This window comes from Rhipicephalus sanguineus, chromosome 8 (assembly GCF_013339695.2).
Source record: "Rhipicephalus sanguineus isolate Rsan-2018 chromosome 8, BIME_Rsan_1.4, whole genome shotgun sequence".
NCBI lineage: Eukaryota > Metazoa > Arthropoda > Arachnida > Ixodida > Ixodidae > Rhipicephalus > Rhipicephalus sanguineus.
In genome coordinates, this window is record NC_051183.1 from 57,185,154 (window position 1) to 57,245,797 (window position 60,644).

The window sequence follows — 60,644 nt, forward strand, 5'->3', positions numbered from 1 at the left end:
ACCTGCTACATCTCATCTACCCGAGACTTCATGCATACCACTGCCTGATGTGCGATGATCCCGACACACTGGAACACCTAATACTCGAGTGCCCGTGGCGCCACCAAGATGCCGATAGGAACGATTTCACGCATCAATTTCCTTGCCGAGACGTGGGAGGCCAAGATCTTCGCACGGGACCTAGACGACTAACGAGGACTCGTCGCCAGGGCCCGGGAGGCGATCGCGGCCAGAAGATACCTGGACACAGGGACCCTCCCACCTAGGGTGACCCCTAGCTTACGAGCTCGGGAACACCGTTTCGGCAACTTAAATGTTTTTTTCATCATCATCGCTGTTTTTTGCGCAGCGAAGCTGATTATGGCGGCCATGAAAGCTTTGGTGTCCGCAAAAAACTGCCGAGGAGCGCCTCACGGCACGCGCACTCTTCGTCCTTTGCTTCATCTACTACTTTGCTCCCGGAAAACGTGCGCCGATTTTTCGGCGAGGGATGTGATAACTCTGATGAGCGAGACAATGACTAGACAGAGCGGGAAAGAAAGGGAGATTGACAGAGTGGGAAAGATACAGAAATAAAAAGAGAGAAAGACAGAAATTCCAGGGGAAAATTTTCTTCGCAAGGCGAGATTCCAACCCGCGTACCCACTATAGACGAGGCAACTTAAAGTTGCGCGCGCGACGCCAGCGCCGGATGCTCCTCTGGTGCGCCGCTAAAAACGTCGAAGGTCGTCGGCTTGGCCGCGCCGCCCCGCGCGCGTTTTAGGCGGAGCCCGTGCTGCCGGTGATTATGCTTCCAAGTTGCAAAGAAAGCCACGTCATTCCACAAGTTGGTACGCAACGTTCTTATGCTGCGCAGTGCCGCATCAGCCTTGAGAACATTATACGCACTGAATCGAACTGTGAAACTGCATATTCAAGGGAAACACACATTGAAAACAAGCGCCAAGCTGTACACAGATTCAAATCGTCAGTTATTTTGGCGCGCCTCATTTTGATCATTGTCGTACGGCAGACCGAGTGGTCCTTGCGCATACAGAAATAAAGTTTAGTCGACTCCTCCCGTATCGTCGCGCCCATTCAGTGAATTCAGGACAGAGTACGCCGAAACACTAGCTCATGTGAAAAGCCTTTGTGGTACTGCGGGTACCACGAAATATTTACACAGTGATCGCGATTTCGTATGTGCACTGGTGCTCGTCGTATATACGCCGTTCATCCACCATATGATGACAAACATTTGTGTATCTCCCAAAGCGGGCGCTCAAGCTACATAACTTTGCCTTTTCATTTCAAATGCGTAAAGAGAGACCATATTGATACAACGGATATTGCAGCATTCCGTGCTTTCTAGACATTGACTACTGTGTATAAAGCCCCTGTAAAAAAATTTCGCTCCTGTTGCTGAGGCAAAGCAGCACAAAATGTTACCATTCGCATATATATATATATATATATATATATATATATATATATATATATATATATATATATATATATATATATATATATATATATATATATAGTCGTCGTTTTTTTTTTCTTCGCACTGCGGACACCGCAGGACCAGGAAAACAGCCCACCTCAAACTTGCGGAGAACTTAAGTGCAAAAACGGAACATTTCAGCTGGCAAACGCGAACGCAGCTTTCTTCTTTCGCCCTTGTGCAATAGTAACAGCTTAATGAGGACTAGTCGGTTCATAATTAGAGCAGAGAAGAAAACAGCGCGACGAGAACAAGGACATCAAAGGAACGAAGCTCTTGGCCTGTCATCTTCGTTCCTTTGTTGTCCTTGTTCTCGCCGTGGTGTTTCCACCTCTGCCCTTCTGCAGTTCCCCCCAAAAATCGTTTACCAAGAAGCCCACCTTAAAATCCGTTGAAAGAAACAGTTTAGGAATATAAAGTACTTGCAGCAGCTATTATGACGTGTCTAAAGGTTGGCTCACTTCGTTTCTCGGTTAGCCTATACATAACCTTGCGCGGACACCTGCAGAATGTGAAGCGCACCTTCTGCTCCCATACTGCTGCTTTTCGGGCCTCTGGATTTTCTCCCTCGGTCAAGGGCTTCTTCCCTAGAGTGTGTAAACCTCTTTCCTCTATGTCACTTGCCCGCTGTACTTACTGAGTGCCCATGGTCATGCGCGGCTATAAGTAAAATGTCGTGGGTTCCATTTTTTGCAACGAGGCCAGCTTGTTTTTCATGCAAAACTGAAGAGATGCAATTCGACGTCGACTGGTACGCCCTTGTTTGTTTGTTTGTTTGTTTGCCCTAAGGAGACTGTCTCATACCCACTAGGGGGATTGGCCACACTGACAATTATATAGGGAAATGTAAACCCTATCGCCCTATGTGCGCCCTATCGAGTAGCAGAGGGGGTGCATATATTACGAAGTCTCCTTGGTACGGCACACATATTAAACGTACTACGGCTTCCGTTGGCCCCACTTTGCTTGTTTTATAGCGAAGGTCTATATAGCTAGGAGCTGAAAAAATGTGGCTGTCCATTAATGCGCAATACTTGGAGGACGCTTGAGCTTCGCCTTCAAGAGTAGAACGCGATAGCGTAATCGGGTCCCGTATGCATCGCCGTCTCAACTGCTGGCCTGTCTTCTGTTCTTGGTGCATGCCTCCACCGTGCCATAACGAAACGAACGACTGTGCGTGTAACATTGGCCGTTTCAAACTATCCTCGAATGCCTACTGCAAGTACAGAACTTTGTTAAGTGCCCACTACGCCATAGTTCTTCCTTTTGCGAATCAGCGAAGGGCCCACTACGCGTCCGTGAGGCAACACGCGAATCTACGCAGCTGCTCACTTTGTGGACAATTTCGCTGATGATTAAGTATGTCTGAGCGCTTTGTAATGGGTGGGCCTTTAAGACACCCACTCGTTGCGCAATTCAGATGGCGATTCTGCGCTTCTGCCATGGAATATTACACGCGATAAAGACACTCCTTCCCCTACATGACAGTCATATACTATTTCTTTTCCGAAGCAGTTCCAAGCAATGGAGTGCCTCTGTGGTAGAACACCTGCTTGCCACGTAGACGGCCCGGGTTCGATTTTCACTCGAGCTCGAAGATTTTGACTATTTATTTTATTTGAATCTTTCTCAATTTTACGGTCCCAGAAAAGATGATTTTTCGCTCACAACCAACGACACCGACGCCAACACCAGAATTTCTGCGAAACGAGCTTTTTAAAGCTAACGCGTTAAAGACTATCGTCATCAGCAAAGGGAATGTGCCACAGAAATTGGGCAAGACCCACTACTCACCAATTGTCCACTAAAGATAAAGTGCTCCGGAAAAGTGATGTGCTCCGGAAATTCGACCAATTTGGGCTCTTTAACGTGCATCTAAATCTAAGCTCATGCGCATCGAGCATTTGTTCTCATGGAAAGGCGCCCGCCAAGGTCTGGATTAAATCCCGCGACCTTCGGGTCAGCCGTCCAGCACCATAACTACTTGCCCATCGCGGTGGGTGCTCTAATTTCTCTTGGGTTGTTGTCAGCATATGTAGCTAGATGTTCGTTTATGTGTTCTTAATATTTTTTAAGCTGACGTCACCAAACGCAAAGTTGGAAGTGCGAGTCTCTTAAATGGGATGATAGAGAAATCAAAAGCTACAACAGAAAACAATTTGATATATACCAGCCCGTGATATACACAGGAGAGGCAAGTGCCACCATCGCTGATAAACCATCTACATGGATAGCTTGCACTGATAATTTTTATACACCGCTGGCCCTTTCCTGCGGCTTACTGGCTCACTGAATGAATATATACACATGCACACGATTTTTAGACATATACCTGGTGCTCGTAGATAACGTTGGAGGTTGGGTTTTCAAAGCACGAATCTTTGAGTTGACTTGCTAGGCGATGGTGATGTTGGCTTTGTTCGTTTACTTTCTGTCGTTTGACAATACTTTTAAGACAAACGTTTCCAGGGCAAGTCCTCACACATATGGACTTTCGAAATAAATACATCGCCTTATGTATTTAATTACGTTTTACACAGAGTGGTTTCTGATAATGCAACCTTAAGAAGTCCGAAAGTACTGTGACATGGGTGATCACAAGTGCGACGATGTACTCGTTCGTAAATGTCATCAGCCGTACCAAAATGCGATCAGTTCGTAGTCGCTCCATTTTTCGTACTTTTCCGAAAGAAACCTAGTAATCTACTGTATCTTCCGTGGTTGTGGATTCCTCTTGTACGCAAATACCGTCTTTGCATTTCTGGAATCAAAGAAATAACATTATAAAGAACACACAAGGTACCGTACAGAACAAAATTTATCGTTGTATGTTCAGCGTCAAGAAATTGCTAACTTATAAGACGCGACCCTGGTTGGAGCCATTTTTCCCTTGCCTCACCAAGTTGAAAATACTGACCACTTCATTCGAAGCTCATGTTGCCTTTCTCTTCTTAAATCCACGTGACGAGATGGACACCGCAGAACGCATGTGCTTGTCATAGAAAAGTGATGGCCGATACTACGCCTTATTGGTTCTTCCCTATGTTTGTCATATTGCCAGTAAATATTTGTGAAGACGAAAGTGCTTGTAAAGAGATAATGTAACATAAACAGAAAAAAGGACGGAAAATACAACGACAAAACCAGCGGTAGTTTATATCCGTCTTTTGGTGTCCTTTAGAGAGAGAGGTTTATTTACGGAAAGGCAGAGAGGTCAGCCTGAGCGATAGTATGCTCTAGTCTGCTAGTCTAAACCGGGGGAGGGGAGAGGGGATGAAGAAAAAAACTTGCGAAGCTTTCATTGGGCCGCGCAAGGCTTGAAACAACGAAACTGGACAATTCTGAACAACAAGCTGGTTGCTTCTAGGTTGTTTCTAGACCTTAGCTAGGGAATGTAGGTTGTTTCTAGGTTGCTTCTGGGTCGTGGCTAGGCTTTAGCTAGGTAATTCGAGGTTGTTTCTACGTTTATTCTCAGCGCAGAGAGGTTCGAGTTAAACCGGAGACAGCCACCGACACGACACGGATGTGCAAACTCCTGAGACAGAAACCCGCGCTGAAACCAAGCTTTCGCACCTCTCATAGATCTACGGGCACGTCGTCGTTGGCGTAGGCCTTCCATCGCTTCGGGTTCTTCTCGCAGCCGCTGTTGCCTTTCCCGTTACCTAGTATTCTCTCGTTGTACGTACTCGGGGTCTTTGGCTCACCGCCATCGCTTCGCAGCCATTTGCTGTTGGGCTAACTGTTGCCTTCTTCATATTTAGTGCACCAGTGGTGAGTAGTGGGATTTACCCAATTTCTGCGGCACATACTGATGATGATAGATTTTTGGTTCGTCGTACAAGGAACAATTTCATAAACAGCTTCACTGTGATGGTTGCATGATGGATGGCGATGGTATGTTATGGAAGTGAGTATGTGCACTGATCATATTGTAATGGAATACCAACTAGCAGGATTTAACACTTGGGTTCACGTTGCTCATTACCTGTGCAGGATTGGAGGCATTGCAGGGGGTCCCGTCTTCTTCTCTTAGCCAGCTTTCCCTAGTCGCAGCATGTGTCGTCGAGTTTACAAACAGGCAGCTATACACGCAGAAGCGACCCCCCTGCAGAAAGAGAGAAAAATATGTTACAGCATCACGTCGTTCTGCACCACCTACCCTATATTTCCCAGAGCTTTGCAGTTTGTGCCTGAAAAAGATTGGTATTTAGGATGCGTTGTTAAACATTGGAATAGAAAGCAGGTGCACTAATTCGGTAAAAAAATTTAAATAAGCTCACGTAATTTGTCAAATTATGTAACAAAAAAGCACTAATTTTCTATATTTTATACGAAGGCAACTGCGTCGATTCATTCGGGCGCTACATTTTGTGACTGCAGCTCACTGCACATGGGATGACTTCGCACCATGATCAGCCATTTAACAAGCTTAGGGAAAAGAGATAAACTTGTAAGTGTAAAAGTGACTGTGTGGCATCGACGGCATATTTTTTTCCATCTTAAACAGGAAACAGTTGAATAAACTACGTTTTTCTTTTACTTATGTTTTTTTTTAATTTTTGTTGCGCGAGGCACGGCTGTGGCCGAAGACTGCCGCGTACACGTTAGGACTGAACAAATATACAGGGTGTTTTTTAGAACATGCAGATTTTTTATAAAAATGCTATGACAGTGAGGCCCATGTCATCTTCGTCAACGAATTCTACACTGAGGCGGCAAAACTATGCCGCACCTAAAGTTACATTAAAATGAGTAATTAACAAACATTGGTAAATAAAATTTTAATCATTAGCTTGAGGGCCGCTGTTTATATGGAAGCGCTGTAAGACGCGGCAATTTATGACATAGCCATTTTTTTTTTAAATCGCAAAATACGCAAGCAATTTGAGATAATAATCACCGAAATTCAAGGCCACGATTGAGGTGATACCGAAAGCGTGCGCACCGGGAGCGCAGGAAACCGTCGGCCATGTTACGTCAGACTTGAAGCTCACGCGACATTTTTTTTTAATGGCGCGTCGCAGCAGAAGCAAGTCGTTCCAAGATCCCAAGGAGACCTGTCATTCATTGCATTTGGTATGTAGTGCTTATCTGTTTCTTTCGCGCTGTACCCACAAGAACGCCACAATTTGCACTTTTTCTTTCACTGCACAACCTAAAACTTGGCGGCAGCCACTGCAGCCCTACTTCTCGAAGGCAAGCGAAAAACTTATTTGCACTTCTTTCGAGTTTAACAAAGAAACGGATAAGCACTACTCGCAAAACGCAAAGGATAAGCGGTCCAATTGGGTATTTTCGAGGGCTGCTGTTTCCCTGACCATGTTCTCCGCCGACGCGCCTTTTTTAAAAAAAATCGCCATGTGAGCTTCCGCTCTGACGTAACATGGCTGAAGCTTTCCTGCGCACCCGCTGTGCGCTCAGTTTCGATATCGCTTCCATAGGGGCCTTAATTATCAATGATTATTATGTCAAATTACATGGATTTCTTGTAAACTTTAAAAATGGGCATGTCATAGATTTTAACGTGCTACAGCTCCTCCATATAAACACCGTCGCTGGCTCAAGCTAATAATTAGAGTTATTCGACGAATTCTTGTTAATTACTCATTTGAATGTAACTTTAGGTGCGGCAAAGTTTTTCCGCCTATGCGTAGAGTTCGTTTGAGAAGACGACAGTGGCCTGACTGTCATATCATTTTTATAAAAAATCTGTATTGCCTAAAGAGACAACCGGTATAGGTCGCGATTGTGAAACGATCGAAGAAAGGCCTAAGCTAATTCGTTGTATAAGTCTATGAAATATAGATACAACAAAAGTGTAAACCTGGAACCACATGGAGTGATTAAGACGTGGTTGGTGGGACGCGTGCGTCAGTGTGATGCACGCCCGGCAGGATCTATCAGTGTGCGTTGTTTTGTTGGTTGATAATGACTTCAGAAGGAGCTGAACACCTTGCAACAAAGTATAGACAGTGCAGAATCCTCGCTGAATGCAAGACATAAATATTTACGCTGTTTTTTCCTGTTCTACGTGTGAACCAACTAACCAAGTGTCAACCCTAGCATGCTCAGCCTCTACTATGTAGGATAGAAGTGCTTATGCAAAGTCTTATGTCCGCTCAATTCAGGCATTTTTATACGATATATATATATATATATATATATATATATATATATATATATATATATATATATATATATATATATATATATATAATGGATAACGAGAACTTCTTCTGGCTACCGTGATAAAAATTGTGAAAGACTTCGTACTACAATATAGAAAACAAATATTTATTTTGCCCTGACAGTTTGGGCTGGAGGACCAGCCTTCTTCATGTAAGTGAAAATGAAGAAGGCTGGTCCTCCAGCCGAAACTGTCAGGGCAAAATAAATATTTGATTCCTATATTTTAGTACGAAGTCTTTCACAATATATATATATATATATATATACAGAAATACCAAAAATATTTTGCAAAAATACTGATAAACACAGCCTTCACCAAGGTGTTTGAAATTGCTTAGGACTCGCCGTCGGCCTAAACGCAAGGATCCCCTTATTTCACACAAGGTCATCCGTTGTATCACTAAGAAGGTACCATCGCTATGTGCTCGGGTTCATGACGTCCAGACACGGAAATCATCGGCTCAATATAGATGTCATTGCGCGCTACTTTCACAATGATCTTTAGAGTATCCAACACACATCAATTTTCTCTATCAGTTTCTTTATACTTCTAGTGAAATTACCATATGCCTTATATTTTTCCAATATTCTGTAGCTCCATGAAACGAGCTTTCTCACCTGCCTTGCGTAGGTGTACTCGCCATCTCGCTTTAATTCATCACACTTTCTTTTCCTTCTCTTTTTAACTTCTGGGTCTACCGCTGGTCGACATGGCTCTATAACAAACAAGCACTTAGCTTGACCAGTCCTGCGTCAAGACATGGATTCAGAAAAGCGAGAAATATAGTTTTCAGCATATAGAGATTATCATCACGTTCTCTTCTGAGTAAGAGGGATAAAAGCTGCGGAAAAATATTTATGGAACATCATAGACAATGAAATGCCTTAACGACAGTTGATGCCAATATAATATTAAAGTTTGAAATGACCTGAACACAAACACTTGTTGCTTTGAAACAACGCTGGATTGCTTTCGAAGCTGATATATAGCACGTAGTGTCACGGTATTGTTTCTGCTAAGCAAACGCCGGTTGGAGATAAGCTAGCCTTGTTTACAGATAGGGGTTTATTCGCACTGCATCGGCACTGTCGCACATATGCACTATTTTTATTTTTATTGTAGCGCAGGCTTTATTTGCAAAAGCGGAGTCAATCGCAGTCCGATTTAGGTGAAACTCAGTGCGATAGTCACCAAATTACATCGGCGGATGTATACCTGTCGCAGGTTGCTTTCGCTTGTGCAAGACATGAACGCAGAGTAGTGGCACCTCTGGCAGTTGGATAAATATAATATGGCTAACTAAGCACAACAGAGATTTCAATCTCCCACAAGAAGACACCATCACCCTCTTGTTTGCATTGCTGCGCAACCCAGAACTAAGCGAATATGACGGGGACAGCACAAGCGACGAGAAGTTCATCTCAGACCTCAAGCCTCTTGATTTATGCGTAGATGACAGTGTCCCTTCTAATTGCGCTTCTGCTTCGAAGCGAAAGCGGGCGTGCTAACAAAAAAGACCACATAAGCATAAAAGGATGTAGAAGTATGTCCAAAATGACCCTTTGTGAGAAGACAACGCTCTGTCGAAAAACTGAACTAGCAACTTGCATACCTGAGTTTCAATCAAAGGTATCACAAATATGGGAAGCGGCATAATTATCGGTAGCTACCATGAGCGAAGAGGTCGTATGATTATACTTTAATGAAGGAGCTTTTGATGCGCTTACGTTATTTCGGTTTTCGTCGATGCCTCTTGCTCCGTGGTTGAGGCACAGGCTAATTGATTCAAGATACAGCGAGAAAGTTTTGCTTAAAGGAACAAAGAAAAAGAGACTTCAGCTATAGTAAACAGATGCTACAAGTGGCACACGACATTCGATTAGTCGGCAAGAATCATCACCCTCATGAACCAGCCGCCCCGTCGAAGGAGGTGTAAGTGGTGCTCTGCGGCACAGAAAAAAATCACGCCATATCCACGAAGTGAATGATGATGAGTGGGCGAAGCTCCGGAGGTTGTCTGGTAAACCGTCAATCCCCGTAAATTTCGCCCACTCGATCATCATACAAAGACCTGACACACAAACGCGGGGGTCCTCATATATGTCGTTAGGCTCAGGGGAACATTTGTTGTCGGCGTTGCCGTTTTGCCTTTCGAGGGCGAGAGCGCGTTCGCAATCGTTTTCATCCATGGCAGAAAGAGAATGTGTGGTGTGGAACGCGCATATACTTCATGCTCATCAGCGTCATCGTCATCGTTATCACGTGTAGTGGGTACGTTCCACTGTACTGCAATGCGCTTATTCTTCATGGTCATCAGTGGTCATCGTCATGGAACGCGCATATACTACATGGTCATCAGCGTCATCATCATCGTTATCACGTGTAGTGGATACATTCCACTATACTGGAACGCGCTTATTCTTCATGGTCATCAGTCGTCATCCTCATGGAACGCGCTTATACTTCCTGGTCATCAGCGTCATCGTCATCGTTATCACGTGTAGTGGATACATTCCACTATACTGGAACGTGCTTATTCTTCATGGTCATCGGTGGTCATCGTCATCTTTATCACATGGAGTGGATACATCCCACTATGCATGGCTACCTACTACTACATACTACAAAGGAGGGACAGGCCCACACCCTGAGGAGCTTCGCCCCTAAAAGTCAGAATGAGCTATCTGTGCAGCAAATACAAAGTTCCGTTCTGCATTGAATGAGTAAAACAATCCTCAAAATAAACAGCCCCATTATATTTCTATATTGTGTTTCTGCTGAAATTTTTTTGTCCTTTGATGCCGCCTGAGAACAGCACTACACAAGTGTACCACATTTCATTCCCTGCTATAAAGACAGTGGTACATATATGTGCAATTTTTTTACTCGGAATTTATCGTGCCGACTTTCATTTTCTTAAGTTATCTTAAATGATGTTCTGCAGATTCTATGAAAACTTTTGAAATCTGAAGGTATTGCCTCATCAAATCCTGGAATGTATGACGTAAAAGTCTTCACAATAGCGTGGGTTCCAATGACGCATCCGCATAAATCTAAGTAAATATCGACCTCAACAGAACATCATGAATCCCAACCTTCCTCCTCGAGGTAGGTACTTCCTATCAAATAGCAGAAACTGGAGAATATACAATGAACGAAAAATGCAGAATGGTTATAGAGGATTGTTCTCTGTTAGGCGCAACCTAATGAAGCCATGGAAAGCATTGGGTCTACTATTGAGAGTTTTGACTGTAGTATAATAATAATTATATAATAACTCTGTAATATAATTACTGTAGTACAGTTAAAAAGTGCAAAATGATGTTCCATATGACTCACCTGGGTTTATTATGTTAGAAATATACAAAGGCATTCATTGTGGAAAAGTCTAGTCGCGTATGTGATGCAGGCGAGTCTAGCTTAGCCCACATTCGGAGCCTGACTTCACGAGAAGATGGACAGTATTAGTGCTAACATTAATCACGACGTTACCACAGTTAACAAAAAAGTGAGTTTACCGCTGCGGCGAAGCAATGAGTGCAATACCAACAAATGCTAATGTTATACGAAGTGAGGCTTGCAGCTAGCTCTTTCGGATGCGATCTCGCTTCACTCCACCAAACGGTGGTGTAAGAGTATGCGGCCGGTCCAGGGAGAGATGCTCCTTTCGCACAGCCTCTTCGCGTTGAGAGCGCAGCACATAGAAGTGTACACGAGCCGCCCGCTGATATGGCTGCCGAGATAGCACGCGTGCCAGCGATAGCGACCGCGCCCTTAAAATCAAAGCTCAATGTGGCTGCTCGAGCAATTCCCCCCACCCCCACCCCTCGTGTCTTTTCATCCTCGTACAAGATGGGTGGGGCCTTTCCTCTCTGCTTGACGGCAGGCCTCCCGAGCCGGGTAATGTTATCGCATGCGCCCTCCGAGCGACAGAGATGGGCAGGCTCGTTTGATCGCTGCTTCAGCCGTGTGCTTAGTCCCACTCGCGCGCTCTTACCTGCGGTAGAACATACGATGCGTGAGGGGATGTTATCAATTTGGACTTTATACTGGACATGACAGTGATGGCAAAAACCCGTCGAGTGTCCATATAACTGCTATCGCAATAAAAAAATCCAGCAGATCCCACGCATTGTGGGAATTGATGTAATGCGAAGGAGCCAGCAAAGAGCTGCATACATCGCCTTGTTTGACTTTGAGTCAAATGAAATCATTCACGCCATGGCATCTAGTTCACCATATATCGCATGTTTCCCATGAACGCATGCATGCACAATCTGGTATATACCATGCCAATGAAATGTGTATTCTGTTATTTACATTGCATGACCTGTCATTTATGCTCATCACGCACTCCTGTCATGTCATACCAATTTTGGTATATATCCAGCTAACAAAACGGCCGGAAGTGCACCATGAGAGTGTCATGTAAATCACACCGTACATGACATGCATAACATAATTCGCATGTTAATCACTGTCATTTATGTTCGTCGTACAGTCACATCGCGCAGTACCAATTTTGGTGTATATCAAACGAGCGAAATGGCCGCGAGTGCGCCATGAGATGACATGTCAATCATGCCATACATGTAATGACTTTTATGGTATCAACTGTTATTCGTGTTCTTCATAGTCACATCGCGCAATGTCAATTTCGGTGTATATCAATCTAACGAAACGGCCGCGAGCGCACAATGAGCGTGGCATGTAAATCATGTCGTACATGGCTTGCATGTCATGATTTTCATGTTGCCACCTCTCATTTACGTTCGTCATACAGTCGTGTTGCGCAATACCAATTTTGGTGTGCATCAAGCAAACGAAACGGCTCGAATGCACCATGAGCGTGGCATGTAAATTATGACATACATGACATGTATGTCATGATTTTCATGTTACCACCTGTTATTCATGTTTCTTATACAGTCACATAACACCAGTTTTGGTGTATATCAGTTTAGCAAAACGGCCGCGAGTCTGTCATGAGCGTGGCATGTAAACCATGTCGTACATGACAAGCAGGTCATGATTTTTATGTTACTACGTGTCAGTTATGTTTGTCATACAGAAATGTCTCGTCATACCAGTTTTCGTACATATCCATTCACTTGAACGGCCGCGAGCGCCCCGAGATCATGTCATGTATATCATGCTGCAATGACATGCGCTTCATGATTTGCATATTAGGACCTGTCATTATGTTTGTCATGAACTCTTGTCACGCCATACCAATTTTCGTATATATGAAACTAACGGTACGGCCGCAAGAGCCCCAAGGCCGTGGAATGTAAATCATGCTGTTCATGACATACATGTCATGATTTTCATGTTATGACTTGTCATTTATGTTCGTAATAAGGTCATGTTATGCCACACCAATTATGGTGCAGATCCAATTAACGAAACGGCCAGGAGAGCACAAAGTCGTAGGCGGCAAGATAGATAGATAGATAGATAGATAGATAGATAGATAGATAGATAGATAGATAGATAGATAGATAGATAGATAGATAGATAGATAGATAGATAGATAGATAGATAGATAGATAGATACGCTCAAATTCGCAGAATTTCGCTAAGAAATGCTTCGCATTTAAAACATAGCGCGGAACCCCTTGGATGAATGGACGACTGAAACAATGTACCGAGTTGACAAACATTGGTCTCGTGAACAGCACTCACGAGCGTACAACGCGTACAAAACTAGACTGTTCACTAGGAGGCAGAGGCCAGAATAGAAGCTGTTAGATGGGCCCAAACCTCGTGCGCAGATTTCTCCATGCTGGGAAGCCATAGGTAAAAAGCAGCCAGCGTCCTTGCCACGTGTTATATTTCCAGAGCTTTTTTACATGAAAGTGTTTTATGTCGGGGTCCACCAAGATTTCAGTGACGTATTTCCATCACGGAAATGACATGAAAAAATGCACACGATCAGATGACAAAGAATGAAAGCTCTGTCATTGGGAGTCGAACCTACGACCTCTCCGTCCTCGACAACAGATGCCACGCACGCTATCCAATGCGGAGCGATCACAAACTCCGGAGGTTTTTACAAATGCGCATTTTGTATCTCACACATTCCTCTCTGAGCAGTGCTCTTGGTCGGCGGCGTGTTGTCGGCGTCTGGGAGCGGTAAAATGAAATAATGTATCATAACCGTGACCAACGCGATTAACTCCTGCAACACGTGTTTGCTACACGTCCGTCCCATTCAGCGCGTTTCCAATATGAGAAGTGCAATTTTGTGAACGCCTTCACACACCGCGAGGTGGCGACTTTACCCTCCGTCTCGCTAATAGCATCGGTCCATATTAAAAATAGCTCTGCGGCGCCCACCTGCATGCCGCCTGCCTTGGCCTGCTTCCATGCCTGCCTCGCCCGGCTGTAACACCGCGTTCCCCACGTTCGGCCCGAGAAAAATCACGGCCGGGCTGAAACGCGCTTTGCGTTTCCTCTACTGCGTTCGTGGTGTTTAATAGGGACGGTGGCCTTAGCCGAAGTTCTGCGTCCAATCTGCGATGCTGTTGTGGCTGTCACACCGCTTTCTCTGATTACGCTCTCACCGTTAACTACTACAAAGATTCCTTTAATCATTCATCATGGATGTTAGTCGTCGGGTTGGAGATGTGCCGCCAAGCGTCAATGTGGATGCAACCACGTTAAGCGGTGCTGTAGCTGCCAAACACCAACAGACATTGTTCAAGCCCTCTGATATCAATGTACAGCAAACATTAAACTACTTCTGTAAGGACACGTTTTGCTTTCGTGTTATATATATATATATATACCGATTCCTCTGACGCAGGGATGAAACATGTTTCGTTCTTTTCAGACCGTTCATTCGCGCATTAATATAAAAAGTACCACAAGCCGTACAAAATATATCTAAAAGATGATTTTGCAGCAATAAAGGCAGCCGGTGCGTTTACTCTCCGCTTGAGCCCCAATCGCTTTCACTCGCACATAGAAGCGTGGCCTCCACGATTACTCCGGCATAGCGCGTTGCCTGAGCTAATCGCGGAGGCCACAATAGAACATACGACGCGCGGGGTCGTATTATTAGAGTCTTTTAGCAAGTTAAGGGAATACGGTACGCAAATACAGTAAGGCAGTACGCTAACGCTCCTTCTTTCCCGCTAGTAGTGCCTAAGCCACTCCCAGTTCCAGTGAGAGTGCGCCCACCGAACGACAGTTTCCTCGTTAACAATGCGTAGGCTGACAGGCAATAATCAGGCCTGACAATCCCACAGTAATTTTTGAAAACGCTTTTGTGGTTTGTGGTGCCTTCACCGGCAAAAGCACAACGAGCGGGAAAGGAGGAGCCCTGCCGTACGGCCTTTCCGCATTTGCGTACCACATTTCCGTAACTTGCTAAAAGACTCTATTGACTTGGACTTTTTACAGAAAATCTCATGGCGGCGCCGACGCATGCGACGATACTGACAGCAAAAACATGGCGGGATTGTTCACACAATTGCTCTCTCACTGACAAGAACTTACTTCAAAAAGGCATTGATCGCTTTCTTGCTGCAAAATGAAAAGGTGCTTCCAATGCCTTTGGTAGAAGGGTTCATAATGTGTCTTTCACTGTTTGGGCACGACCTTGCGGTACCTTCACCATCGTGATGTGCTCCAAGCCTGAAAGTACAAGTACATATATTTGTGCGCTCAGGGGAACTTTGATATTTAATCCACTTTCGTTCTCTTATTGGCCCGAAACTTCTCATAACAAAAAAAAAAAAAACACTGGTGGTGCGAGAATATCAAAGTTGAAAAATTAGCCTAGAATCCTAGAGTAGAGGGCCATGAAAAACCTGCATACATCAACATTGCATTTAAGTGAGGTACGTAATGGTGTACTTAGATGAAAAAGCGACACACCTCGTTATGAAGCGCGCACTACGCTATGACGATAGGCGCGTCCCAGAAAGTTTAGCCAGGGCCACGCCGGAGTGTGACACACCTGTATGAATGAACCCTAAAGCTAAATTTCCAGGTGCCAAGGAACTGCCACTGAAGTGTGCGTACGCCTCATAGAGCTCGTAAACGGCGTGTACATGATCTTAATGCCGCGCGCACTTATTTTGTAACAGCCCAGTTAAACGAGTAACCAGTGGGCGCAGGCCATGCCGGAATGTCTGGGAACCTTTCCGATTGTTTTAGAGTCTTTCAATTGGATTGGGAGCGAAGCGGGAGACGTCGAGTTTATTCTGGAACTAACGCGGTCACCCACAATAACGCTCGGATCTTCGATCTTGTTATGCATAAAAGCGGACGTGTTGCTCCAACAATCAGATTACCGACGGCCGGCGACTGTGGCCACCGCTGTGAGTGCACATGGTCTGTTGCTTATACACTGAGCTTCATTTTCTGCGCAGAAGTTCGCCCAATAAAGAGGTCCGTCTTTTGCAGTCTTACCGCAGTCGTCTTCAACGCCACAACCACGTGACAATATTGCCCGCCGAGCAATCACAGTCTACTGCTCCTATTTATTCAGGTTTAGTAGTAAGTAATAAAGGTTAGAGGCAGACATAACCAGTGTCTTATGACTTTCATACTCGAATGTTCCAAGCATTAACTTAAAACGCTCCCACAAGCTTTAAAGTTAAGCTACATTACTGCTATAATGTAAAATTCTAATTTTTACAGAGACAGCGTTGTACGAAAAATTTGTCGTACATACATGTGCCCTCAATGTACTTACGCGTGCGATAATTCATGCGTGATCGTTAACGCAGTCCGATCTACGTCTCCTATGTCCGAAACGAGGGCCCCCGTCATACTGCCGCAGACGCCTGGTCCCGATTTGATCCCTGTTTTCAAGAAAAAAGAAATTGGGCATACGGTAAACATGCAGTGAAAATATTTTGTGGAGAAAGTGCGTAGATTCTGCACGCATCTATTTTCATTATCAGTCCCTCCAAGTAATTCTAATGTTGCTTTGGCTGCGTGTGATCGATTCACTAACCGGCAGCAACTTCAACTTGCTATTCTCGATTAAGAATTGTGATATTCCTACTAAAGCTGCTAGTAACACTATAGTAACTGCTAGTAGAAAGACAGTGCGAAAGATGTGTGATGACTATATAAGAATTATGATCTCAGTCAAAACCAGAAGCTCAATGACGAGATGTATAGCGCGAACGGGGTACTTGGACAGACAGAAAAAACGCGGACGGGCGCTCTGTCTGTCCAAGTACCCCGTTCGCGCTCTACATATCGTCATGGCATATCAACTAGCCTAACCCTTCTGAAGCCGCTACCCTTCTGAAGCTCAATGCATCAAGTAGACATCTGCCAGACGACAAATGCTGGCCGACAGATGCCTGTCACAGATCATTTTTAAGACCCTTACGCCATAATAAATCCGTCTTTATTTTTTTTAAAGCAGGACTTGCGCTCAATGATATATATGACCATATTTTCCTATTCATATAGTATTCGCCTTTCTACTAATTGCACCGATATACTGATCGGATATTTAAGAAACTGCGCCAAGATATTTAAAACTTGCTAGCTCTGCCGGGGACAGCATCATCGTAGTCCGACGTGCGCGCACAGCTGGTGATATTCCGTGGGCACCTTTTAGAAAACACCCAACTAAATACAGTTGAAAGCGCTTCACGCGTGAGTCATTCCGTAGTCATAGTCGCGTTATCATCGTGGTGCGCATTGTGAGATAGCGCAAAAAAAGAAAAATAAACCAGGCGTAATGATGCAGGCGCCAGCCTGTGTGCGTGTGTCTTTTTTTGCGCTATTCCACATTATGGTCTTACCAATTAGCTCGGCAGCAAAGTGTTTTACCACACAGCTGTGCCACTGCTTTAAACTGCTGAAAAAAAAAACAACATACAGGCGCCGTGTAGAGCGAGGAACGTCGTTAACACATGTAATGTTGTCTGGCAGGAGCGTAGTATCCCACTGGGCGTCGCACCATGTACCACGGAGCAAGAATTCTTGAGGAGGCGAAACTGCGCTCGCTCGGGCGCCCTAATAAAGTCACGAAATCGGGCACAGCGCTCCCGCGCCCTCTGTCGTGAGAGTCCGCCAGCGGAGAAGGAAAAATGCGCGTGTCCCTCTCACCGCGCTCTCCGACGAAGCTCGTCGGTTCAAGGCCATTCGTCACCGATTCGCCGTTCGCGCCCGAATGGATGTGTTTTAACGCGACAGCGTTAACGAGCCCGTTTCGCAGAAATACCGGTGTCGGCGTCGGTGTCGGCGAGGCTAGCAATTGAGAAGGCGATGCGCACAGGGCCTGATTACGCTATCGCGTTCTACTCTCAAAGGCGAAGCTCAAGCGCACTCCAAGTTTTTGCGGTAAATTAACGAGAAAAATGGCGTCACATACAGGAAAATTACCAGCGTGATATATTTTGTACAACGTGAAATCTATAATTTTTGATAACGTCAACTCAATGAGTTAGGTATAATTTATTTCAACGTTTGATGGGACTTACCCTATATGCCATCAATTCAGATTTAGGTTGTTGCGGCGGCCGCATTTAGATGGAGGCGAAATGCTAAAGGCCCGTGTGCTTACATTTAGGTACACGTTACAAAACCCCAGGTGGTTGAAATTTCACATTGTCTTTTTTGTTTTAGAACAGCAGACAAGTATCTGGGACAGCGCGCGGAAAGATTGAGGGCACGGCGTCTCGAAACAACACTGGCCGTTTCGGTTTGTCAAGGAGAACTTCGCCACCAAGTTCTCCATAATAGCGCCGCCTGTCTATGTCACTGTCCGAGAAGTGCTTCTCGCAAACGTAGTCACGAGGCGTCAGCTGTCGGTCATTTCTTGGTATGACGCGAGCCCACGCTTCCAACCTCACTGGGTTTCTAGGAACTTTGAAGGTAATTACCTTCTGCTTGCAGGACGCGTACCCACTGCTGCAGTTCGACACGACACATTTCCGCCCCATCCTGAAGTAGCACTGGTCGAAATCTGCAAAGCACTCTCCTTTTTCGCGGCGTGAAAAGCGCGCGCAAACATCGAGGAGTCGGCTCCGCCGGCGCAACGCGCGGAAGCCACTGAGAGCGCTAAAGAGAAAAAAAAAAACCAGGAAATCGCCAAGGAGCCAAGGGAACTTTCCCTCCCAAGGCCACCTACGCATGCGCGCGCAGAACATGCGAGCGAGGAACGAGGGGCGTGTGCATGGGCGTGTGCATGCGGCGGCAGACGTCGTCTGCTCATGGGCCGCTACTAGCAGTTCGTTTCAAGCGCTGTACGGCCTATAATTCCGGCAATATCGATTAGTAACTGCAGCTAAAGTATCTGTCATATCTACCTATTGATGTTACAGACAGAAATCTTAGAAATTTTATAATGTATGAGGCGCTATCACGATTTTTATGCGTCGCGCCCATAGAAGAGCATGTAAAAGATGGCAACAGGCCGAAAGCGTCATCTGTCGTGCTTCGGCGTAACCGCATTCCGCCGTGACGCTATCGCGCCGCCCTCGCGCGCTGCCGCGGCCGAGAGATTCCCCTCCTCAAATACTTCTTTCTCCGTGCCATGTACATTGCGCAATCAAGGGGTGTTTAAATGCTTTAAAGGTCAATGTACTTCATCTTGTCGCTCCTAAGTACGTCAATGTAGTTAGCAACAACACTGGACACAGTTGACGCCATCAAAATCTGTGACATCGCGGAGTTAAGTGCAGGAATCTCGAGGTGTCGTCGCCACACGCATTCTCTTTTTCCGCGTTTCCTCGCTTATCAAGCGTCTTCTCGAGGTAAGTGTGGTGATTTTGAAATTTCTAAACAGTAATTTTACTAATATAAGAAAAATTGTTTTGCTCTTTAGTGTACCTTTAATGATTCTGTTGAGAAATATTGAAGCATACGTTCTAAAATGTCACATGGGGTGCGGAACTAATTTACAGAGGAAAATGAAGCCTATTATATCAACGCCGTTTCTGCAAGTAAAGTATCTTATATACATATGAGAACTCATACCTTCCACAGGCTGTTTAGGATCATTATCTTTAGTCATGCTGCGCCTGCAAATGGAGAAAGTGGCAAACGAAATAGTAAGAAAACAGTACAACTGCTGCCAGAACATACTCCGAAATTATTACAAAATAACGTGTTTCCCAACACGTTATCTGTAATAATTAAAAATTGAAGACTTGCCGCGAACTAGCGCTTTGCAGTGATCACTATTACAGTAAAAGAAGCAAAATCGACTTGTATTCGCCTAACACAACAGTTAAGAACGCGCGCGCTTCGATGCACAAGGACCGGGAATGATCTTGTGAGTTCAGCCTCAGTCACGCAAATTAAGCATTTTAAGAGCGAAGCTGTTCTTTAGTGGTATTCACACGAGGGAGAAATCCGCGGGGGGAAAAAGGCGGGCCTTAGTGACGTCAGCTAAAGGGGAGAATTCCCCTCAAAAGTTCCCCGCTCACAGGGACGAGGAGGACGGAGAGAGAGACCAGACTACTCTGGCGGCTTGTACAAGGCTGTCGAGACGTGCGCTGCTGCCTTTCGCAGAATGCGCGTAAAAAAACAATGACGCTGTGTATTTCACGTGCTTCTGTTGTCGCAAGCCTGAAGTGAAAAACGTACCATCCTTTGCGAGGTCATTGAAGGCGGCTTTTTCTTTCTGCTGTCGAAATTTTACACAGCCTTTCGGATCAGTGAACTTTGGTTCTGATCTCTGAGACTTCGGTCATGTAGTCGAGTAAGAGGAATTGAAGAGTCTTTCGATGATGGTCGGCTTTGCGTTAAAGAAGAAGTGCAGTTATCATGGTTTCTTTAATTTCGAAGCATTTCTTGGCGAACCTTTGACACTTTGAGCCTTTCTATCTCCGTACATATCTATCTAGTTGCCTACGTCTGCGTGCTCTCATGATTGCCTCCTTAACTTGGTATAGACCGAAATTGACATGGGAGGGTAAGAGGATTCAACGAATATTTCCTTTCTTACATACACGTATGGAACATGGCCGCGGTGATTAACAGTTTTATCTACCCAGGAACGGCGAGAACAGAGACTGGTAATTTAAGTGCGAGAGCTTTAAGAAAAACCGACATCGGCAGCGTTAACCCGACGAATGGAAAATATGAAAACTATGGGATCCCAGCAGAAATCGAAACCAAGCATTCATCGCGGCAATCAGGTATTCTACCACGAAGCCACGCCAGGTATATAAACTGGTGTGGATAAACATCCTATGCAGGCGCAATGGCGGTGCAATGTGGATTGTGGTTGTTGTGTTGGCTGTCTAATTTTACAAGAAAGCAATAAATACTACATATGTACTCCTACGATACAGGCATCATGATTAACGTCTGTGGGTCCAGTGTTGGCTCCGCTTTTATAGCCGCCTAATAAAGATTACATTTGTATTCCTATGATTCAGCAAGCTATATTTAAGTATTGCACTACCCCGGCGGAATACATTAACGTAAGTTACCTATGATATTCACATGATTGCGCCATAAAATGCACTTACTTTTGATAATACTGACGCACGTACTCTAACGTGAGGGCTAACGTTACGTCGCGCCATAAGTTACCCTTTAAACGCCAGTGTTGCAGACGTGCCTGGTTCGCCCACCATGCGCATACAGCTAGTACACTTACAAAACCACGTCGATCCACCGCGTGACGCTTGGCTCAAAGCCATAAAATATAGCATAGAAGTACTAGCTGACTGCTTCGCATGAAACCGATTTCCACAAGGAGCGGAATCTGGCGATTTTTTTTTTCACGAGAGCGGAAGGGATGTCGCCTGTTGATGCTTGAAACAGATCTCTAATATTAAGTATATTGAGCCGCAGCCTACTGAATGACAACTATGTAGTGTGCAAGAGCAAGCGACGCTCCACCAAACATGTATAAAGTTGGTTCGAACGTTTTTTTACTGCTTATCATAATTAATATACTACTACAAATATACGTTTTGTTTTCTTTTTTTCGTTAAAACGTTATTTCAAGAAAACCTACGTCGGCTTAAAGGGGTCTTGAAACGCTTTTCCAAGTATTAATCTAATGCCTTCAGTATCGGAGTTTACTGCCTCCCGAAACAATTGTCGCAAACATTTCTGGAATCCGTCAAGAACGAGCGGAGCTACGGGGAATTGGCACACGCTCTCAGTGCTTTCTCTCTTTTCTCGTTCCGACGAGCGCACTGGAAGCTACACAGGGAGGGATGACACGGAGTAAAGATGTTACGTCAGCGCGCGTCATGAAACGCTATCGCTCTCCCGCTGTGATTCGCGTGCGCGTGCGTGGCTACCGCGTCATGTTAGCAGACTGAGGAGTGCGGCGCCGACAAGTGGCGGCGCCCCGTGGCAAGATGTGCATCTGATCCGAACTCCGCTCTCGATTTACGTCGGCTATCGGCCAATGAGGATGCTGTGTCCTTTGTGACGCGGAGAAACAGATACGCGACGTCAAATGACAGGCGCCCCGCCCACCGACGAGATTGAGAACCAGCCTATCTTTGAAAAGAGGGCGCCGGAGAAAACAGTAACTTCGCGCTCCGCTTGTAGCCTTTACACGGCGCGCCCGACTGCAATACTTGGTTGAGCAGTTCATAGCTCAGCTTTCCGCAGGATGTGTTTGTCAACAAGCCCAAGGGATGCTTCACGGCCACTTTAACCCTTTCGTCCATGGCGTCGTCAATTGACGACACCACACCAAAGTTCCCCTAGCACCTCGGAAACAAAACCAAAACTGCTAATTCTTGGGGTTGTATTTTTTCACGATCCACACTGCGATCGACACCACCATTGTAGATTTTTTCCGGAGTTAAGAGCCGCAAAGAGGAAGCGTGACCGAAGTCATGGGTGACGCCGAGGCGCGTAAGCTGAGGCGGGTAAGCACCGTTTTTGGGACGAAGTCCTGAAGTTGTTTCGAGGACTTCTGCACTTCCAAATACGCCGTTGGTTCAGATTTTGTGTACTCTAGTGAGTAGCGAAAATAAAAAAAGCCATTTTTCCTCATTTCATGACCCCTCAGTCCGGATGACCTCATTTCAGGTCATGTCTGTAAATTCATAAATACTTACACCATTGGCTAAACTTTTTTGTTCGTGGTCTTCTGCGGCAAACTATTAGGCAAATACGCACTAAAAGTTTTCCGACAAAAATAAAGATTCCAGGGCTGAAAGGGTTAAACGGACTCAATAAAACTGCCAACGTCAAAATGCTCATAAATATCACCCCATTCGAAAAAGAAAGTTAATATCAGGGGCTGGCATATGGGCCATAGTGGAGGTAGCGCTCTTCCATCTGGTTGAAAATCACCTCTCATACAGCATTCAACTTCAGCAATCCTTGGACGCATGTTCTCAGACGATAAAAAAAAAGAAAAAGACGTTTACTTCGCTACGTTTGCCCATCGTGGCTACCGTGGCTGCGGCCAACAAACCTGCAAAGCGACTGCAAAACAATTGCTGCCGTAGGAACAACTGCGCCAAACACCTGCCCGAAAATTCGTTTTCTCCCCCACGGCGGGAGATCGTTTCTCCTGTCGAAGAATCTCCTCGGTAGAGGCGCGGGGGTCGCGCCCTCTCACTAATCCGTGACGTCACTTTCACGTGATCCGCAATCCCCCCGTGTCCCCCGCGGATTTTTCCCTCGTGTGAGTACCCCTTTTAGAGGATCCCTCACAGTCGGCCGGTGCTACAAGGTCTTGCGGTGTGGCGAGGGTAAGGCATGGTAAAAGAGGATGGGCGACACTATAAACTAGAAAGGCAACAGTGAAGCTTGGTGGAAAGGGAAATGCGGTGTCTTGCCAGGGAGTGGTGAGATCCTCATGCTCCGTGGAGAGGGTGAGCCAGTGAAAGGCGCGGCTGGAGAGGCGAGGGTGATGCTCGGCGTGAAACGCGTCGGAATGCAGCTATCTGCTATGGGAATATGCTCAGAGAGGGAGTATAAAGGTGTGTGTCACTTCATTGTGGTGTTCGCTCTTCAAGGATCGCCAAGAACCCCATGATCGCCAGGATCGCCAATGTCATACAACAAAGGAGAGACTTGCAAAACGCACAAATACATAGAAAGACTAGCAAAAGCACAGAAAGGAAATAGCCTGGCGATGGCGGGTAGCAGCTTCTCTGTTTCGAGTGCTTTATTGGAGTTGGCTGCGTTTTTTTTCTAAGGCGAGAACCTAAACTGACTCTTGAGAAGTGCAATGTGACCGGAATGTGGCCGTCAGGCAGTGGCTGCCATTGGGGACAATACATTAGGTACCGAAAGCATCGTACGACCTACTTGGCGCGGACACCAGCGAAAAGGCGCCATCAACTCACTTTTCTTGGGGGAAAACTCTCGGAATATTCTTCACTCGCCCTCATCAGAAGCATGGAAGAGGTCGTTCAGGAGCACACACTGCCTATACAGACCACACTGGGGCACTGATCTGCTAGGGTTGCGGCACGCTGGGTCCCGATGTAGCCCCCCATCCAGCCTCGCTCCCCCATTCCCATTCCCAATTCGTAAAAATAAAGTTTATTCTTTCTCGTCATGGCTCACAGGAGATTTTCTAACGTCGCAGTGGTCGGGAATTACTCGGAGCGTCAGCATCGAAAACGAAAACATACCAAAAAGAATAAAACAAAGAAACAACGAAAAAGAAAATAAGAGAATATAAAGAACATAAAAAATGAGACAGAAATGAAGAAGGGAGAAAGAAAAAAAAAAGGCTAAAACACTTCGGAGTGCGGTGGCACCACGTGAAGGCGCCGCACTCCATATTCTGCTACCACTACACGGTAGCCACGCTCGCGCGCACGGGAATCACAAAGGGAAAGAGCGATCCTGTTGCATCATGTGCTCTGAAAAGCATGACGCCCGCTTCCACGGTTTTCCCCTTAGCCATCGTACCGCGCGTAGCTTCTAGCGCGGTCATCGGAACGCAACAGGAGAGAAAACGCTTAAGAAACATAGTATGTCGGTTAAGACACTTAAGAAACACGCGCATAAGGGTCAATTACGAAGTAGATGATCGTTGAACTGCTCAGAAGTTGCCGCTGGCCCTGCGTGCAGCTTGCGACAGTACACGCGCACTAAATACACTTGTTGGTATAGATATGTTAATATACGCTTGTAACTCTGACAGCTACAGGTGTAACGTTATTGTGAAAAAAGTACATTGCCTTCAAAGAGCTGACAACGGGCTGCTCCCACAAAGATGCGTGTAGCTCGCGGCACAAATAACCAAAATTGCTCACAGCGCGCGCACATGGAATAAACATACGTGAGTTTTGCCACCTGAAGATACCTTCGTCACACAGGTATCCACGAATTCTCGGCGAGCGAAACATAGACAATGTATGAAGAACTTAAAAGGACACACGCTAATCATCCTTTTGGCACGACACACTACGAGCCGAAGTTGTTTACTGTGGTCGTGGCGAGTTCATGACGCCCCGCAAACTATTTGCAGACCTAATGCACGCTCAAACACACGCATATGGTACAAGAATGCATGTTCAAAGTTCCGCCGACGGTTTGCAAACCACTTGCTAAATATATAAGCTTGCGAAAAATGAAGGCAGGCAATGTGGTGGCGATGTAATGCAGTGGCTATGGTATGAGTCCATCGGACTCTTGGCCGAACCCTGTCAGTGGGTAGGTAGGTGCCAATCATACCAGGATCATCATCATCATCATCATCATCATCATCATCATCATATCTGCTTTCGGTGCTTGTGGTCACGAGGTGGATTCCTGTGCCGTGTGTAATTTTTATATTGATGTCACACTTGTGTATAAGTGCATTGATGTCCATCTTTTAAATACCCTTGTGATGAATAGTGCCACAAGTTGGTCGTCAAACGCCCTGACAGTGTCAACAATGCATTTTTTAACGTGATAGCGTTCAATAGCTCGTTTCGCAGGTATTCCAGTGTCGGCGTCATTGGTTGTGAACGAAAAATCAGCAGGTTCTCCATGACCGAAAAACTGAGAAAGATGCAATAAAATAAATAAGAAAAAACTTCGGTTCGAGTGAGAATCGAACCCAGGCCGTCTGCGTGTCAAGAAAATGCTCTACCAAGAACTTACACAATTGCTTGAATCTGCTTCGAAAAAACAAAAGAACAGAAGAACTATATCAATGTCCTCTAGTGGAAGGAGCCTCCTAGCAGGTAATATTGCGTGGCAGAAGCGTAGAATCGCGCCCGGCGTCAAAACACGTGAATTGCGCAACGAGTGCGTGTTTTAAAGACCCACTCATTACAAAGTGTTCAAACATATTTAGACTTCATCAGCTGCAAAAGCATCATCAAAGTGACAAGCTGCGTAGGTTCGCGTGCTGCTTTGCGGACGCGTTGTGGGCCCTTCGCTGACTTGTAAAATCAAGTATTTTTGGACTCATGGCGTACGTAGTAGGCACTTAACAACTGTGCTTGCAGTCGGCGTTCTAGAATGGTTAGAAACGGCCAATGTTACGAGCACTGTCGTTCATTTCCTTACGGCACGTTTGAGGTATGCTGCGAGAGCCGAATCCAGGCTATCAATTGAGAAGATAATGCGCACGGGGCCCGATTACGCTATCGCGTTCTACGCTTGAAATCGAAGCTCAAGCGTCCTCCATGTTTTTATTCCGCAACCGCTTCAGGGCCGCCTGCAAACAGGACGTCATGCGTTAGCGTGGGTCGTACCTAGCCCAAAAAAATTGACCTACAATCACAGCCAAGCATCTTCACGCGCTATTCTGAAGGCTACCTAGAGTTGGGCCGCTTCCATTGGGAGATGCCTGCGGGTCCGCGTAATGAACTGACTAGCACTGGCCGTTTTTAAATGCGAATGCATTTCTTAGTCGGGCTATCAGGCGTCCGGCGTCGTCCGCGGTGCCCTCTCCCATAGCAACAGCTGCGGGCGCGCGCGCTTATCCTCGCCCCTAGCAACCGGAACATGTGGTGCGAGAGAGTGTAGGAGAGGGTAGTGCAGTGCTTCGCCGCTCCTTCTCTCGCCGTTCGCTCTCTCTCCTCTCTGCGCCCCACTCTCTCGTCCACTCGCGCCTCACTCTCGACCGTTCGCTGGCTGGGCGCCTCTCAAGGCGATGGAAGAAGTCGGTGAAGGCGAATGTCTGACGGCAACGGTACCCTCTCTCGGCCCAAGAAATGCATTCGCATTTCCTCACGATTCTCTTCGGGGAGGTGGGGGCATTTTTTTTGGCCGTGTGATGAGGTTTATTGGTGTAATGAAGTCGCGACGAAAAGGGACCGTACGCTGACACAGTGCAAGGCTGGCAAAAGGCGGCACAGGCTCTCGCGCAATCAGAACGCGGGTCGTTTTTCGTCCTCCTTCACAGGCGCATACTCGGTCGTGCATCTGCTCCACTACAATACCCCCGGGGTGAAGCGTAGCCATCCTGGCGACTCAGGGAGCACGTAGAATGAGGGGGTCGTAGTAGGGCTTGAGACGGTCAACGTGTACGGTCTCGCGTCCTCGACAGCGCAAATCTGGCGATTGTGTGAGGGGCTCGACGAGGTAGTTCACCGGCGAGGTGGCACGAATGATACGGTAGGGACCATGGTACCGCGCCAGAAGTTTAGAGGAAAGGCCAGGGACGTGGGGGGGTACCCAAAGCCAAACAAGGGAGCCAGGAGAAAACGTAGGCGCTGGGTGATGAACGTCGTCATGTCGCGTCTTTTGTCGACCTTGTGCTTCACCTGTCAGGGAACGAGCCAACTGACGGCAGTCTTCGGCGTATCTGGCGACTTCAGAAACTGGAGTGCACTCAGAGGCATCAGGTCGGTACGGGAGTATGGTGTCCAGTGGGTGGGAAGGTTCGCGGCCGTACAACAGAAAGAACGGGGAAAAGCCGGTAGTCGCTTGCGTCGCGGTGTTGTAAGCGAACGTAACAAAAGGTAGTACAGTGTCCCAGTTGGTGTGGTCTGAGGATGTATACATCCTCAACATGTCGCCGAGTGTGCGGTTGAACCGTTCGGTGAGACCATTTGTCTGTGGATGGTAGGCGGTGGATTTCCGGTGAACGATGTTGCATTCAGCGAGGAGGGCTTGGATGACCTCCGACAGGAACACGCGACCCCTATCACTGAGTAGTTCCCGCGGAGCACCGTGGCGTAGAATGAAGCTGCGAAGAATGAAGAGTGCAACTTCGCGGGCGGTCGCTGCCGGGAGAGCTGCAGTCTCAGCGTAGCGCGTCAGATGATCGACGCCGACAATAATCCACCGGTTTCCAGAGCCACTATACGGGAGGGGGCCGTAGAGGTCGATACCCACGCGGTCAAATGGGCGAGCCGGGCACGGGAGCGGCTGCAACGTGCCAGTAAGGTGTCGCGGAGGTGTCTTGCTTTGTTGGCATGTAGGGCAAGATTGAACGTATTTCTGCACAAAGCGATACATTCCTCGCCAGTAATATCGCTGACGCAGCCTTTCGTAGGTTTTCAGGGCGCCGTTGTGAGCACTTTGGGGATCCGCGTGGAAATTCAAGCAGATGTCAGAGCGCATATGGCTAGGGACAGCAAGGAGCCACTTCCGACCATCTGGCATGTAGTTGCGGCGGTACAGAATGTTGTCTCGCACGGAAAAGTGGACTGCTTGACGGCGTAGCGCTCTCGTCGAAGGGACAGCAGACGGATCGGTAAGGTAGTCGAGCAACAAGGCAAGGTGTGGGTCTTTACGCTGCTCCGAAAGCATGTCATTGGTGCTGAGTGGTGACAAGGTGGTAACGTGGGGCGACAGAGAAGCCACATCTGGGGTTATTGGCGAGCGGGAGAGTGCATCAGCATCCGCATGCTTGCGGCCGGAACGATAGACGACACGAATATCGTATTCCTGCAACCGAAGTGCCCAACGGCCCAGGCGTCCCGACGGGTCTTTCAAGGTGGAAAGCCAACATAGGGCGTGGTGGTCTGTAACCACGTCGAAAGGACGGCCGTAAAGATACGGGCGAAACTTCGTCAATGCCCAGATGATCGCCAAGCACTCCTTCTCTGTCACGGAATAGTTTAATTCAGCCTTCTTTAGAGCGCGACTTGCATAAGCGACAACGTATTCACCTTGGGTGCCTTTGCGTTGTGCCAAAACAGCGCCAAGACCGACGCCACTTGCATCGGTGTGAATTTCTGTGGGAGCGGTGGGGTCGTAGTGACGAAGGATAGGTGGTGAGGTCAACAGGCGGCGCAACTGGCGAAATGCGTCATCACATGCAGGTGACCATGCAGATATACCTTTGGTGGTGGCAAGCAGACTCGTCAAAGGTGCGATGATGGACGCGAAGTTACGCACGAAGCGGCGAAAATAGGAGCAGAGGCCGACAAAACTTCTTAGGGCTTTCATCGTGGTGGGCTTTGGGAATTCGGCGACAGCTCGAAGCTTATCGGGATCCGGAAGAACGCCGTCTTTGGAGATGACATGTCCCAAGATGGTTAGCTTCCGTGCTGCGAAGTGGCACTTCTTGGTGTTAAGTTGTAGGCCCGCAGAAGTTAGGCACGTGAGAATTTCGTGCAGACGAGCAAGGTGTGTCGGGAAATCTGCGGAGAAGACTACTATGTCGTCCAGGTAACACAAGCAAGTCTTCCACTTGTGGCCGCGAAGGATGGTATCGATCATGCGCTCAAATGTTGCAGGCGCGTTGCAGAGCCCAAATGGCATGACGTTGAACTCATATAGGCCATCGGGCGTTACAAAGGCTGTTTTAGGGCGATCACACTCAGCCATTGGCTGAGTGTGATCGCCCGCAACGGTACCCTCTCTCGGCCCAAGAAATGCATTCGCATTTCCTCACGATTCTCTTCGGGGAGGTGGGGGCATTTTTTTTGGCCGGATTTTTTTACTGCGGGTGTTTATCTTTTAGTGCAGGCCAGGATTTGATTCATAGTGTACGGCGTCCCCCATAATCATATCGTGGTTTCAGGACATAAACAGCAGCAGTTATTATTGTCCGTATGGGTCAGCGGTAATATCACATGTGCCGGAAATAAGCTGCGTTGTATCAATATACCAGGACCAACTTCTGGTTAATCTAAAAGTTCCTACCGTAATATCCAATAGGGTTGGCGCTGCTGCCTTCGAGCTACGTATGGGAGGATAAAATTTTTTCCTACAGCCGTCCTTAGCTGTCGCCTATAATGCTGGCTTAGTAGGCTGCTGTAAAATGAGTTCGTTTTGTATTGCGAGTTATTTAAGTTAAACTGCTCGCTAACTCAGCCAAGTAAGAGAACATCGTGGGATGTGCTTTCATACTTTTCTCATAATTTGAAGACAACTGTGCAGGGATTACAATGCTTGGTATGCAAGACGTATTGAAACGATCTCTTACCCTGTTAGGAGCAGCACAAAATCTGTGTTCCACAGCTGTGTACGCATATTGATGTGTTTTATGTAACTCCGAAGTGTTGCTTCACTTTTTACTTTCCCGTCTGGCCATAATTCCAAGTAGATCTCTTCTTCTCCCTATGATATTTATTTCATTATTTTATGAAATCTTCTGTACTAATTCTACTCACCGCTGTAGTTTGGGCAAGTTTCGTTAAGTTAACAGAGCCAGGAGGCACAAGTTGTTTGAGCATTTCATTCACCTGTGAAAACACGTCAGTGAAACGTCAGAATGCGCTCGCTTACAAAACGCAGATTATGGCGACTAAAATGGAATCCTTTCTCAAATTCAATGGACCGCGTGTTTTACTTTACAATTCCCCGTCTCACGTTACACCATATTATTTTTTTACTTTGACCGGTCCCACGCGTGAACAACATTTTCCACAAGAATCTAATGGAATATTTGTATAAAAAAGTGAGTTTCACTAACTAACCCTTACATTAATGACACTACGACACTTATCGCAGTAGTGAAAATTATCGCAGTAGTGAAAATGTACCCGGTGCTTTCCGAAGTACTAGTAATTGGGAAGAATATCTAAGGGTCCCATCAGGTTCGACATATGGGTTCCTTAGGTTTTCGACACAGTGCAATTCTGTTCTACTCAACATTGAGTGCAAATCTATTCAAAAACAATTTGGTTAGCAAGTACGTGAAACAACAGTGCATTTCTTCTTCATCTTGACAGTGGTTAATCAAAAAAGCAATATAATTTTTGAAGCTTGTTGAAGTGAAGATTCCTTGTTGAAATAGGAGCATCATTAGTGTTGCGATAAGCACGCTTTATTGTTTAGGGAACAAATTCGGTTATAATGCTTTCACTCACAATTGTTTCAGATCCAACGCATCTTATAGCATGACTTCATTACGGAATCGCAGGAAGACACGACAGAGAAGGGGAAATATAACATGACAACGTTCGTCCTATTTACGTTTCATCTTGTGTACCGTCGTTTGCGCCGTTCCCACTACGCACATGCAGAACTCGGCCATATTTCTACTTTTATATATTTTATTTATAGCTCAAATAATGTCTGTCGGTCCACGTAATCCCGGATGATGAATAAACTTACGCTACATGTAGCGACAACAAAAACAACCCGCATAGTGCGGTCTGGGTTGTACTCTATAATAAATTACGTTTCACTCTAAAAGGTATGCCTCCTGCATACCTTTCCGTTTATTTCATGATGGAGACTAATATTTGGTAAGTCATTCAAGCCAGCGGATGAAAGTGTATTGCCGTTCCAAATTTCGCTCGCTTTCATTCACAGGTCGCCCGAACAATACATTCCCAAGAATAAAAACAGTGTTAGAATACTAGTTTAGCTGAAAGCTTTCGCGTACAAAAAACGGGGATAAACGTCGGCGGAAAATGCGCAAGTATATCCAATAAAGAAGTCGGAGGGTCGCCACAATGTGAAACTATTATTCATAGTCGATTTTTTTGGAGTTCTCACAGGTATGCTACTAAGAAATGCGAATGCGTTACACTTTGCCTTTCTATAATACATCAGGCGTGTCACGAATCTGGCAATGGTCATCGTTTGTGTTTTGTGAGAAGTCATCGGCGTAAACGCTCATCGCGACCACGTTCAGCGTAGTGCATCTGATCTCGATTATATTTTACTGTGGCAGATCTTTCTTATTCTTCTGGCGCACAACAACTTAGGACACGCACTGGTAGTGGAGAGTGTGCTTAAGTGAGAAAGTAGTAGTTCGGAGATGGCGTAGAAGTATGAATAAACCATTGTGTGTTTTCCTTCACCGTGCTTCAGAATGCTACATTACAAAAAATTGCAATAGCTATTTTCGTGGTGATGTCGTCCGCCAATTTCACTGCCCCCGTCGCCTTCCCTGGCGTCTATGGCAGGTATAGAGGAGAATTTAAAAAAATTGAAGCCACTTCCACGCCTGTCAAATCTCAGTGAACAGCGCAGTTGGGAAGCAAGCGGCGCCACCTGGCGAATGCAGATTGACTTATTTCTGCATTTTTATTCATCCTCGTCTTCTTTGTTCTTTGTTTCATCTTACTTTATTTTTTATATATTTCAACATATTTTTCTTCTCTTGATTTCTTTATTTTTTTCAACAGCTTTTTCTTCATACTCTTGTTTCAACTTTCTGTGTTTATCTGTTTCTATAGTGCCCTAACTCCACTCTTCACTCCTCCTAACCATCACATCACTCCTCCTCACTCACTTCCCTTTCCCATCCCCTTGCTACATTATACAATGCATGGCTACGCCATGCTAGGAGTGGCTTGGCACATACTCGATTTATTTGGCGGATACACACCCAGTCCGGTGGTGGGGCTGGTGGTCAAACTTTATTTCCAAAAAAGGGGTCCTGAAGGACAGCCGGCTAAAAGGTAGCTGTAGAGGGCACCTCGCACGTCGGGGCAGAGAGCCCTAGGCTCTCCGCCACCTCACGGGCAATCTGTACGGGTGGACGACCCGAAATACGGCAGGCTTAAACAGGTCCGGTCTTAATGACATGCTTGATCCGTCCGTAATTAGAATCGCCATAACACGAAGGTGAACCGTGTCTTCACAATAGTAGTTGATTGTTCATTGTACATTGATGTATGAGAGCTCGCACAATGCCTATTGGTGTTTTGCCGCTGTAGCGCCGTTTCACGGGGATGCACTCATATTGATGCCTCGTGGCACATCTCCATCGCGACGACTGACGTCCGTGGTCAAAATTTCACCCTTGTGGTAGCTAAAGTAGTTAGCTTACTCCTGAATACATCATACGGCTAATCCCGCGCAAGGATGACATCAACAAGCACATAGTAAACACTGGTACTTGATATGCACTGATTTAAAGCGTCGTGATCTGACGAGAGAGCCGCCGAGGGTTGAGCTTCCCTTTAACAAGGTAAGCTATGCCTATGCTGAAGCCCATTCGCCCCGAGATTAGAGTGTCTCCATGCCCTCTGAAGCACCCTGCCTGGGATCTTTGAGTGGCGCCCTCTCGCGTGTGACGTCATACCGCGGACTCGATTGCCGCTCTTCGCGCGCGCGCTCGCTACATGAAGGCTGCTGGACGCTGCCGGCCAGTCTGTCCTGCTCAACTCATTGAAAGATTAGTGGCAAGATTATAAAACAATTTGTACTGAATGTTCAAGCAAAATGCCCGGCTAAATCGAGCGGAGTTGCCGTCAGGAGCACGTTCATTTTCGATTGGTCCTGGTGTCGTCTGCTAGCATCAATATCTACATCTGCATGTATGGCTACGATTTCTTTTCCTGACTGTTGTATGGCCGTTGCACACTCAAAATGACTTTCGGGCCCCTTCTCGATCACAGAGTTCGGCGTTTGGGTTTCAGCTTGCGTGTCTGCGTGATATGTATACGGCGTGCTGCGCGTGTTCGATTGCCAAGCGTGCCGCTTTGGTTCAATTTTGTTGTTCGGAGTTTTAAGAGCATGACAAATGACGTCTGGTGACATACAAATAAATTAAGTGATCTCTGCAGGGAACAACATTTGATTACATTTGCTTTCAGCAGATGCTGTGTAAGCGCCTCATAAGTTCTGAAAATTTAAGCAAGAAATAAAATGGTTGAGAGCACGAAGAAAAAGGGGATACATGACGGCGATGTGAAATATTGACAGGTTGTACGGAGTTGTTTTATGCAACAGGAATTAATCCCTATGTTAATGAATCAACGTTTCCTCACTCGTTGCCGTTCCCTATAATTAGGGTACATTGTTAACGTTTTAAGCGGTAGCGGTTGAAGTTCGTGGCGCGTCAACACTTTTGTGAAATAGAATAAACTACATTTTGTGTTATTGTCTTTCAACGGCGGCGGAGCTACGATTCACCGGTAGCTACGATTTCTATCGTGATTACGAGCGGCACTCGCTAACACTCCGAGGATTACATGCACAGAAATACCCAAAAACTTGGAGGACGCTTGAGCTTCGCCTTAAAGAGTGTAACACCACAGCGTAATCGGGCCCCGTGCGCATCGCCTTTCTCAATTGCTAGCCTCGCTTCAGTTCTCCGTGCATGCCTTAACCGTGTCGTAAGAAGACGAACAACTGTGCGCGAAACATTGGCCGTTTCAAAGTATCCTACAATGGCTACTGCAAGTACAGTTGTTAAGTGGCACATTTATTCATTTTGTGAATCAGCTAAGGGACGACTGCTCGTCCGTAAGGCAATACGAGAACTTACGCAGCGGTTCACTTTGTTGCAAAACAGCCATTTGGGCTAGTTGCTAACGATTTATCTTAAAGGCAAAAAAAGGGGGCGCAATACGAAACAGGGACATCAAGAAGACAACGACGACACAGGCGCACACTCGCAACTGGAAGTTTATTGAAGAGGGAACACATATATAGCTTACACATTGAGCCCGTGTTACGGGTTCTCTCGCCTATAAAAAAAAATGACTTTTCACACCTCATTTGCGAGGGCGCTATGCGTCCCAACGAAAAGCGCCCCTGTTTTTGCCTTTAAGTTCGCTCTGTTTATGCTTTCTCTGCTGATGATGATTAAATATAGCTAAACGCTTTGTATTGGGTGACCCTTTAAAACACCCACGAGTTGCGCAATTCACATGTTTTGACACCTAGCGCGATTCTGGGCTTCTGCCACGCAGTATTACATGCGTTATGGAGACTCCTTCCACTACTTGACATTGATATAGTGTTTTTTTTTCGGAAGCAGATAAAATAAATAGCGTTGCTCTGGTGTAGAACACATGCTTGCCACGCAGACAGCCTGAGGTCGATTCTCACGCGAGGCTAAGTTTTTTGTTATTTATTTTATTTGCATCTTTCTCGATTTCTCGGTCACGGACAAGATGGTGATTTCTCGCTCACAACCAGCGGCGCCGTCACCGACGCCGACCCTGACATCGACAAGGAGATTTCTGCGAAACCAGCTCTTTAACGCTATCGCGTTAATAACGTGAACGGGGATTGCACGGCGGCGCGCGTCAGTCGGCGGAGCGGCGGGCGTCTTATTCGAAAGTTGTAGGTTCGGTTCCTACCAGCGGCAAAGTAGCTTTTTCGTCTAATTTATTTCCTTCACATTTATGTAATTACTACGCTACAGTTGAAAGACTAAACATAACGTACCTTATACCCTCCCTGTTTTCATTGCCGGTTTCATTATTCTGTGTCTAAGTAGGAAACGAATCCTTGATTCATTCCCGTTCTTTCAATTTTTTTCTGACGCGCCGCCACTTTCCAACGATGCCGTGGATTTATAAATGACAGCCGGATATAACCCTCCCCCCCCCCTGCCTGATTCTGCACTTGCATTTGATATGCCTAACTAATTGGATCAACGATCTCAGCTTGTACTCGGGCATTATGTTAGAATTCATACAGAAAATACACGGAAAGAAGCAGGGAACGAAGAATGCAAACATGCCAACATATTACTCGCGTTCCTTATTTTTGTTGCGCGTCTTTTTCACACCAGTTATGAGGTACAACTATTGATTGCGATTCTTCTGTTATTACAAATTGCGCGATCTTTGCGCGTCCTTTATGTTAATCAGTTATGCAAGATTCTTACGTATGTATTGGTGATATGCACATTTTTTTCTCAATGTCAGCGAAAATATCTTCCTCTTGACCAACAACACATAGATTTGAAATTGGTGAACATTTACTATTCGTTGCAGAAAAATAGTTACTAGGTAACCGCATAGCCTAAAAATGGTAGATAAAGGAAATAGCTTTTGTGTACTTGCCTTGCATATGAGCTCTTTTACATGTTGACCAGCCTCTATGCCTTCTTTCTTCAAGCGTGCGGCAAGCACGGTATCAATTATCACGTTTAGATCTATTGTAAAGTGAGACGCCCAATGGCGCAGAGAAGCTTTCGCCGTGGAAGAAAACAACACAAGAAGCAAAGTAAGTAACCAGCACGGGCATCAAAAGGTTTAATTTTGGGGGGACAACATCTCCAACAAGGCAGTGGGAGATCTGGCTTGCTAGCAAGGATCGGGAGAGCCAGATCGCTCTGCTCGGCCAATCCCAGCGAGCCGCAAAAGCCAGTCAAGCCCTGGACTGAGCACCCCATCTACTTTCCCAGAAACATTTTAGTCAACAAAAAAAGTTTTTCATCATACCTCTTCTTCAGAAAAAAGCGATATCTATGCTCCTAATTAAAAGCAAATGCCTCCTTAAAACTTTTGCATTGCATAGTAGACCATTACCCGATGAGTTTGTGTTAGCTCCTTAGCACAAATGTGGTTATTGAAGCAGTCGTAGACTTCTTACAAGCCACTGGCCTCGATGCACGTCTTTAGATTTGCCCCAGCGTAACGGAACCATATTCTCATCTCCCTACCTTACCATCGTCATTCATCACTCTTTCGCTCCCCTGTCCCCCCTACCCAGTGTAAAGTAGCAAGCCAGAGCAAACTGTAGCTCAGGCCGACCTCTCTGCCTTTCTGTAAATAAATTCTCTCTCTCTTGACGTGCATCGCATTGCTAGCCGTACATTGCGTACATAGCTGAGTGGTAGAGCATCGGACACGTTTTTTGAAGGTCGCAGGTTCGGTCCCTGCCGGCGGCAAGTTATCCTTTCGTCCACTTTACATTACATTTATATCCTACTTGCTACAAATAACACCGCCGCACTTTCCTTGGCATTATTGTCTGTTAGTTCTCAACAATATTGTGTTTAACAAAGAAAAGAAAAACGAGCCCTTAAAAGTCACCTTCTGCCCAATATACATAAAATGCAAGATTGACATTTCGCAAATGAGTTGTGATCAGTTATCAGGATAAAAACCAGTCACGCAGACGTTATTTTATTTAATGGGGCTGTGTCTTTATACCGGTTGAGTATGATTCGATTATTGTGAGTTAAAGGTTACAGGCTGTGGTTGTTTCGGGATTAAGGTACAGGATTATTCATTGTTCACTTCATTATTGCAAACATTATTTCCGCTCTAACGTGGAATACCTCAGTCAGTCTGCATATTACTGGCTTCGTCTCGGTTGATAAGTGGTGTATTAAGTTTTCATAAGTAAAATAAACAAATTATTGAGAAAAGATGGCTGCTTACAAAAGCTTCTATTCAACACTTACATGGCACATACTTGCTTACTGGCGCTTTTTCAGAGCCTTGACAAAATGCTGAAAAAAGTAGAAAAACGAGTGGCAGTATTGTACTTTCTTCAGTGGTCATATTGTGTCCCAAAAATTTTTTTTTACACCATACTGCGCACCAAGCACATCATCTCTGTACCAACAGCCGCTAAATTGGTTAAGTGTTTATTTTAGCCACAAGAAACACGTTATACTGCTCGTATTGAAGGCTGCGCAAATATGTAGGCCAGGGATAAAACACTACATGCGTCATGAGCAAATTGAAGACTCGTCCACTTTTCCATACTGTTCATTATTAATCAATATATTGCACTTGCCAGAAACGACTGCTGCTGTCAAAGAATCTAGGACCTCCAATAGTTCGGACGTGAACAAAGACAAGAGAACCAAACATTTAAAGCAGATGCTGATTTTAAATGACATAAAAAAGCAGAGTTTTAGCAATCGTTTACGAAGGCTGTTAGGCTGAGTAAGACCTCACGACTCTCTTGTCTTGCATTGTCAGTAAAAAGCTAGTGCAAAATTTTCACAAGGAGGAGACTATGTTCCTTATGCTTTTGTTCTTAGTGGTCACATGCGTTTCTTCTAAAGGCTTCTAGGGAAATACGCTGGCAAGGCTATAGTCGATATTATTGATCGACATATTTCGTTATCTATTTCGAAAGTTCGTGATATAGGAGATGACACGCAGTCATGGTTAATGAAATGATGCGAAAATCGGTCTCAAATAAATGTGCAGACCCTTTAATCTTCACGGTACACCTCTGCTAGTTCGTGTAATACAAGGTGTGCCAGATGCGACCTGAAAAGCAGATACTCGAAATAACTGGCCCTGATGTCACTCCTATAAAAATTCGACTTACCAGCATAGCACATTTGCGCCTAAAATGCAGCATTTTAAATCATGAAGCACAGGGAATGCACCAAATTGCGTTATTGAAACTAACTACCTCACGCAACGACCACTTAGGATAAACTTTGCATTTAGACATACGTAAAACCAGCCCACATAATTGAACATTGCCACATATGCGCTCGTATGAATAGATTAAAAAATTCTCAAGTCAAGTGATATGACAATACTTTTCTCGACATCTAGATAACGTTTTCTGGATCTGTATCTGTAGGCAATATTTGTATTAAAGTGCGGAGCACTTCCAGGGCCGCGGCTGTCGTTTCATGGCTTCTCATGATGTCGTTTGCCGTCACAGTCAAGTACAAAAATGCGCTACACGTCTAGTTAATACCAAAATAGTTCAAAAGAGGGCGCAACAGTTCAAGTCAATACCAAAATAGGTCAAAAGAGAGCGCCACTGCATCAGGAATCAAGGGTTGATTTTACACCAAGGACACAGAGCAGGCTGCACTTTTAGAAAGCCAGTTTTGCCGTAGGGCTAACATGCCTGGCCGAGCTAGCGAAGTCATAGGGAAACGGCAGAGCCAGGAGTTTGACGTATATCTATGGAAGAGAGAAGCGGAGGTGAAACGCCAGCGAATGCGAGGTAACTCTGAGGTTCAGAAGACTCAGACCCCAGCCGAGCGCTAATAAAGACAAGTTAACACGCAGCTGTGACTCAGACAAACAATAGCCAAGCGTCAACAGAGGCAGGTGACTACTTCGCTCTGCTCCGCAGTTTTTACAGCTTTCACGGTGTGGAAGTGGCTGGATATTTGTTTTTGTGCAATGCTTCTGTCATAGTGTACAGTGGGCCGTGCTTGGACAGCATAGCCATCGGGGCACGGCATCCTGGTTGTTGTTCATTACCGGGCGGCTCCAATTGCTGCCAGTTTGTCCGCGTCCTTCCACGCCCCGCCCCCCCCCCCCCCCCCACAAAACAAAAAAAAAACAGATAAAAGTAGTGTTTATACTCTACTCTCATTCACACCGTCTACAATCTAATCCGAAATGTACAAAATACTTCCAGACAACTCACGCTTCTTGACGTTGTTATTGTGATGTCATCAGAAGCAAGGCGGTATTTAGTGTAAGCAGATAGAAGAATATCATTTGCTCGATTATTATTTGTCTTCTTCAGCAGACTCGCCATCGCTTACGTGCTCTCCTGTAAACTTGCTACACGAACGAATATATGCGCATTGACGGTAAGCCAGCAGAAGTGCCCATTGTCATGGCCACACCAAGGGCGGCTGGGCTGTACCTGCTGAGTTAGATGCAATAAAAAAAGACCAAGAACCCAGGACAAGGAGGAAGTTGAAGGCAAGCTCACTGACACACTGTCGCTGGACTTACAACTGATTTATTGAAGCCTAATTGAAGGCGATTGCCCAGTGTACAAGAATAGCATTTCAGAAGCGTAAAATCTGGGCGGGATGGTTCATGTTTAGATACAAGAAAAAGCAAGCGAAAACCCAGGACAAGGGCGTAGTAGAACGCACACTCACTAACAAACCGTGCTGCGTGAGTATGCCTTCCACTTAGTCCTTGTCTTGGGCTTTCTTCTCTTTGCTTTTTCTAAATGCGAAGCATTTCTTAGCGAACTTCTGCAAATTTGAGCGTATCTATCTATCTATCTATCTATCTATCTATCTATCTATCTATCTATCTATCTATCTATCTATCTATCTATCTATCTATCTATCTATCTATCTATCTAGCCGCCTACGACTTTGTGGTCTCCTGGCCGTTTCGTTAATGGTATGTGTACCAATCTTGGTATGGCATCACATGACTGTATGACGAACATGAATGACAGGTCATAACATGATAATCATGACATTCATGTCATGAGTGGCATGATTTACATGCCACGGTGTTGGTGCTCTTGCGGCCGTTTCGTTAATTTGATATATATAAAAATTGGTATGACGTGACAAGAGTGCATGGCAAACATAAGTGACAGGCCCTATCATGAAAATCATGGCACGCATGTCATGTACAGTGTGATTTACATGACATAGTATCCGGGCGCTCACGGCTGTTCAATTAGACTGATATATACTAAAAAAATTGATGGCGAACATAAATGACATGTGGTAACATGAAATTCATGACGTATGTCATTTGCTCCATGACATGCATGCCCCGCTCATGGTGCGCTCGCAACAGTATCGCTATCTTGACATGTACCAAAATTAGTATTCCATGACGTGACTCTATCAAGAACATAAATTACAGGTGGTAACATGAAAACCATGACATCATTGTCATGCGCAGCATGATTTACGGGCCATGCTCATGGTCCACTCGCGGCCATTTAGGTAGCTTGATCTACACAAAAATTGGTATTGCGTGACGTGCCTGTATGACGAACATAAATGACAGGTGGTAACATGACAGTCATGAGATGAATGTCATGTAGAGCGCGATTTACAAGCCACACTCATGGTGCGCTAGCGACCGGTACGCAAGCTTGGTATACCCCCAAATTGGTATTGCGTGACGTGCCTGTATGACGAACATAAATGGCAGGTGGTAACATGACAATCATGAGATGAATGTCATGTAGAGCGTGATTTACAAGCCACACTCATGGTGCGCTAGCGGCCGGTACGCTAGCTTGGTATACCCCCAAATTGGTATTTCGTGATTTAACTGTATGGTGAATATAAATGACAGGTGGTAACATGACAATCATGGTATGAATGTCATGTAGAGCAGGATTTAAAAGCCACGCTCATGATGCGCTAGCGGCCGGTTCGCTGGCTTGATATGCACCGAAACTGGTATTGCGTGGCGTGACTGTACGACGAACATAAATAACAGGTGGTAACATCACAATCAGGACATGCATGTCGTGTAGGGCATGATTTACATGCCACGGTCATGGTGAGCTTGCGGCTGTTTCGCTATCTTGACATGTACCAAATTTCGTATTCCATGACGTGACTGCATGAAGAACATAAATCACAGGTGGTAACATGAAAACCATGACATGCATGTCATGTACAGCATAATTTACACGCCATGCTCATGGTCCGCTCGCGGCCGTTTCGCAGGTATGATATACACCAAAATTGGTATTGCGTGACGTGACTGTACGACGAACATAAATGACGGGCGGTAACATGACAAAATATGAATGTCATGTAGAGCATGATTTACATGCCACGCTCATGGTACGCTAGCAGCCGGTTCGGTAGCTTGGTATACCCCAAAACTGGTATTTCGTGACGTGACTATATCACGAACATAAACGGCAGGAAATAACATGAAAACCATGATATGCATGTCCTGTGCAGCATAATTTACATGCTATGCTGATGGTCCGCTTGCGGCCGTTTCGCGAGATTGATATACGCCAAAAGTGGTATTTCGTGACGTGACTGTATGACGAACATAACTGACAGTTGGTAACGTGAAAATTATGACATGCATGTCGTGGAAGGCTTGATCTACATGCCACGCTCATGGTCTGCTCGCGGTTGTTTCGCTAGCTTTACATACACCAATATTGGTATGGCGCGACGCGACTGTATGATGAAGACTAATGGCAAGTGGTTACATGACAATCATGACATGCACTTTATGTACAGCATGATTTACATGCCACGCTCATGGTGCGCTCGCGGCCGTTTCCCTGGCTTGATATACACCAAAACTGGTATTGCGTGACGTAAGTGTACGACGAACATAAATGACAGGTCATGCATTGTACCAGAATATATGTTTCATTACATAAAAGACTGTACATGCATGCATGCGTCACAAACATGGGACATGTAGTGAACTAGATGGCATGACGTGAATGACTCCATTTTCCTCAGAGAGAAACAAGGCGATGTATGCAGCTCTCTGCTGGCTGCTTCGCATTACATCGATTCCCATGGTGCGTGGGATCTGCCGGATTTTTTTATCTATTCAAACGACAGAATAATAATAATAATAATAATAATAATAATAATAATAATAATAATAATAATAATAATATGAACATACCAGCCAGCCCAGCGTTTTACGCTTCTCACCCGTTGAATTTGAGCAATTCTTTTGACTGTTAAAGGCGTGAGGAACATTCCTCCAGCTTGATGACAATACAAATCCCGCGGAAACCAGACACTGATATGAAGATATGAGCAAAATCTTGAAGTCGCGCGTGGCAAGGAAAGTTCAGAAGGGCAGCAAGTTGCCATTTTCGCAGGCGTCCCTCGCTTCTAACAGAGGCTTGTACTCGACCTCTTTCGAGCTGCCAGCGCCCACTGTTTGACGTTAAAAAAATCACAGCACATCCACGAAGTGAATGATGATGAGTGGGCGAAGCTGCGGAGGTTCATCGGTAAACCGTGAATCTTCCGTTAATTCTGCCCAGTACATCATCACCGACGTGAGATCGGGCGCGTTCATACTAAAGGTTCGATGAGTTATGACGACTTGCAGCTCACTTTAATTTTACATGTACGCTGTGAATTTTCATTGTTTAGAAAACCATTGCTTTAGAAAACATCTGCCGTCTTTCGTTAAGCAGCAGGCGTCTTTTCGTTTTGCTTTAGAGACATCTGGCGTTCTTTCGTTTGGCTTTTAGAAAACATCTGGCGTCTTTCTTTGGTTTATTTCATCAATCAACGGCGTTTTGAACAAAATTTTTATTGTTTAATCACGCACAGGAGAAATCTCACCAGGCACTACTTTGGAGGTAAACAATGGTTGCTAATGGGAATGAGAGACAGAAGAAGTCGGCTTTTAGCTAACACTTACACTTCTACTTCTACTAACGTTTCCTACTGGAACATGCCAATGGCTGCTAATGGGGAATGAGAGACAGAAGAATTCGGCTTTTAGTTAACGCGCACGCTGCGAATTTTTTATTGTTCAACAACGCACAGGAAAAATCTCCCACCGGCACCACCTTGGAGGTCAAGATCTGGTACTAACGTTACGACTGGTTACGCACTACGACTACGATAACTACGAGGAACGAACGGGTGCCGCCTTAAGGAGCTTCGCCCCTAAAAGCAGATAGCATGGTGTTGGCCAATTGCCGACAAAAATCAAGAGCAGCGTTTGGATCAGATGCGCTTCTTGCAAAAGGGTTGGCGCCTCGTGATGGCGCCGCGATCCATCGTCTGCTAACATTACAGAATAGCAACACTCGCGTGTATAGGAATCACAACGCTTAAGCGCGATCGAGTTTCATAACGCGCGTTGATCTAGCTTCTTTTCCCCGTGTCATACCTCCCTGTGTAGCTCAGCGCGCTTATCGGGAGGAACTAAAAGAGAAAGCGCTTAAAGCTGCAACAGTCCCCTGCTACTTAGCTCGTTGTTGACGGATTTGAGAAATTTTCGCAGCAACAGCTTTGTAATGCAATATGTCGTGTTAAACTGTGAAGTAGTCGCACAGCAACTGCTCAGTTGTTTGCTAGAGTCAAGCTCAGTTTGTTTGATGGAAGTGCGACGTCAAGTCGCCGATTCTTTTTCTGTATTTCCCCGTCGAACCGCCGGATTACATCGTTCTTGTAGTTCGTTTGTAACTGGATCACATATACCAATGCTGCCGAGTTACGAGCATCGTTGTAGTGCGAGAGACATGTCTGTGTGAACGCAGCTAGTGCGAAGTACACAGATCTGAGCAGCAGCACGCAAAAAATTCTGTCGTTCTCACTGTGTAGTTCCTCGAAACGTTCATCCAAGCTTGGTGTGGATGGAAACTATAGGCCTTAGTCTTGCTCATGAAGCAAAACTTCGTTCAACAAAAATTTCTACATTTGGTCCCCTAGAACAAGCAAGCATATACCGACTTAAGTTTTTAGTCCTAAGATTTCTGCCATATCAGCGATGTACGTCTCTCCTTCTAAGAACTTTTGTAGAAACATGTTGGTCATTGGCATTTCAGTCAGCTGCTCACAGATCAGTGGAACTTCTATCGCTTATATATCATGCTTCTTGATCAAAGTGATTCATCAACGTCTCCCTAATAATGTTTATTCGTATTTTCGCTTCTCAGCTCGCTCCTCCAAATGCCATTAGATTAATTTCGTTAGTATGCACTTTCGGTAGGCTCGATTTTCTAGAGATATCTTCTCTAATGAAAGTCAGCTCACTTTCATTGTCAAGTACAATTCGGAAAAAGCTTGAGTCTCATTCACTTAGCAACCAAGCACTTAATGTCTGCAGCAAAACAACATTTTCGAAATACTGTGATGACGAATCCTTCATAGCAATTTGTAAGCTAGGGCTCCTTGCTTCTTTTGAGCGCTGCTTCGGAATGTAGCCTGGGTTGTAAACGATGGTCGCATACGATCCCTATACACTTCGAACGAGATACATGGCGACGGCATTTTTTCCAGGGAGCTAATGTCAGAAGGACGTGATACTGTTGTGTGCGCAGATTAAAGGCAGAAGCAAGTACCTTTCCAATCCAAAGGGGAAGCCTAGGTAGACCTTTCGGAAGCGTGCCTTGTCGGTGATCTCGGGCACCACGATCATAGGCTCCCACAAAGGCGCTTTCCTTGCGAGTCTGCACCTCCAAGCGGGCGTAACCAAGTAGCTGCTGCACTTCCGTCTCCGATGATGAAACTTCATCGACGTTCGTTTTCCAGCTCTGTTTGAAGTAGTCCACTATATTATTCCCTGGTATAGCTTTAGTCAAAACCTTGTCGAGCATGGCGGCACAGGAAAGCTCTGGGCATCCGAGCATATTGAGGCCTCTTACGTTGACTTGGATGGTGTCCAATAAGCTGCGCAAAGACGCTACAATGGTGCAACATTTTACTGGCCTGAGCGTTCACAGGTTCGCCAAGAAATTCTGTTCGATTATCTTATTTTTAAATCGACTGCTATGAAAGGTAATCTCATCTTCATATGCGCCCTCCGCAGCCTGAATGCCGCCGATAGCTTTCGCAGCCTGTCCAGTCAGAAATTTCTCAAAATAGTTAAAGCGTTCGATATTTGTCGGACTCGGGTTTTCACGAACGGCGTGCATAAACATGTCCCAGAAAGGTGTCCACTGCGATGGGCTCTCGCGGAAGTGAAGCACTTCAAGTTTCGGAAGACTCGAGCCGAGAAGCCCGTGTATCATGTAATCCACGAAGGTATGCCTTCTTCCTCGAGCGATACCTTCATTAGCGACGTCGTTAGTTACAGCACTGCCCTGAATCACTGACACCTTCAACTCTTTCATATGGCGACACAGCAACGACATGGTTTTCAGGAGCATTATCATCATTTTCTGCCAATGAGGCGCAATCTTCAACAACTTGATCATCCGTAAGGTGGCCTTCTAGCTCTACGTTGAGCGGCCGCAGACGATCGTTACATGCTTTTAGCCTGTCATGCACAACATGAAAGTCTGATGAAGGGAATTCGTTTGATTCGTTGAGATTTCTTGTTACGTAATCGCATGTGCAGAGCTTGTTGCTGGGTCGTTCGCTCGTGTATTATCCTCTGCAAATTCGTTGCTGGTGGAGTCATTGTGTCTGGTCACTTGGATCGCAGTCATGAGTTTCTCGGCACCATAAAATCTGAAAAAAAAAAACTCATAGGCTCTCATGTGCATTTGCCTAACACGACTCGAAGGCGAAAGCCATCTTCTTGGTCTTGTGTTTCTTCATAGTTGACTGTAATATATATATATATATATATATATATATATATATATATATATATATATATATATATATATATATATATATATATATATATATATATATATATATATATAAGTGCAACAATGTGGCCAAACAAGAGCCCGAAATTCCGCCATATCCCCCACAGCCGGGGGATCGTTTGTCCTGTCGGGGAAAAGGTCCTCTCCTCCGAGGAGTCACGGGGGGGTTGCGCCCACTCACTAATCCGTGACGACGTGGTTTGGGGATCCGCAATCCCCCCGAGTCCCCCGCCGATTTCTCCCTCGTGTGATTACCTTTTAAAATGCACTGCTTAGGTGGTGGCGACAGCCTTTGTACTCCCCCCCCTTCCCCATCGGATGATGGAACCCCCCCTCCCCCCCCCCCCCCCCCATAGTAATCACCTGGATCCGCCCCTGAGCCTTACATAGATAGGTCACCTCTCTTTTTGCAGCAGCTGCGTATCCTGAAGGAGTGAGCTACTAGATTATATTCGTATAAAATTCCTCTTTCTTGCTATCGGATTCATTTTCTCGCCCTCGCGGTGAAACTGCGACTATTTTTTGCTAACGTGTGACGGTTTTCCATGTTGCGCGTTCGTGCCGAGCAAATGGTTCGGCTGGGCAACATGATAGCATCGGCGTCGCACTGCTCCGGGAAACGCGCGAGGTTTTGATTACAAGCCGCGGCAGCAGAATAAGCGCAATTGCACAGTGCGTTAAACCTGCATTTGTTTCGTCTTTGCACGTGACACTCCGGTAAGGCACATAATTTTGATTGCTGCACTTCAGGCTCAACAAAACTGATTTTTTTTAGGCAAAAAGAAAAGTTTTTTCAGGGTGCCGTATTAGTCCAACATTCTTGTGGCAAATGCTTCGGTAACTATGTCTTGCATGAAAGGTCGAATTTCAGTTTAACAAAGTTTCAATAGAATGCAGTGCCGCTTTTCCCAACTTGAGTATATTGAGATTTAACTGTACTCTGTACTATTCAAATGGGATTAAGTTATTTTTATTTTTAAACGTGCGTACTAGAGAGTAACATCATCGAGCGACATGGTCTCTACCCATTTTGGCATAAAACAAAGTTCTGTTTCACTCGGGGAATTTTAGCAAAAACACTCAGGGAAAGCCTGGAAAAGTCAGGGAATTGAGAAATGTCAACTTTGTAGACACCCTGATCGTGAGTGAAGAGTCTACTGTCGGATAAACACCTTCCATGGTCTCTTTCTCCTCGACATGACTGAAAAGGGTAGCACAGGAGCAGATAGCTAGACCGCTATGAGACCAAAAGGGAAGGATGCATCGTGTGTGCCAGGCCTGATTGCATAGGGTCAGTTTTGCCCCTGTCGGTGAACACCTTAAGAAGTAGATTACAGACAAAAGAAAAGCCGCATGCGCATCACATTTTCTTTCTTTTGCTCTTGACTCTCCGTTTCCCTGACGGCTTTCCACAGTTCCCCATTCGCCATTCGTTTGAGTCATGTCAGCGTGGCAGCATATCGTGGCCGGCGCGTCTTATTTCATTGTTGCTAGTGGTTGTTTTTCGGAACTAGAGGACTAGGTTTGAATTCCATAGAGTTTCACACAGTCAGTGTTGCCCTGTAACATGAATAACACTCTCAAACTGCGATTGAAAGCGAATTTTGAGGGTAAATATTGTTCCTATAGGTGCCGGTTTTGAAAATAAGCATTATAGGCACTTAGGCACAAATTCCAAAACTAAGCATTCATAGGCACTATAAAACACTCTAAAAGCCTTACTTAAACTCCAATTCATGCTCATTTATCAATATGGGGCTATAGGAACGCAAGGAACAAAATAGGCATTTGCCTAAAATCCGGTCTGTAGTTATCACTACCTTGTTCTCACGGTGGGTTTAGTCAAATTTTCGGAGGATGTATTGCCTTGCCCGTACAAATGAGAGGGTTTGAAGGAATTCTGGAGTCTCGTAGGCAAATCAGGAGAGTTGGCAGGTCTACAAATAGTTGCATTATGACATGGTAACGCCACAAGTAGCACGTGACATACTGCACATGTGCGACTGCCATGTTGCAATAAAGCACATTTCCACAGGCGTGCATTTCAGCTGACTGCAAGGCACACTATCAACTGTTACATTTTTTTTCCCCGCTGCCAGCAGTGAGACTGGGGTGCTTCACCTATCAGTGGGCATCACTATGTGGCATAGGCGGAGAGTACGGGGAGGCTGGGGGGCTCGGGACCCTCCGGACGGCCTCATGGGGGGTAATGACCCCCCCCCCCCTGGCGCCGGCCCGTGATATCTTTTTTAAGAGCTTGGATTAGGTCTCCGTCCGCTCACACACACACACACACACACACACACACACACACACACACACACACACACACACACACACACACACACACACACGCACGCATATATATATATATATATATGTATATATAAAGGCGTTTATTGACGGCACTAGTCGACGAAGCACAACGGCGACAGTCAAGACAGAGCGCGGACTCTGTGCGCGAGGAGCGTGCTGTCAGAGAAGAGCCGAAGGGGACGACCCACTAGAGAGCGCCCGAGAGGGCAACCCATTACATAGACTTCCAACGCTTCGCTACAATATATATATATATATATACATATATATATATATATATGTGAATGTTTTAATACCGTCTGCATTTACCCTTGCTTTCTCCGTCATTCCACATACTAATATTGATCTAGAAAATCATGATGCATATTATTTGTTAACGGCTCGCAAAAGTTGCTGTACACTAAACACGTACCTTTAAATCTACTAACGCTTCTTTTCTCAGCTGATATTGTAAAGCCAGCCTATTTAAATACCCAACACACATAGTAAACATATATAATGAGCGAAGCGCATGATGTGAATTTATAGCAGAGGAGTAATTTGTAGTTACCGACAATGGCGCTCCATCGAAGAAGGCAAAGGAGTGCATTGTTCATTCTGGCTAACTTCTTAAATACATAGGAAACACTGGTTTAATGCTTCGAAAGAAATATCGCGATTTGGAGGGCAAGCGCGAGCGAAGCATAGACCCTACCGCTGTTCTCAAATGAGATCAACACAAGTCTGTCTGTATTAAATCAAACCACCAAACGCATCTGTAGTATCTAGAATATTCTTCTTAATTGTTCTCACTGAAGCACTTTTTAAAGCTAAGGTCTCGGCAGCTTCCGTTTGCGCAAATAATTTGACATTATACAGTATGTTTTTCTGACATCAGATGTTTTTTGAGAGGGCACTGACATATCCTTCTGACACGAGTAAGTCATTAAAGAAAATGTCAATCTGACCTTTCAATCCCGAAGAACTATAGTCAGTTACAACATTAGATTAAGTACAGCTCGTACCCAGGAACTGCTGCGCACTTGCCAGTCATATGTGCGAGAAATTTGTGCTAGATGGTTTCCGTTCTAACTGTAGGTACTTTTCCGCTACAAATAGAAGTATTACGATTACTAATACATAAAAGTTCGTCGTTCCTACCGCAAATATTACGTTTGCCGAGCATTGATGTCTAAATATATTGCTGAAGTTTGGAAGGAAGATCAAGTTCGCGACCAAAAACCAGCATCATGAATTTGTGCCTGTATTATTATTATTATTATTATTATTATTATTATTATTATTATTATTATTATTATTATTATTATTATTATTATTATTATTATTATTATCGATTAGCATCAACAGAGAAAAGAGAGAAAAATCAGGCTGACAACTGCCACCTAGAGAGGCAGAGGGGCACAACGCCTACCTACTTTTTCGGGAGGAGGGAAGACACACAGGAAAGGAAGACAGGATGAGAGAAAGAGGAAACAAGATAGGAAAGTAAAGAAAGAATAATGACGACGACTTGGGCAAAAATAAGTAGAAAAAAACAGCATATCCACGGAGTGAATGATGAGTGGGCGAAGCTGCGGAGGTTCATCGGTAAACCGTGAATCTTCCGTGAATTCTGCCCAGTACATCATCACCGACGTGAGATTGGGCGCGTTTATACTAAAGGTTCGATGAGTTATGACGACTTGCAGCGCACTTTAATTTTACATGTACGCTGTGAATTTTCATTGTTCAGAAAACCATTGCTTAGAAAACATCTGGCGTCTTTCGTTAAGCAGCTGGCGTCTTTTCGTTTTGCTTTAGAAACATCTGGCGTTCTTTCGTTTTGCTTTTACAAAACATCTGGCGTCTTTTGTTGGTTTATTTCATCAATCAACGGCGTTTTGAACAAAATTTTTATTGTTTATTCACGCACAGGAGAAATCTCACCAGGCACTACCTTGGAGGTAAAGAATGGCTGCTAATGGGAATGAGAGACAGAAGAAGTCGGCTTTTAGCTAACGCTGCGAATTTTTTATTGTTCAACAACGCACAGGAAAAATCTCCCAGCGGCACCACCTTGCAGGTCAAAGCGTAAGACTGGTTACATACTACGCTACGAGGGACGAACGGGTGCCGCTATAAGGAGCTTAGCCCCTAAAACGAAAAACAAACGTCTATAAACGGGTCGCCAGATCCGTTTGGTCGATAAATGTCTGCAGATCTCGACGGGCCGGGTCGCCTCGAGAAGCACACCCTCTCGAAAACAGGCAATCGTCAGCGGTAGCGCACTGAAATCCGAGGAATTCAGTCACATTTGCTGTTTTCCATCGCTCGACCGGGAGCAATACCATAACCAAAGTTACGCATGATATTCACGTGATTGCACCATCAAGTGCACTTAATTTCGATAATACTGACGTATGCGCTCTAACGTTAGGGCTGACGTTACGTCCATCCATAAGTTACCCTTTAAGCGCCAGTGTTGTCGACGTGCCTTGTAAGCCCACGATGTGCACAGAGTACTACACTTACAAAAAGTCAGTTTCGCCGCAACGACGAAGCAATGAATGTGATAGCAACAAATTGGAACGTAACGCGAAGAACGGAAAGCAGCTCGAAATTGCCAGCGCGTCGCTCGAGCCCAAAGGACACACGAAAAGAACACACACAGGACGAGCGCGAACTGTCATGCGTCACAGCTCGATACTTCAAGAACACTGCTGAAACATAAAGCAGGACGCACGAAGCGAACGAACAGGTACACACAGGACGAGCGCGAACTAAATGTCGCAGTTGTTACTTATTTCCGTTTGAACAGCGCGCTACTTTCGCAAACGCGGCCGCTGCAGCGAGCGAAGTGACCTTCTTATGTTCTGTGACTTCAGCGCGGACATCGCGGGGAAAGCACAAGACATACAATCCCCCGGGGCGTTGTGCTCCTCGCGCCATCTCGCTCTGGTAATGAAGAAACGCTTATAAGCGCCTGCCGGCCCTCAGTGAATCCAACGGTAAAGGGTGTGTATATGACGCTCGCCATTAGCTGCCTGGACGATCTGCGTTTCGTAGCGTAGCGGTTAGCGCCACGAGCTGCGGAGCGAGAGGTCCCTGGTTCGATTCCGTGCTTCGGAAGCATTTTTCTGAATTATTTTTCTTGGGGGCTTTTATATATATATATATATATATATATATATATATATATATATATATATACACATGCGGTGCATGGCGGCGGGGACGGACAAAAAGCAGCCGAGACTGTCCATATAATTGCTATCGCAAAAAAACACGTCGATTCACATTGTAACGCTTGGCTCAAAGCCATAAAATACGGCATAGAAGTATTCGCTGGCTTCTTCGCATGAAACCGATTCCCACAACGCGTGGGATTTGCCGAATTTTGAGTTGGACTTTCCTTTCGCAATATGCCAACTCTCACAAATGATTTCCAAAAACTTAATTAGAGCGCAACCACACGACACATTCACACACCCACACACCCACACACCCAGACATCCACCACGTACAGCGCTCCTAGATTCTCCATGTATTGCTAAAAGACCAAAAATTTGAAACATACGTTCTATATGCTATGAATCAGGACTGAATATAAAGACTGACGTTCATTTTTATGCTCTTTGAACCTCAGCGCATGGTAATGTGACATTTGGCGTTTAAGATACGAGCTGTTTGACGTTGGCGCTACGTCATGCAAAAGACGTAATCATTGTGAGCAATTTTTAGTCTTAACCGTAATTAGTGAACTTCTTTTTAGCTGACTCAAGTACAAGTGACGAGTGGGATTTCTTCGCCAATAGTCACTTGGCTAACCTAGAACTTTAATTTTGATCCTAATTTTCATTTTGTTCCATTCATCGCGTGAACGCTGGCGATGTCGGTTTTTATTACCGCCCTCGCATTTACGTTACCAATGCCTGTTCTCGCCGTTCCTGGGTAGATACAGACTGTCAATCACCTGTGGCGCATACCGGTATATTGCGGCCGTGGTAAACGGGTATGTGCCACACGTGTCTGGAGGAGAGGGTTTGACGACGTACGCGACAGGATTTTCACGTTATTCATGTCATGACCCGACAGTCATATTCGTCAAATACTCTTACCCTCCCATGCCAATTTTGGTCTACGCCAAGCTAATGGGCGTAGGCCAGACGTAGGCGGCTAGGTAGGTAGATAGATAGATAGATAGATAGATAGATAGATAGATAGATAGATAGATAGATAGATAGATAGATAGATAGATAGATAGATAGATAGATAGATAGATAGATAGAAACGCTCGAAGTTCCAAAGGTTCGCTAAGAAATGCTTCGCATTTAAAACTCACAGGGTCCCTTGTGGTGTCACCTAAGTCGACTTGAAGGAGAAAGCCATGTTCTTTTCCTTCTCACCCGATCTATTGATCCTGCCCCGCCACACACCGGAAGCGTTGTGCACCTAGCGTGGTTTCGCGCTGTCTCTAGGATTTGCGCTGCCTCGAGGATTTTGCACTGCGTCAGTGATTTGCCCACCTTTGACAAGGTACGATGTCATGTGATGGCGGTATTATGTGACGTTACGTCAAGTGACGTCACACCAGAATTCATGACGTCACAATGACGTCACAAATGTTAGTGATCTGTGACGTCATGATGACGTCATATTTAGAAGTAATCGCGTGATGAGGATTTTTACATCACTCGTGCCGTGCCCGGCGCCGCAGTCGCGGCGCCGGGCACAGCACTCAATTTTTGCGTTTGATGAGGCACTTAATAAAACAATGTTGACAACAGGCTGCTTTTATGACGCACTGATTTGGTAGCCCCCGATTACCTGAGCGTTTCAGTCGGTTATTACCCATACAGCCTGGAATAAGGGCTAAATCTCGCAAAAATAATAATTTACGGATCCTCGCACTCGCTTTGATAAAAGTAGTGCGGACAACACCGTAGTGTTCTTAATCGCGCCCTTATGGTCTTATATGTCGTTGTCTGTATTACATCAAGCGGATTCAGTTTCCATTAATGGTCGACATTGGTTTGCAACTTGCGTTTTTTAGCGCGCAGTTACACGGCTTTTTGTTGTTAATCAGACTAAATGTGAAATTCCATGGTTTTCCCCCTGTGAGATTCCTCCTTCAGTGAAGAATTCAAGTACATTGGGAAGTTCGCATATGGAAGATCGGCGAGCTCTATGTTAAGTTTAGCTTCTTGAATGGCGCTGGCCACTAGCGTCTGGTGCGAGGAGGTGTGCGAAGAGGGCGCGAAGCATGGAGGAAGCAATACTAAGGAGAGATCCTATCGTATTTCAATGCATTGCGAAAAGTGTGGCGGAAGTGACGTCAGATTTATGGGGCAAACAAACCGGTATGGGGCAAACAAAACAGCAGACGCCCGCGGCGTGCTCTCCGCGGTGGTTCGCTTCTGCGCAGATTTGTAGTCCCGTAAAGTTAGCGCGTGTTGTGCGGTTCCCACGCAATAAAATGTTGCAAGCAGACGTTTACCAGGCTGTTTGTGCGTGGCAGGCCCGAGCGCTGCGTGCTGAAATTCTTGGCGGAGCGTTTTCGCGCAACAGTACAGAATACCGGTACGTGCCGTGATCAAAAACTTTCAGCCCCTGCATCATCGCATTCGAACTCACCTAGCAGTGACTTACGTGTTCTGCTGGGCGTTAGGCCTTCCCTTTCTCGTAGCCCGATTTCCCGATCTGTTGCCGGATTAGCGGTTCTTTGTTCGTGTATATGGAATGAGCGCGTAGTAGCTACTCGGCGCAACGCCAACCTATAGTTGACGTAACTTCACGTCGAAAAGGACACCGCTGTGTTGTATACGCGATCGTTCACGTAACGTTTGCAATTCCAGTACGCACACAACAAGCACGCAGCGAGCGCACACCGCACAATACATGCATCACGTAGTCCGATAAAAACAACATAAGTTTATTGCCCTTTCGTTAAACGACACAGCCTCTAAATACGTACGATGCCTTCGGCGCATGTTATGTACGGCGCCTCAGACGCCAAAAACAAAAGTTCACGTGTGTTCTGAGTTAACACAATGAGTAAGAAGCAACAGAGCGCACATTCGAGAGCTTCGCATGCAAATACCATGCAATAGTGACCAGCAATGAAGCGAACGTGTACGTACATATGAAAAGTGACACCCGGTACTGTCCGCAGTGCACGCGATTTGCACCGGGTATACGCAACCATACGGAACAGCTGGGCATTGCGTAGCTTTCCTAAATAACACACACAAGGAGCAGCATGCGTGAATAGACTGCGCCGCGGCTGCGCCGCTTTTGCACGGCGATAAAAAAGGCTCGAATCGCGCATGCGCTTGCAAACGACACAACGGAAATCGCGAAATGTTTCGAGGCTCCTTCGCTAGGAGGCGATGCGGGTGTTTGCGATGTGGAGGCTTCACGAATGTGACGTCAGGACCTCTCCTTATTTTTCCTTCATCCATGGCTAGAGTGACCTAGAATAGGGGGAGTGTCCAAAGCGCCGACTCCCGCGTGGGCCTTTTGCCGTGAACTCCCGCGCCGCGCCGCTGCTGCGCCGGACCCGTGGGCTTTCCGCGCTCGGGAAGCGCGCGGAAAGCGAGGGGCGTCTGCTACGCGCTGCAGTTTTTTGCGTCGCGTTTCCACACAGGGCACTTGAAGTCTACTTAACTTAAGTAATGCGGTGCGGAATGAAGCTTATCCATCTTTAAGCGTTGTGTTAGTGCTGGGGCAACAACAGAATGAAAAAAAATCATGTGTCAAGCGGCATCAGCGTGGCCTAGTTCCGGTCACAGAGTTCGAGGACGTTGGTGCGTGTGTAAAAACGCGCAAAACAGACCCGCACAAGCAAAGAACGAAAAAAAGAAAACCCTATTCGCAAGAGTAATCGAGCAATAGCATCACGCATGCACGAATTAAGAGTTATAAAAAAAGTAAATTGCACGCGCAGTCAGCTGAAATACTTGCGCGCAGTGAGTTCACGAGCTTTTTACTCATAGTCGCCACTGGTTTGCTAGCCATACGCACACCGCTTTATTTGAGAATGCATTAGCCTCCACAAGCTCTTTATTATGTACGGAACACACCGGGAAGACGCAAGGGAAACAAAAAAAAAGATAAAAAATAGTAGAGATGGCCATACGACCGCAGTGCTGTTGGCTTATATTTGTTTCTGAGGTAGCGTACAACAAGGCTCACCGTACGCAAACATTTGAAAGAAAAGCAATGCCAGGTAAACTAACCTTATTCCGCAAGTTTTTGCATAAAAGGCGTAATATAGAAAATGCTTTACAAATACCCAGGTATCATGAAACAAAGTTGCAAATGCCCCCATTCTTGCTGTACAAGCTGCCTGAACGAAAATACGGTGTGTGTATATATATATATATATATTTATACATATATATATATATATATATATATATATATATATATATATATATATATATATATATATATATATATATATATATATATATATATATATATATATATATATATATATATATATATATATATATTATCGCATGTTACATTGTATCGCTGAACGTCATAATGAAACGTTCGCGCGAGATGCGTCCATTGCTTCAAGCCACGAAATGAAAACAGTTTCAAACCAATCATTCTCAACTTCACATGTTTTCACGGTTCTCGGAGGTTAGCGTTCGGCCGGTTCAGAGACTTTACGAAAAGATGTGGACGAGTAGTTACATAAACTACAATTGTTTCTGCGGCAGTTGAGTGCGCGCCAATAGGGCACCCGACCGCAATTTCCCGCTTTTTCCTGATGACCTCAATATAGCGTCTACCACAATTTCGTGTTGAAGCTCCGGAGTACTTAAATAGCGAGTCTGCTGATCTCTTGAATAAATATAAAGAGATGACCAGACGGTTAAAGCAAGCCTCTTTTGTCCCGCAGATGCGTGCAATCAGCTGCTCTGAACTGAGAATCACGTTTGTTTTCGGGCGATCGCTTGTAACATGAAGTGAGGCATACACGATGTTGCACTGTTATCGTTTCATTTTCTTTGGTTTGTCTTTTTTTTTAACGCTAAAGCCTTAGATGCCTCATCAAACGTAGCCAACACGAGTGATGCACAAAATCATCACGCGATGACGTCGACAGAATTTGTGACGTCACTATGACGTCATTCAACGTGACGTCATATGATGACGCCATCACATGACATGGTCGCTTTCCATTGCCTCCGTGATCGGCCCACGATGTAGGCAATGTAAAAGCAGGTGAGGTGCAGAAAGCTTGCAATGCCTTCGATCCTGTGGGCAGTCCGAAACCACGTTATGTGCAGAAAGCTTTCGGAGAGGGGCGAGGGAGGTTCAATGCATCGACTGACGAAAAAGATGGCTTTCGCTTTCGAGTCATCTCAGGCGAATGCATAAGGGACCATCTTTTTTTTTTTCATGTAATTTTTTTGCATACATTTTACCTACGCGGTCAGTTCTTCAATATGCATGGGTAAGTCTAACATGTTGACATCGCTATTGGTGACCACCACGTTTTTTTATAACCTGACGGAAACAAATCGTCAGACCACACATCGTCAGAATTATTTCTGGCTAAAAGCGGCTTTGCGCGCCATACACCATATTATTATTGTTAGTCGTTACGCAAATGGCAAGCATGTCAAGTTAGTGATGCATATGACCTACCGGTCGTGTTGGGCATACGTACATTCGTGCCCCTCCATGCCAATTTTCGTGTATACCAAGTGAACGAGACGCGAGTTACGCGAGTAATCTTTTACTTTTGGTGCCGCGGCCACGCCGACTGACACATTCGGCTTCGCGTGAAATGGCTTGAAAGAGCAGAGCGCCGGAGGCAGCCTTGTAAAACAAATTAAATGCACTAAATAAAAGATATGATATGAAGGTTGCAAACGCGTTGGCATGCATGAGCTAGTTACTACGTGCATGTGCTACGTTCTCCTGGTTATCTCCAGTTTATTCTCTCCTGCAGCAAGTTTACGTTCATCATTCCACACGAAAGTAAGCTAAGCGCCTTTTCTCACGATGATGTGCGCGCAGGATGCGTTCCTCAAACAGCCGCGGAAGCGTGGACCAATGCGGTGACAAACCAGCTGCAAGGATATATACAAAAACCCCGTTTCACAACACTCAAACGCGCTCTCTGTGTGATGAGTCGCTGCAGTATTATGTTGCAGTGACGCAGTATTAAATGTTGCCCAAATTTCCACAATTTTAGCACATAGCGGCCAAAATATCACGCGCGTAGCAGACGCTCGCCGCTTTGGCGCGGCTTCCGCCGCGGAGAAAGCCCACGGGTCCGGCACGGCAGCGCCGCGGCGCGGAAGTTCACCGCAAAAGGCCCCAGTTCCTCCCATGTATTCGCGCGGCGCTTTGGACACTCCCCCTATTCTAGGTCACTCTATCCATGGCGCGAAGCGACCAGTAAAGCGGAGCAGACTGGCACGCCGCCAAGCGAGCCCCGCGCGAAGCGCACGTAAACGCCACCCGGCACTGTCGTCACCACGGAGCCTGTGCGCGGCGGAGCGCAAACGAGCGCCACCGGGAGAAGGGGACGCGCGCCCTACAGGAGTGATGCCAGCCCTTTCCGCGCCCTTTACTAAGGGGCACACTATTGGTCCTCTACTGAACGACTGATCGAGATGAGTCGTCACCCTCAAACGCCCGCCTCCTGATTACATCACGAATCTAGCTGTGGGCTAATTCTACAGTCCAATGAGGCCCTTAATTAAGGTTGTTTATTGATTCGACGTGCTTCACCTGGCACTGCGCTTAGGTACTACGTACCACCAAGCATCAATTGTCTAAGTTAAGGCGAACTAGAGTGCTCCTTTCTGTAGTTTATGCCTACATACGCACCTATCACAATTAAATTAGGTGCAATTAAACATCCGTGCCTTCAACTGGCCCTTTTCCTTAGCAGACTCATATGCTTATATCATATTTATTATATACAACCATGAACACATCCTTTTTTACAGCGAAACCTGTTATGAGATCATTTCAGCGGCCGTTTTTGGCGCCGTAGTTGTCCGCCGGCGCCGCCGCAGCACCCTCCGGTGTCCGTAACCACTATCGCTCGAAATAAGAAAAAAAAAAAGAAATAAGAAAAGAATTCCAGGATGGAACAGGGTTCGAACCTGGGCCCTCTGTGTGGGAGCCAAATATTGTACCTCTGAGCCATGCCGGCTTGAAACTGCTTTGCAAAAAGGTCCTATATAGGCTTCATGTCGGGAAAGAACCACATTAACATATGCATTATAGCGTGGTATAAGAGTAAAATAAGCACCAAGTGTCGCACAACGCGAATTCTGTAACCAGGCGTCACACAATGCGAATTGCGCAACGAGAAGGTTGTTGAATGCTTCCAACCCATTACAAAGTGCTCTGCCATAATTCTTCATCGTTATCAGGCACAACATCAACAAAGTGCGCATAATGCCTTACATGCGTTTAGCTGGTACCACGGCTCTCCGTAGAATGACGAAAAATGGCGTAATGCCTGCTTTCCTACTTCTCAAAACTCACAATGATTTATAGCGTCGTGGGTTCCTCGCAAGTGCACTTGTATTGGTTGCCAAGGAAGCGCATAAGCTCATGATCCATTTTCTCGGGGTCCGAATAAAATTCTTCCCCCCCCCCCCTCTCTCTCTCTCTCTCTCACGTCAACGCATGTTATACAGCACGGCGGGAGAGGGAAATAGCTACCGGGCGTCACCCAATGCAAATTACATAACTGGTGGGCCGGTTAAAGCTTCCAGCCCATTACAAAGGGCTGAGCCATATTTCTTCATCGCCATCAGTCATCGCGTCAACAAAGTACACATAATGCCTTACAGACGTGTAGCTGCTGCCTCGCTTCTCCGCAGAATGACGAATAATGGCATAGTAGGTGCTTCCCAACTTCACAAAAATTGTGATTTATGGCGTAGCGGGTACCTTGCTAGTGTACTTGTATTAGTAGCCCCAAGAGCGCTTACAATGGCGCTCTAGAAACGCCGCTCTTTCAGCTTTCGCTGTGACTGTGCTGCGGTTTCAGCGCAGGCCTTTATCTTGTTTTATGTTTGCATGGGGTACCTTGGAACTTCTGGACAATTACACTCGGTGCTAAACCCGGGGTGCTCCGCAGGGAATTTAATGTCTTCACGGAAGAACAAAAAAAAAAAACGACAGGACATAGAGCAGAAGACGCACACAACAAAAGTACAACATACCGAAGACTCTCCTTTCATATTTTTATTAACAGCAGCATGCATGAAACAGTAAAAGTCGAGCCTGGAAAACAGGTCAAGAAATTTACAAAAGGCTTAATTTGAGAGATGTAAAAATTGTGTCGCTGCGAGGGTCGTTGCGCAAGCTGCAATGTGTGTGAACTGAAATTACAAAGACGAAAATCTTTCAGTCATTCAGCTATTAAAGACTGCAATTCGTGTTAATGCAGCACATCATAGGAGGTATGTAAAGTGAGCAAATGAGAGTTTGTTTAAAAGTACAGCTCGAACAGTTACTGCTTCGGGACTTTCTACAAATCCACCACCAATGGCTTATGCCAAAGCTTCATCGATGAAAGCTCGTCCTGCCTGCGTGGAGGGAGCTTAATTGTCTATGCAGGCATTTTCATAAAGTTGTTCTCTCTTTCTCTCTATTCATCGCGATCTTTACGGATAGTGACATACCGTGCAAAAAATTTTGCAATTTGCAATTGTAATTGATCTCCTTTAGGCACAGTACGTTTCGAATCTCCTCTTGTAGAATTCTTGACCGTCGTCAGGGTTTCTGAGAAGACCTCCAATGTTCCATGTATGATGTGCATGTATGGTCAAAGAAAATTCGTGCTTTGTGGTTGAGGACAAGATAAGGCAAGCTTCAGAGCTCCCACCATAGGGGCCGCCTGCTGGTAGTCTTTGTTTTGTTTGCTTTGGTGTTTCTGTTTTGTCTGTCCTTGATCCCTCCGACATGTCGCTCAAATATGAAGTTAAAGTGTATTCCATTTAATAGCCCTAATCGATTCAACATTTTCCATTATTAACTCGCAGGAAGTAACAGCAGAGGTTGAAAGCTTTTGCAATAATGCTTGAATGCTAATCTATAGCAATGACTCTGAGACTGCCGCCAGTGTATGCTATAAACGGGTAGCTGTATTTCATGACTAAGACATCACAATTCCAAAAGCGCTCATCCTATCAGCAGCAATACCAAATCGGAAGTCGCCATTGTTGTGCGAAGGCTTATGTAATTAACCTGTTTTATCAATGTTTCCACGAGCCATGACTTTGCCGTCCTTGTTGACATCCTTGTAAGTATAACTTTGTTATGCTAATCTACATTAGCAACCATTTTACTCACTGTTTGGTAACAGCGAACACCCCTTAATCTGATTGAACCGTGAGGCCGAATAGTCATCGGTATCTTATTCACCTACAAACAAAGAAATTGTATGAATCAACCTAATTCTTAACCGCCTCCGTCGCTGTAGACGGGCCGTGTCGCCGTCAAAGCCAATATGAACGTAAGCGGCCACTATTGACCCTCCCCCCAACCCCCTGGGGAACGCATGCGGAGGATATGGAGCTGGAGGTATACAGTTTCTCTCGAAAAAATTGTGTTGGAACATTTCATTGCGTTCAAAATAAGAATTATGATAGGGTAAGTGGCACAATGTAGAGGCCGGTGTTCGAGACCTACTGTTTCCTCTAAACAATGTTGAACATAAGAAACAGC

The 60,644-nt window shown here is 45.6% G+C and overlaps 1 protein-coding gene across 2 annotated transcripts; it reads right to left on the minus strand.

Annotated features, from left to right (window-relative positions):
• Positions 1-3,978: 3,978 nt before the first annotated feature.
• On the minus strand, positions 3,979-48,668 carry LOC119402755 (zinc metalloproteinase/disintegrin). Of its 2 annotated transcripts, none has more exons than XM_037669834.1 (11): positions 48,493-48,668; positions 37,045-37,092; positions 35,696-35,787; positions 30,107-30,178; positions 29,920-30,053; positions 19,632-19,675; positions 16,381-16,489; positions 15,177-15,314; positions 8,291-8,420; positions 5,469-5,588; positions 3,979-4,244 (listed from the first exon to the last, which is right to left on the minus strand). In XM_037669834.1, the coding sequence occupies exons 1-11, from the start codon at positions 48,536-48,538 to the stop codon at positions 4,179-4,181; spliced, it is 999 nt and encodes a 332-aa protein (XP_037525762.1). In that variant the 5' UTR covers positions 48,539-48,668; the 3' UTR covers positions 3,979-4,178. The 2 variants fall into 2 exon arrangements, with proteins under 2 accessions (XP_037525762.1, XP_037525761.1); XM_037669833.1 differs by having other exon boundaries at positions 35,696-35,823.
• Positions 48,669-60,644: the final 11,976 nt, after the last annotated feature.

Bases quoted from the DNA above. Each gene is read 5' to 3' on its own strand.
- LOC119402755 (XM_037669833.1), bottom strand. From the start codon at position 48,538: ATGAACAATGCACTCCTTTGCCTTCTTCGATGGAGCGCCATTGTCG. The intron at 30,179-35,695 runs GCAAGTACACAA...GTGTTTTCACAG, and splicing joins TAAAAGAGCTCATATGCAAG to GTGAATGAAATGCTCAAACA. The intron at 15,315-16,380 runs GTAAGTACATTG...TTGTACTTTCAG, and splicing joins ACGCATGAATTATCGCACGC to GCTTGGAGCACATCACGATG.